General features: G+C 51.0%; 2 protein-coding genes across 3 annotated transcripts; both read left to right on the top strand.

Annotated features, from left to right (window-relative positions):
- Positions 1-8,655: 8,655 nt before the first annotated feature.
- LOC109503916 (uncharacterized) lies at positions 8,656-9,103 on the top strand. Its single transcript, XM_019841702.1, has 2 exons — positions 8,656-8,787; positions 8,912-9,103. Exons 1-2 carry the CDS (start codon positions 8,656-8,658, stop codon positions 9,101-9,103), a joined length of 324 nt encoding a protein of 107 aa, XP_019697261.1.
- Positions 9,104-19,340: 10,237 nt separating this feature from the next.
- On the top strand, positions 19,341-56,374 carry so (SIX homeobox 1 protein sine oculis). Of its 2 annotated transcripts, none has more exons than XM_025305082.1 (5): positions 19,341-22,214; positions 27,752-28,034; positions 29,882-30,116; positions 50,674-51,136; positions 51,647-56,374. In XM_025305082.1, the coding sequence occupies exons 1-5, from the start codon at positions 21,933-21,935 to the stop codon at positions 51,929-51,931; spliced, it is 1,548 nt and encodes a 515-aa protein (XP_025160867.1). In that variant the 5' UTR covers positions 19,341-21,932; the 3' UTR covers positions 51,932-56,374. The 2 variants fall into 2 exon arrangements, with proteins under 2 accessions (XP_025160867.1, XP_011140330.2); XM_011142028.3 differs by having other exon boundaries at positions 27,773-28,034.
- The last annotated feature ends 15,043 nt before the right edge of the window (positions 56,375-71,417 follow it).

The raw sequence follows: 71,417 nt of genomic DNA on the forward strand, positions 1-71,417 counted from the left end.
GGGTCTACCTTACGACTCCACCTTTGGATTTTCTTCGCGGAACTTGGAGCTTTGCGACCCTCCGCGACCGTTGTTGACTTTCGCGTTTTATTCCAGCGCCGCGCGGGGGAGGGGGGGAGGAGGGCGGCCCGGCTAAGAGAAGCTTCAAAACGCCCGCGCGTTATTCGCGCGCTTGTGCAAGTGCAGCTGTCTCTTTGGAAAGCCAGCGACGAGGCGAATTCTCATGAATTCTCTCGACTTATTCCCGATTGTTCAGAGCTGAGGAGATGTGCGATCGCGAGCTAACGCGAGAACCTGAGGCTCGGGTTTGGGGGGGGGGTGAAGCGCGCGGGGGATGCAATTGGATTTGACAAAACAGCTTTTTACGTAACGACGCGGACAGATATATCAGACCCCGTAATCAGCCGCCGCGAGACGAGGCGCCACCGGAACTCTCCGGCGAGCTGGAAAAAGGCCACGGAGGGCCAACGTGTATACGACGTGCCTACCGACGATAAACGTTCCCGAAGTCGGCTGACGGCCGAACACGTGAGGATGCACACGCGCGCGTGTTTCGTGGGGCGAGGCATAAAGTAGGTGGATGCGGCCGTTCCGGGCGTGCAGGCACCTCGTAGATAAGCAATTACGATGGAATCCGCAGATAAGACGACAAATTCGAATTCCGAGATTCGGGGCCCGATACGATCGACACGAAGCGTGTCCTCACTCTCTCTTTCTCTCTCTCTCTCTCTCTCTGTCTCTCTCTCTCTCTCTCTCTCTCTCTTTCTCTCTCTCCGCGTGTCCCTCTCCTCTCCCCTTCTCGCCCTCTCGCTCTTTCCCACCTTCTCTCGTCTGCACTCCACGAGGAATCTCACCTGGCTGCCTCTTTCGCAAGCGAGCAATTGCTAAACGATAAATCGCACGACTGATACGACTGATACTCGATAGCATCTCCCGGTCGGCTGCGCGAACACAAGTTTCGACATGCCGAAGCGCGTCGTCGGATGAAACTTTGAAATACGCAAGATCTGAAGACTGCAAAGTTGGGCAAATCCGGAGACTTGAACTTGAAAGCGTCGAGACTCTCGAAGGGGTTGTTCTTTCCAGCTGAACTCTCTGTTCACTAGTTCTCTGCTCGGGAAGTGTACACTGAAGCGTTCTTTCTAGCAGAAGTGACTGTTCTTTCCAACGGTGCAGCAGAACTTGGTGCAACAGTTCGCTGTACTGTTTGTACTAGACATGGAGCTAGTGCGAGCAGTTCAGTGCAGCGAGTGCAGATATTAGAATAATACACATACATACATACATACACAAACACAAACACAAATCTCATCCTTTGAATCTTTCATCATCAGTAATAAGTAAATATAGAGGGGAAATAACGCGCATATCAAATCGGCAACGATTTATTAATTTTTTGGTTATTAATTTTTGGAAATAATTATTAGAAAGAAGTCTCAGTTTGTTTTATTTGCAAATCTGTTCCACTTGCAAATGCTCTATTTTTGTTTTATTTATTAACTTATATTTTATTAATTCTTGTTCTATTTTGTTAAAAAGTTAAGTATTTGATAGTATTTAATTTGTTCTATTTGCAAACCAAATTGGATTTAACGAGAATTTATGTGACGAGGATTTATATGAATTGGATTAATATGAAAATTTTTTATAGTTACATGCGAATTTATAACAAGACGTTATCATTCCGAAAACGGGATGTAATATTTGTAATTCATCAACTAAAGTACAGTTATTAGGTTACTTCTGCAGTTTTTTTCTTTATTAATATTAATCAATTATTAAACATGGAATAACAATATATCACCATCATGTTCGTCATCCCAGATAGGTTATGCGTGTAATGGAGGTACAATAAAGGTAATCATTATCATTATCATCTGAAGAATCATTACCTGGAACAACGTGTAGCGCCATGTTGTTTCCTGCGTTCTGTGGCGTTCTTTTCCATCCTATCTGACATCTCCGCACCTATGAACTTTTGCTGTACTGGTCAGTTCTAGTTCCGAACCAATGCAGTTCAAGTGCAGCGCTAGTTGTCAGCTGAAAAGAACAAACCCAAAGATTCGAGTATCAGGACATACTCTCTAGCCCTCTCCCTCTCTCTTTCTTTCTCCCTCCGTCTCTATCTCGTTATATCCTCAGCATAATATCATTTACAATCGACGTGCGGTCTATCTCTCGTCTCTATTCTAATGCCTGCTCCTCTCTCTATTCGGCCTTTGCCGGTTTTGCGCAAAAAGCGTAGAATTACGAGAGAACGGCCGCTTATACGCGACTGTCGATGGTTGTTCGAATCGCTCGGGGAGCAAACGGCGACAAAAAAATATGCTGCCGCAAAAACGCGGCAATTTGCCTTGAAAGGTGACCCTCCGCGGAGAAAATCGACCGCGTGATTTTCCGATCGCGTCCGAACGCGCGCGCACGGTTTGTTTGCGGCGCACGTAAGCGCCGTTGGTTCGCCGATATGCGCGATTCCCGTAAACTCGCCCTATCGCGCGGTGCGGCATCGCGGCTCTCTGTGCGGCCGCGGCGCGACGGCAGCAACAGAGCGCGCGTGCGATGTGTCGCCGGGATATGTCAATCACGCACACGCGTTTGTCGCGTTGCGTTAGCGCGCGCGCGCGCGCTCGCGCGCTAGTCGATTCCGCGCGCGCGTTCTCTGCTATCCGAAACTGATAATGGCCGTTGCTCCGCGGTAATGCGATACGTTTGTGCGTCGCGCGCGCGCGCGCGCGCGCGCGTGTACGCGCGTGCTCCGGAGCGAGCGGAGTATTTAGTCGCGCGAGATCAAACCCGAGAGCGACTTTGCCGTTATTTCCGCTGCACAAATCGCGTAATATCTGCCTCGCGTTTATCTGCCTCCTCCCTTCCACCCTCCTCTCGCCACCGCCCCGCTTCCCCTCTTTCTCCGCGCGCACTCGCGCTTGCGGCATCGCGCGAGCGACATTATCGCGCGCTATGCGCGCCTGTAATATACATAATACGATGAGGATAATAACGGGGGGCGCGGGAGGGAGCAGGGGGGGTGACAAAATAATTACACGGTAACGCGTGGAACGCGCGAACGTTGTTGAAGCTGCGATTTCGCGCGGAATTATGTGAAATCGTGATATCACCCACGGTTAGACGAAATAGCGCTTGTGTGTTCTCGTCAGCCGCTCTCGTCGGCGGAGGGGGGTTATCATTTTCATTTATCTCATCGTGTCCCGCGTGCCCTTTTCATCGCGCGCGGCACATCGTCACGGCGCTGTCGCTCGCGCGCGACTCGAGAAATCGCGATTTAACGTGAAAACCGCCCCCGTCGTCGGCGCGTCTGAAATTACGTTCGGTCGGTAAGCGAGGGTCATCGCGGCGTATCCGCGATGAGTCTCGTCGCGGAGCGGGGAAAGCCGGAAGTCGTGCTGGAAGAATTATATGCTTCCGAGCGCTTCTCTCTCTCTCTCTCTCTCTCTCTCTCTCTCTCTCTCTCTCTCTCTTGTTCAATATTCCACGCCCACGGGCGGCAGTAGATTACGCGGAGTTTTTGCATCGCGATGCATTCCATGTGGCTGTGCTCTCTGCATGCGCGCGATTTATAGCTTATGCAAACAGCAAAGGAAGTCCAGTCGAGGGCGCGATCAACGAGCAACGGCTCCGAGCGCCTTCCTTCCCTCCTTCCTTCCTTCCTTCCTCCCTCTGCGACGCGTAAACTGGGTTCAACGCGGTCTCGTTTGTCGCGTTTCGTGGGCAGAAGCCCGTCGATCTGCCCACCGCGGGAAATCTGCAGTCTTTGCGACATGGCAGTCCGCGCTGACGTTATCGTCGCGACACACACGACGACGATAGTGTCAGGTGTCTTTGGCGCGCGCGTAATCTCCGCTCTTTTTCCCTCGCAATTAACACTTCGGATTCTGATTAACATTCGGCAGCGTCGAAGCGAGTTCCGCGCAGTCGCGACCGCGTCTCGGCCGAGAGCTGCCTTGAAACGTGATACGATTCGATAGATGAATCCTGACGGTCAATTTGATACTCGTGACGTCATCATATTTGCGATCCAACCGACGGACTCGGAGGCATGACTCGTCCGTGACGAGCTTTTCTCGAGCCGAATGCGGTCTGTATCTGAGGTAAAGGTCGCTCGCCGGAGAGCAGGAGAGAGACGCCGCGTGATATTATGTAAAATATTGCGCGACACGCGCGGCCGTCCGAACGCGTCGCTCGCGACGAATAAATAAATGATGACACGATTGGTCGGCGGCGTGAGTGAGCAAGGGCAGGTGCGCCTGTCCAAAAAGGAGAGTAGCCTCTTCGCATTGGTCCATCCGTGGTTTCCATGGACGCGAATAATCGATCTGTTCGCCGCTGACGTTTGTCTCTTCCACAGAGCATGCTCCAATGGAAGCCGGCTCCCCTCGATCGGAGCCGGCCGTTGCGTAATCAGCCCGAGCGTGTGTTTTATTATGCGCGATACGCGCGGTAGTATCAACAAAGTCATCCTCGCGCAAAATCCTCGGGAAAAATCCCTCGGCGATTTGCGTGAGATCCGCAGTGGCGAAGATCGGCGAGACATCGACGGATTCTCCCTTGTCACTCTCTCTCTCTCTCTCTCTCTTGGAATGCGAAGGAGCAAAATGCACGACGAACAAATCCGTCGCGAACGGCTTTAGCTCGTTCTACCGTTAAGACCGTGTCACATTAGCGACTCGCGGCTGCGACTGCGATTGCGATTTCTTGTTTTCCGATCACACTTGCGATTGGCGATCGCGGCTGCGGCTAAATACCGTTAACATTGCAAGAGCATTTGCAATATGAATATGGATGGATTTGATACGATTGAGCCGTAAAGAGCAGATATATGTAATGGTGACATTTATTATAATTACGGCTATAATTACGGAGTATTGTAAGATACTACCACGCAAGTAAAATATGGGTGAAACCATGGATAGCAAGAAGAAAAGAACAAGGTTGCCATCATGACCTTTTCTTAGAATTATAATACAATTAGAGGATCCGGAGAAATTTCGTAGGTAAATAGAGTTATACGAATTATAAACAATGATTTGTTATGCACTTTTTATTTATGAAAGTACTCTATATTTTGCAATGCTATTCTTTTCCTTTTTTTTTTCAGTTTTTTTTTTGCACAGATGCTTTCGGATGAATACAGATATGTTTGATAATGGTCTATCTCCTTATTAAATTGTTTTGACAATTAAAGGAGATATGTAACACATAAAACAATAGTAGGTATAATCTTATTCTAAGGATCACCGACTTCTACATACTATTAAATAAATGTGATTACGACGAGCGCGTCACGTGATTATACGGAGTTCTGTGATTGGTTGCGACTGCGGCTGCGACTCGGAAAAGAGACAAACGACGGTCCAAACGACAGTCGCTGCTTTCTGACTGGTCGAAGAAGAATCGCAATCGCAATCGCAGCCGCAGTCGCGAGTCGCTAGTGTGATACGGTCTTAATGCGATCGGGCACTTCGATAATTTGTGAGAGTCAACGACGAGCTCGTGTCAACTCAATTCTGACAATTTAGTACCGAGATTGTGGTACTTGTGTGAGATGTTTACTTTGATTTCTCGGATATATCTATTTTAGATACATTTTCTGTCACTTCGGTGCTGTAGGGAGATTGACTCATTACTTTTTTGCTACTCTACTTACATTATTTTAATATTTTGCAATAATACTTTCGATATATTTTAATTTAGATAGATTTTTATAGATACGCTCGCTGAAACAATCGCGCGTTTAATATTTGCAATAATTAGTAATTTCAACACACACACTCGCCGTTACGATTGTTTGATCACGGATGGCAGAGGCAGGTGGCTCTTGCAATAGCCGCGATTACTCAATTATTTCTTCAGCTACCTATTTGGCTATGTATCATTTGTGCTCGATGCTTGATATGGAATTTATTCGTAATTTAATGTCGGCTCAGCAGGGGGGAGGGGTGTGTATGTGTAAACCCAGCTGCGATCGGGCGATCTCGGATGCGTCGGCCGATTTTGTTTCGAGCCCGGCTGTCAGATCGTTCAGGTAGTCTGACTCCGTATTACGTTACCCGCTGCACTCGCTCGATTGCGTTCGCTCGCGCCGCCGGCCGGACGTCACCTGACTTTAACTTTGTTTCGAATTAATCGAACTCGAGGCGTTCGCGGAGAAACGCACTGGTTTCTCGCGCGCGCGCGCGCGCGCGCGCGTGCTGTTCATTAAGTAAAATTGATTGCTGTCGTATCACGAGCACGCCGAATTAGTTGAACGTTCAGGCACGGCGAGCCGGATATATTCCGTGCGGCTGATTCTCTCTCTCTCTCTCTCTCTCTCTCTCACTCTCTCTCTCTCTCTCTCTCTCTCTCTCTCTCTCTCTCTCTCGATAAAGCGGCCGTGTAAAAGGTCGTAAACTATTCCAGTGTGATTTTAATCGATTCATTATAGATTGGCCGATTCGATCAAGCCAATCCAAAGTGGCTTCATATGTCGACCAGTGTTGTCAACGTTGCATTAACCCTTTGAGGCATAGTGGTAATATACTTATCACCTTTTTATTCTCACATTTTCATGAAATATTTCATATTTGAGGGATTCTTGTCAGGTTTTTTGCGTTTTTGCGTTTAGCTTCTTATATGATATGGGAACGTACACGAAAGGTTGAAAAGTGTTTCGCATAAGTTGTCTATTTATTATAAGTCAACAAAGTGTGAAAAATACACATTTCTACAGAAAAAAATCATTTTCCACGAACTATGAGTGAATTTTTTGCTCAAAATCAAGATTTGGAGGTTTTTTGGATCGCTGATTACGAATCTGAGGTCCAAATTTCAAAATTATATTTTCAAGATGGCGGACTCAAGATGGCGGATCATAGAATTTTTATTAAATTAGCTAAAATTGTACTCTGGTTAGTTTTTGAGGTGCCTGATTACGAATCTAAGGTCCAAATTCCAAAATTAATTTTGCAAGATGGCGATTCGAGATGGCGGATCATAGAATTTTTATTAAATTACCCAAAATTGTACTCTGGTTAGTTTTTGAAGTCGCTGATTACGAATCTGAGGTCCACATTTGAAAGTTCATTTTCTAAGATGGCTGATTCCTGATTATCGCGATTTTTCATATTTGGCCGCCATCTTGAATCCGCTATCTTGAATTTTGAAAATCTGATAACGGATTCGTAATCAGCGACTCCAAAAACCTCACAATACCCATTGTCACCGAAATTATCGCGATTTTTCATTTTTGCGTCCGTCATCTTGGATTTCAAAAATCTGATAACGGATTTGTCATCAGCGATCCCGGAAATCCCCGTATATAAATTTTCATGTGATTCGGATTTTCTGAAAAATACGTGTCTCAAAGAGTTACACGTTGGTGAACTACCTTGGGATTTATCAATAACTATCGAAATCTACCAATTTTACTCCAAGTATCTAGCAACAACACCATTTTCTAATTCTATTCGGAATCAATCTCGAGAGAGAGAGAGAGAGAGAGAGAGAGAGAGAGAGAGAGAGAGAGAGAGAGAGAGAGAGAGAGAGTGAGAGAGAGAGAGAGAGAGAGATTCACCGAAGAGAGAAATGTCTTTCTCTTTTCGGAAGGAAGCGGTCGGGATATCGCGGAGTACGTGCGAACGGCCAATTTCCTCTCTTTTTCTTTGCTCCTCTCTTCTTTTTCTTTTTTCAAGCTCTCACCTCCCACGCCCCCCATTCAATGTACGACTTTTCGCCGTGCAACTTGGCGCTTTCGTTCTAACGCGCTTCGACGAACTACTTCAACGATTCTACTCATTAACTACGTTGCACCGCCTGCAACCAAGTGCGCGCTAAAATTACTTCCGGCGAGTATCAGTTCCGTCAACGACGGCAACTTGGCTCGTTAATATGTTCGGAAACGACGTAGACTAAGTTCCAAGTTCTGCAACACCCTTGCGCGGATTAAGTAACACCTGATGGATGCACTCGGCGGACGGACGGTATTGTGCAACGCGGTGATTTCAGCGGTGTCTACTCTTCGTAAATGACAAAGTACACGCGATTATGTGCACATACGCGCGCATTATGTAGGCGGTATAATTACATGACGCGAGCTCACGACAAATATAAAACGCGACTAGCGGCGAGATAATTACACGTATCGAGTCTTGCGGCGTCTCTTCTGCTCCTCGGGCAAGTATAGTTGTACTCTTTGCGAAAAGAGCAAAGTCTGCCTGAGAAAAGAGAAGCGAACGATACATGTATGAAGATTCACAGCTTAGAGGCCCGATCGTCATCTGTTTCGCAATGTGAAACGCAAGCGGCGAGGAAATTCTCCATTTTGGTTACGAAGAGGTGGAAATTTTGCCGAGGGAAGGCAACCTAACCGTTGCGAAAATTACATGTATCGAAGGTGGACATGAATGAGATCAAGACCTACGCATCGCGAAGGTTGTTCTCTGCTCTGAAAAACTCCGCGTCGGTAAGGAGGAACGTCGACGTTACGTACGTCTCGTTGTGACGTGTCTCGCGAGTTTTAGTTCGTCGATCAGGTTTTAGTGTCGTGGTAGTTGTAAAACACATTTTCAGCAACTCTCCCTCTATCTATCTTTCTCTTTCTCCGTCTCTCTTTCACGCGCGTCTCTCGAAGGTACCAGCTCGCGACGGCAAAGAGACGAAGTCATGGGATCCTTTTCGCTCGATCCTCGATCAATGGAGAACGACCAAGAGCGAGTTCCGCTGGACGGAGGTTCGTGTGCCGCGCGACTGTCAAAACAGGATCCGAGCCAGTCAGCTGCCACCTCCGAATACCAGGTGGTCGCCAGGAGTCAAGTGAAATCACGAAAGCTAATTCGCCGCTATTTTCGCGCGTGCGTCGCAAAATCGCGTTCGCGTTCGCGTCAGAGGGAAAATCGCCTAATCGCCATTGTGCGTGCAGGGTGGTCTTTGGAGTTCGCTGCAGCAGACCGCGTCCAACGATAATGCGGGGAACCGCGACGAACATGCGAAGCAGCGAGAGCCCGGCGAGCATCACGAGGCTTTGAAACTCGCGTTCGCCAAGAAGGGCAAAGATCGCGACCGAAGAAAAGCGAATTCCAGCAAACGCAGAGTCACGTTCGCCGATCATTAAAAACTCTCTCTCTCTCTCTCTCTCTCTCTCTCTCTCTCTCTCTCTCTCTCTCTCTCTCTCTCTCTCTCTCCTCCCTGCTCTCTCTCTCTCTCTTTCTTCCTCCCTCTCCCTCCCTCTCTCTCTCTCTCTCTCTCTCTCCCTCTCTGCTCTTTCTCTCTTTCGCGGCGGCTATGGCGCGGCGAGCGTTGCGTTACATTACATTAAAAACTGCAGCAAATACAGATATCGTGTTGCACTCATTCGACGGATGTCCAATCGGATTTTTCCGCGTAATAAGATTTTTCGATCAAAGGCGCGCGCGAGCGGATAATGCGGTTTCATCGTCGAAAAATTGCGCGTAACCGATATTTGTCAATGATATTCCCGTGGCCGATCATTAAAGGAATAATAATGATTATTATCATCATCATCATTATCGTCATCGTTGTTGTGTTTGTGTTCTAACCGCTTCGTCGTCGGAATGTTTCAACGACGAGTATTCTCTAATGTCCGTCGGACCGATCGCTCGTCAATTGTCGAGCGCCACGTCGGCCACAGAGCGATCCATCGAACACGTTCAGGCCGATCCTTACGACAAAATTTCCCGTCACTTCGAGCCCCTCAAAATCCCGAGTGTGAGTCCCCAAATTTCTTCACCGAGCGAGAGTCAGACACGCGATCATGAACGGATTCAGAGCACGGGCGTTGCAGGATCTGTCGCATATCCTGTCCACCAAATCTTTGCAGGTATCAGCGGGAAAGTAATCAACCTCAAAAGTCACTCGAGGCGATTAGCCACAAGCTGAGGTGACGGGAGGTTTCGACGGGATGTCAGATAGGAAAATATATAAATGGAGGGATACGATTGAAAATTCAATTGGAAAATCTAAAGAATTTATCAAAGTTAATGCAGCGAATCTGAGATCCCCGTAGATTGCATCGAGGAAAGTATATCTCCAAGCTCTCATTGTCATCACTGAGAAATGTTTTTGCTTGTGATCAATCAGCACGAAGCGCACGTACCGTCGAGCATGCTCAGACGTCGCCTTTGGGACTTGCTCGATTTCTCTCGCAAGGACAGGAACGCTCCGCGGATCGCAAAAGTGAATCCATCGAGAGCAACGGCCCGCAGAACTCGGACAAGCTTGCCCGAAGTCGCAGCGATGTTCCTCGGTCCCCGAATCTCGGCCACGCAGTTTTCACGTTTCGGAGCAAACACAAGGGTGACGCGCGTGGAGGCATTAAAGCCCTCCGCTAAGCACAACGACCTGCCGTCGATTTTATCGACCGCCGCGAGAGACGTGGAGTCTTCGTGTCTTACAAAACTCGCGTTGAAATCGCCGCTGATCAGCGATCAGCAAGGCTCGCGAATGCCCGCCTTCGCGACCGTCTCCAAACCACCGCCGGCGGCTTCGTCCGAAGCGTCGCAGACGAACTCGCAGGCGCGAGGAAGCACAACAGACACTTCGTCGCGGCGATCGTCGTCCGTGATGTTTACGGAGATGGCTATCCGGAAGTCTGACATCCTGACGAGCTTGCAGCACGAGCTTTTCCCCGAAACGTCACGCAACTCGCATCCTGCGGAGCGAGACGTGGACAACGTCGCGACGGAACGCTCCTCCGTGGAACAGCGATGGAGCGATCGTTGCGAAGGACACGGAACGGGGGAAACTCCCGCGGTCGATGATCGCGCGGAAGAAGCTCGTGGTGGGTCCTTCGGCCCAACCGGGGCCGAGATTCGAGAAGCGCGACGGGGGGGATCGTCGCGTCGACCGTCTCGTCCTGCGAGTCTGGGAAGCCGAAGGGAGTCGTCTTCGCCTTGCGCGACGCCTCGTCGCGTCTTCCCCTCGAGCAGCGTGATCCAGAGGTCCGCTGGAACGATCGAGCCCCCGATGGAAAACTGGAACAAGCTGCCCAATGCGAACGTATCGATCGCTCGCCCGAGAAACACGCGATCGCACTCAGGTGCCAGCGTTGAAGTCGAGCTTGTACGAGCGTTCGTGACTCGCGATTGTAATTCTTTATTTCCAACCCGCGACTGCAGTCCCTCGTGTGACTCCTCGAATTTCGCTTCCGATAGTCTGCTCGATTTAACGCAGCGAAAATGCAGACCGGATACGTTCGTTCGAGTCTCGCTCAGCTGAGTCACACACGATGAATTAAAGATACGACATTCTCCATTCAGCCGTTTTAACCCATTTTCAAATCGGACCGCCCGTCGCAGGCTTCGTCACTCTGAGGAGCCTCCGAGCGTTCTCCTGCGACGCTTCGAAGGAGCCCAGCACCGATAGCGAAGACAGCAATAATCGACACGTCGCGGAGTCGCGAAGAAGTCGATGCGGGAAGGACGCGCGCGGCCGGAACGTCCCGTTCTGCGAGGATACGATGTACGAGAAGGGACGGAAGGACGAGCTGAAGACGTGCAGCAGCCGTCGTGCGGGCAATTTGCAGAGGGCAAAGCGGAAGTGCAACGCCGGCAAGGGACGGTGTCGCGGCGGCGGCGGCCGGAAGAGCGACCGAAGCGCGAAAGGACGATGCTCGACGAGGAGTCGCGCTTCTTCGCCGGGGGGGGGGCAGGACGCTGACGCGCGATGCTGCAAGAGTAACACAGAGAATCGTCGTCATCTAACATATCTCACACATCGCGAATGCGAGCGCGTTACTTCGCACACGCATAAGCGTGCGTTTCTCGTCGTCCTGAACCGCGTCATCTAAACGTGTCGAATTATGTCTGGAATCAAATGACTCGAGACGGCAAGAAATGTGTGCAAAGGAAGCGCTTCAGTCGCGCAATTAGACACACGCTCAGACTTGTCGAAATAACACACACGGATTCGCAGTCATGCAACTAGAGATGTGCGAGCTGTTCGAATTCGAATCGGAATCAAATGCATTATCGTTTGCGTGCATCAGCTACAAAACGGGCCATCTGGGCCTGTGTATGTTTGAACCCTTAACTTGTGATTAACTTAACTTATATAATTAATAACTGAATTATAAATTACTTTAATTATTTAAATATATATTTTACTTCAAGGTGATATTACGATATCAATGTTCCCTTTCATATTAAAATCTTCCATCATTATTTGCACGTTTAATAGTTAAATGTTAAATTTTTTAACGATTCGATTCGAATTCGAGTGAAATTTCGATTAGTTAGATTCGATTCGATTCGAATTCGAATTTAAAGAATGAGATTCGATTCGACATAAAAATTCTTGATTCGCACATCTCTCTCTATCATAACATTCGTCGTAATCCTCTCGATGTTGCAACCGCGAGTCCTTCGCGCGATCGTGAGATGCGTTTTGTATCCTCGATCCCCAAAAATTCGGCAATTCTCAATCTAGATCGCCCGCAAATTATTATCTCGCCGCGCGTCTTACCGCGACCGGCGCCGCTGCCCTTAACAATTCATCTCGTTAACCGCCAGGTCGGCGGTCGAAGCCGTCGTGCGGCCGAAAGGAAGGTTACGAGAAGTTCAGCAAACCTCGCGTAACCTGCACGGATCCGTCGAAGAAGGAAAGCGATTGCCGGCGAGAATCGAGATGCGATAAACCGCGTGGAAGCAGCGCGGCGTGCGAGAAGACCAGCGGGAGGGGACGTTCCGGAAGCAATCAAGGCCGATGCAACAGCGGCCAGAGAAGCAGCGATAAAAAAAGCCAGAAGTCCAGCTGCTCCCCGGGGAAACGACAATACTCCCAACTATCGCTCCATTTGAGAGATCACGCGCTTCCCGGCGTTCTTTTGCCGAACGTTGCTCGCGATACGACGTTCCGATTTTACGCCAGTTGCGACAAGGGCGGGAAGGACGATTCGAACCCGCTGTGCGACACCGTGTCGAAGGAAAAATGCACGAAGGGCCCGGCGAAGTGCTTGCCGAGGAAATCGACGTCCGATAAGCAGCAGCCTCGCAGCTCCACGCGAGAAGAGAAGAAACCGTGCGAACTCTCGCAGAAACCTTCCTCGACGTGCACTCATGAGCGATACTGCGCCAACAGGAAGGGCTCCGACGCGCCGAAGGATCAATCCCGCGAACAACGTGAGTCCTTAATTCCAGCCGCCCGCCCCCCCCCCTCCCCTCCCCGTGTCCCTGTCTCGGACCGGAAGGAGACACACGCGGCAGGAAAATTAATTCTCGTCCGCTGATCTCGCCGTAGCGGACGAAACTACGCCGAAGGACGAGTCGCTGAAGGAGAAAGTCGAGCGCGAATTCCGAGAGATGAACGAGTGCAGGAGGCAGCGCGACAAGGCGAACGAAAGATGCAAGCGGTCTCGCTTGGCGAGCGAGACGAGCGATGAATCGAAGAAGAAGGACGACACTCGGAATAACTTCGGAGATTCGCGAGGAAAGCTCCGGCGTGTGTTGAACGAGCTGAGCTTCCGTCGCGGTTCCGTCGGCCGATCTGGACTGCTCGGCTGCGACGGCTGGCCGATGATTATCGTCAGGTTGGCACCGCGATTATCGAGATCTCGTTTCCGTCGTCGCGAATGATCGAAAGGCGATCGACTTCGTCGAGGATCTTTAGACTTCAGACAGCGTTGGCTTTTGCTCTCGATCGACTGACTATTCGCGAGGCCTCGCGATGGTCATTGTTGCAACGGCGTATCGCGCCGGCTATCCGCCGCTCAGCAGCAGCCAATTGTGTTGCTTCCAACAATGAGTTATTTAATATTACGATGTAATTGCAGGAATGTCAGGCCACTGAACGTGATGTTTGATCGATCGCTCGATACGACGAAAGCGTATTATCAGAATGATTCCGCCGTCGAGCGAAGCGCGAATCACAGCGCGAGCGCCGGCGATTTTACTCACGGGGATGAATTGCCGCTTTTCGTCGAGATAGAGAATAACGAGGACGAGGACGAAGCGGACGAGCGATCCGCGGAACGCGATTGAATCGTGATCAAAGGTCAGAGAGCACATGATAATTCAAACATGCAATTTCATACGCGAATAATAGAAGGACTTTGCCTCATCTCTCTCTCTCTCTCTCTCTCTCTCTCTCTCTCCTATCCTCTCTCTTTTTATCATTTCATACCTGTCCAATATCTACACGATATCCCCGGAGAGTACGATATCAGCCGACTGATGGAAGATAAAACAGGCGCGATCGGAAAGAGAGAGAGAGAGAGAGAGAGAGAGAGAGAGAGAGAGAAAGAGAGCGAATCCTGAAAATATCTCCACGCGTACGCACTTATTATGCGCAACGTGTCTCGCTTCCGATGACAAACGCAAATTGTATCGCGCTGTTTGCGCGATCGTTACTTCCCTTCGCGAAAGAGAGAGAGAGAGAGAGAGAGAGGAGAGAGAGAGAGAGAAGAGAGAGAGAGAGAGAGAGAGAGAGAGAGAGAGAGAGAGAGAGAGAGAGAGAAAGTCCGCTCATCGGGGTGTTGAGCAACGGCTCGACGAGATTTCCGCCGTGGACGGCAAGTCGATTCCAAGCCGATATACGCGACGACGGCGACGACATCGACGACGACACACGGTCGAGAAACGGAAGAGAGCCCCGAGTACTCTCCCGGAAGAGGCCGAGCGTGCGAGTCATCGGTGCGAGCTCTCTTCCTCTCTCTCTCTCTCTTTCTCTCTTCCTCTCTTCCTCTCTCTCTCTCTCTCTCTCTCTCTCTCTCTCTCTCTCTCTCTCTTTCTCTCTCGCCAGACGGGGACGTCTTTGTAGCGCGCGACGGAGGCGTGAATGACGCCGGGCCAGGAGGCCCAATTACGAGTTATTCAGGCCTCGCCACGGGACACCGCGCTCATATGTATGTATATATGTATGTATGCGTGTACATACTCGCGTACCTACCTACCTGGCGCCTTCCACCTTTGATCTCGACACAAGAGCGAGAAAGAGTGCGAGCGCGCCGGGCCGGGCGGCGAGAGAGCGGAACGAAGAGACAGAAGGCGAAGAGGGCGGAGGAGGAGAGGTAGAGCGCGAGCGCGAGCGCGGTGCGGTGAGCTGAGGTGAAGCGAAGTTGGGCGAAGGGTAGCGCGCGAAGGGGGGGAGGGGGGCGGGAGGAGAACGTGAGGACGTCTCTGCGGGATTCCCGCCGCCACTTATGGGAATGTGATACGAGCTTTTCGTCGGATGCTCTCTTGCGTTTTCGCATTGTTACGCAACCGTCCTTCTCGCGTCCGCGCGTCACCCTCGTGCGCCCCGACAAAGGGAATCAATGTCAATGCGCGCGCCATGCTGCTGCTGCTGCTGCTGCTGCTGCTGCTGCTGTTGCTGCGTGCTTTTGCGCAGAGGTGCCAGGCCGAGCGGCGGAATAATGACGATCGAGGGAACGTTAATAAGCGCGCGCGCGCGTCGCGATGACGACGATGATGATTAAGTGCGCGCGCGAGGCGTTCACTTATTTACCCTCTCTGACCTCTCTGAAGATTGCATTCTGAACACTGTAAACGCGATGTGTTAATTCGACGTGCACTGTGCCTGTGATTGGCGATTGGCTCTTCGATCATTTGATTCGCTGAGACATCATTCAACACGCTCAAACGACGCGATCGAGGATCGAGGACGGGAATTGTGTGAGCAAGCTTCAGTCCAATCGCATTGGCTTGCGCACGCTTGTAAATAAACAACATACTTTAATTCGCCGTGTAATTGTTCGGATTACCGCGGATTTTGGGAACGATCATTTTTCGCTCGCGTAATCCCCGAGTCGCGGTCAGCGACGTCGACATTGTTCGCTCGATGATCAATTAACGTGATTGACGTGACGTTGAGTGGTAATCGGCTGATGTGAGTATTTTGCCTGTCCTCGCGCGCTCGGCGCAATTCACGGAAAGTTTACGTGTACGTTTGAAATGCGCGGAAACGATACGCGCACGGAGCAGGGGGTAATGCATTCGGTTGAATGCGCGATCGCGCTGATTATATATCGCGGGATCAAATTTATCAGGAAACACAGGAAAAGTCATTTTACACCGCGTTAGTCCCTGTTTGTCCACGCCGCCGCACTACGTCGCTCATTTTTCAGCAAAGCTGTCGCGCACGAAGCCTTTTTACGGTGTAAGCGCCGTGCTCGATTACGAAGTAAACTGACGACGATAAGTGCATGCCGGGCCGGGCGTGCGAAATTTGTCCCGCCGGCAAGATCGAACGCTCGATTTCGCGGCTCTTAGCGCGGCCCGGGAGGGTTCCTGGACGTCACATTACGGTGTCAACGACTCGCTACGTGGACCACAAACCGCTGGCATCCGCGTGTCGAGGATGAATGCCGACGCCACGGGTGGCGGACAGGCGCATACAATCCGAATAAAATGTATCAATTCCGTCGTGGTGGTGTCGGAGTGTCCCTTTCCCCGAGGCTCCCCGATTGTGCGCGCTCCTCTCCGAAGAAGAAACCGAGTCCCGGGCGCAACGGACGGCGTCGATTGTTGCTCCGTCGAGAGTGCGTTGTATATGTAATCCGTCACGCGATACGGCGAATTTTAATAAACGCATATAATTAATTACGCGACTAATTAAATGCACTTTAAATACAAGCCGTGCCCCGAGCACACGGAGGTGTCGCTCGGTCAATCGTCGTTTTATGCAGCGTTCATTCCCGGCTCTCTCTGGGCGAATAATGAAATCACCTCCCGGTGTTTTACCTGCCTGCCCCGCGTGTGGGTGAGACTCATTTCTACGTTCATTGAATGAAATTCATATTTTAGATATCGGAATATTGGTTATGGAGGGGCTGTCCTCGAGTTTGCCGCAATCGGCTGCCCCCTCACCGAGTTGCCGAGGTCGTGTCCGTCGGCCGTTCGGCATCGCCGGCCGTCGCGACGAGTGTAGGATTCCGTTTTCACAAGCCCGCTTTCACGAACGTCCGAGTTTTGTCGCTGATCGCGAGGCATCGCGAGGACTCGCGTATAAACTGCAATCCACGACGATCGAGGCTGAATCGACGAGTGAAAGAAACGGACTATGTTTACGACGCGACGCGCTACGACAAACGTCAGGCTCTTCAAACAATTCATGAAGAATAGAAATTTCTCTCTCCCTCCCTCCCTCTCTCTCTCTCTCTCTCTCTCTCTCTCGCGCGTCCCTTTTTTAAGTTCCCTTTTTTAAGGCAATCAATGGTCTTGAGGGGTCGCGGAAAGGACGGAAACCCTTCCATCCGCGGGACATCCGTGACAGTTGAAGGATACCTCCGTCAGTCATTTCGCAGGAAGGTCCACGCACAAACCAAACGGTATCCTTCTCCACCGAGTGCTCCAGATATACGGCGAAACGTGACGCACGCATTATTTCAGGCGCGTTTTTCCAAAAGCGTTCAGAGCTCATCTGAAAAAACAACACGTCGTGACGTTTTCCTGTTTTCACGGCGCGGCGCACGATTCTCTCCGCGCGCTGCCGTTTGTCACTTGTAATTCGCCGTCGCGTCATCAGCTCCCAGTTTCAAGCATCACCCCGCGAACCTCGCGCGCACGCTAAATTGAGCAAAAAGACGGATCACCTGCAGCTTCCACCTTGGCGCGTGAGAATGTGTTGTCCTCCCGAGATTACCGGGGGACAATATTACCGGAGCACCGTTTTCTTCTCTGTCGGACTTCTCCCAACAGGAAGAATCCAACTCGGCGCGCTTTGTTCTTTTCCATTAATTTTCGAGAGCCATCTCGCGGGAGAAGAGAAACCCTGACAGACATCTGCCGTTCATAGCGGCGCAAAAGTCGCAAGCGGCTTTTTCGTCGCGCAAACTCGCGGGGGCCGGCGACTTTCATCGCTAAATCGCGGACGAGGTCGGCGATTTCGCTATAAACGAGAGGAGACACTGCACGGCATGTGTTATTCTAACCCGAGCACGAGGAGCACGCGCGCGCGCGGGTGCCTTAAGTAACGCAAAAATGCAAGCGAGCGCTCCGCTCCGTGAAACTTTATCCAACTTCTGTTGTAAGTAGCTTCTAAGCGACGTACCTTTCTTCCGTGGGGGCGTTCATAAACCCCGCGCGAGTGCTATAAATCGATTTTTCCCCAGGGAGGATAAGCCGTTGTCCTCGCGTCCCTCCCGCCCTCCCTCGTTCCTCCTACCGCCCTCTTTAACCCCCCCCCTCCCGCCTCGGCCCCCTCTCTCTCTCTCTCTCTCTCTCTCTCTCTCTCTCTCTCTCTCTCTCTCTCTCTCTCTCGCTCGCTTTCCCCTCGGTCGGAGCGCGAACACGAATAAGTCGACGCTAATAACGAGATCTTTAGTGCTTCCTCCATCGCTGTTTTCCTATCGCGCCTGTCGCTTTTCCTCCTCGCTCTCGCGCTGCGGATAACAATGTCGCGACGCGTATTTCGTCGTCGCGCTTTCCGCTCGATCGCACGCCGACGCTCTATTAATCCCGTCAACCACGCGCTGTGCGTGTCGCGTAAATTCGCAATCTGATCTGATTTCGGCTTTTCTCGCGGGCATACGAATCTCGTAAGGTCGCTCCTCTCCCTCCTGCGTCTCTTCCTCGTCTCGGCGTTCGTCTCGGCCTATCGACAAGTACGTTCCTCGCGTCCCTCCACCGTCCTCCTCCTCCTCGCTCATTACTCGCGTACTCGCGCTGAATGTCGTGAGACGCGTGCACGTGGACCTGTGTCGCCGTACTCCTCGCCGATAGTAACAAATCGTTCTCTTTGTTCTCGTCGTTCGCTCCAGCCGCTAGCGTGTTTGATGTTCCGTGCGCGCGACTTTGGGCTGACGAAAGAGACGTTGCAGCCGGCACGAAAATACCGTCCGTGTAATTTGGGGATTTACGCGCGGACAACACACACACACACATACACACACACATACTCGCCGCTCGGAGCTTTCGCCAGCCCGTAAAAATTGCATCGTCCCGTTGCGCACGTCATTAAGAGAACGGACATCCAGAAAAGGCCGGAATTTAACGAGCTCCTCGGAAGGATCCGAGTTCTGGATGCAATTCGCTGCCGCGAGTTCTCTCTCTCTCTCTCTCTCTCTCTCCCTCTCCCCCTCTCCCCCTCTCCCTCCCTCCCTCCCTCCGTCTCCCTCTGCTGTCTGTCTGTCCCTCTCCCTCCGTCTGTCGCTCCCTCTTACTCTCTCCCTCGTCGTTCTCGCACATTCACGCCGGACGCTCATAACGAGGCTCATTTGGTGGCTCCTGCGCGACCAATGCCGACGCAGGATGGTGGCTACGGCCATGCCCAGCGGCCAATAGCACCGCGTGTCATGCAGCTGTCAACGTGGCCACGCCTTTCGCCAATCCGCATTGAGCCGCGCATGACGCACTCGCGCGCTTCGACGACGCGCCGCATCGGCAGTCCCTTCTGGTGCGCGCGTAGGAGAGTGTCTCTCTCTCGCGCGGCTGCGAGAGAGACAGAACGGTCCCATTGATCTCCGCCTGTGTCTCGGAAAGAGAGACACACACCGCTCTCGCGCGAGATCTCACCGCGCGCGTGCGCGCGCGCGCATCCAGCACGATCATCGTCATCGCCAGAGCGGAGTCATCGGAATCACCGGAGGCCCAGGCGGCACAGTCCGGAGGGGTTGCGCGCACGAGTCGCAGCTGGAGGTTGTCATCGCGAGAGCCCCTTGCCTCACAGTCCACGAGCAAGCAAGACGATTCTCTCCGCTGTGTGTCGTTCACTGGTGCGACCGGGATATTTCTCACCCGGTATACCATCCCGCCTCGCCGGAGTGCGGAGGAGACTGCTGAGACACCGAGCTGCGTTTTCGCATCTTTCGGGCACACCCGTTGTACACGAAGGCAGCCGAAAGACCAGCGCTCGCGGCGGCGGCGGCGGATCTCGCTCGGCGGATCGGCGAAAGCGCGTCAAAGGCTCAAAGAAGCGACTCGCGACGAACGCGTTTGGCTTGGCTTTGGCTTGGCTTGGCTTGGCGGCGCGATCTTCGATTGTCGGCAGCTCGAGTCGTGATCGCAGAGTGATATAAAGGCGGAAGAACACCCGGACGATTCTCCACTGTGTGACCCTGTTACCCGATCGAGAAGGTGGCGAGATTCGGCGAAGGCGGTTTGGTGACATTTTCGACGAGAGAGAGAGAGAGAGAGAGAGAAGAGAACGAGTGTATGTGCGTGTGTGTGTGCTCGCGCGTGGGAGCAAGGGAGAGAGACAGAGAGAGAGAGAGAGAGAAAGAGAGAGCGTCGCGACGAGAGGCGTCGATGGGGTTCAAGGAGAGCGAGGGAGACGCTCGTTAAGACGCCTCTAATAATAGCGACGCGCTCGCGAGTGTACCAAGCGGTCTATAAATACGATCTCTGCCCCGTGGAAACACGAGCCCGTGGATTTCACGGTGCAACCTGTGCCGCGTGAAAGAGGAGCGGAGTCGACGACGACGACGACGACGCGCTCGATGCCGCGATCGGGTCTCGCGCGGGTGTGTGAATCGGCGATCGCAAATTCGTCCGGCGAAAGTGCTCCTCGCAACGAGGGACAGTGATATAACACAATTCGCGCAGCGGCCGAGCGCGCGAGAGAGACGAGAGAGAGACGAGAGGGAGAGAGAGAGAAAGAGAGAGAGAGAGAGAGAGAGAGCGCCCGGCCCGCTGGCGAGATTCGTGCCAAGGCGGAGGAGAATCAACGGAGACAAGATCTCGCCCGTCGCGCTGTGATCGCCGAGGTTAAACCGATATTCTTGCCGCGGCGAGAACGATCGAGTCGCGCTCAAGTTCGAACAGCCGGCAAGCGAAGCGTGTCCTTCCTCTTCTCTCTCTCTCGTAGGATGTAACCAGGTCCGTGTCAGGACGCAGACAGACGGCCAGAGATCCGACGCGCAGCGAGAACCCGCGCGACTCGGAGACGCTTGTTCTCCCGAGTGCTCCCCGACGAGAGAAAGAGAGCTTCGTGTTCCCCGAGTTTCTCGCGCGAGCTACGTTCCCCATCCTCCGGTCAGCTGGTGCGATACAGAAATACCACGCGCGTGCCTCCGCTTGCGGATGACAACAGTGGCCGAGGATCGTCGATCTGCCGGCGGAAACACCGCGGCTCGATAAGGCCGTCTTCGTCGGCGCGTGCAAAGCGACACTCTGTGTCTCTCTCTCTCTCTCTTTCTCTCTCCCTTTCTCTCTCTCCCTCTCTCTCTCTCCCTCTCTCTCTCTTTCTCTCTCTCTCTCTCTCGTAATCTTCCTCCGCGACTCGTATTACGCGCTACGCTACGCTACGCAGTGCGGTCCGCGAATACGTATCTGAGTATCTCTTAGAATTACTCCGACGCAATTCCTCACGCCGGTGACTGTGTGATCCCCGCGACGTCGGCGAGTGACGTTCGCGTTACCCGCGTCGGAGCGAGTGCGCTTGCAGAAGAAAGCAGCCGGAAGCTCTCGGAGTCGTTAGCGTTGTTGTCGTCTCTCACGAGAACCTCGTGACGCCACGTGTCATCCTCGTGCTCGAAACAACCTCGTCCTCGTAAAGCCCGGGCGAGCGAGGATAACAGCGGCCTCCCAAACGAAAGCGTCACTTGCTTTTACAGCCTCCTCCCATAAAAAGGAAAAGAATTGGGTGCTTGAGGGAAAAAAAAAAAAAAATACCGCTGACCCAGGTCGTCCTGTCAAAGACGTTTCCGCCGGCATCGCGTCAAACATCTCCTACCTAGACCATGTCGCCGACCGGACACGCCGAGGTGCCTCAGTGATCCCGCGTGTCGAGGACCCGACAGCGTGGAAAATGAGCGGCGAGTGAACGGAAGTGGCGGCGGCGGCGGAGGCGGAGGAGAAGAAGAAGAAGAAGAAGAAGAAGAAGAAGAAGATCCTGCGGAGCAGCGTGGCCGTCGGAGGATCGAGGTCCCGCGAGCGACCTCACGGTCCATCCGGTCGCATAGCCGCAGGGAGGACGATCGCGTCACCACCACGGTGGAGAGCGGCGGTGGCGTGCGTGGGGTCGTCGTGGACGCCCCCGGAGATGACGCCATGATGGCCTACGGAGGCACCGCTGGCAACGGGGGCGCGATGGGCCCGTCGTCCGGTGGCGCGGACGTTCTGGGCTCCGCGGGGGACTACAGCCCCCAGAGTACGCCGACGCCCTTGACGGGGCACTCGTCGGGCTCGGTGGAGAACGCCTACACGCCCGGTACGACCGGAGCGGCCAGCTACAGTCCGCAGGACAGCCCGGCGAGCTCCGCCGGCGGCAGCGGCAACGGCCAGCTGCCGAGTTTTGGCTTCACGCAGGAGCAGGTCGCGTGTGTCTGCGAGGTAAGTCGTGTGAGCCGGCTTGCTACCGCTTCGCAGGGCTCCCTCGTGGAGAGCCTCCTCCGCGTCCCACGAGAGACACAAAGACGAGCTGGATGAAAAGCGCGTGTCGGAAAAGGGGTGGAAGAAGGGGAGGGGGACTCGTGGATAGTCGCGCACGCGGGATTTCGGAATATACACACGTGAAGAAGTTGGCCAACTTGAAGGAGATGAGGAGGGAGGGAGGGAGTGTCGAGTAATGATGGCGGTAACGAGTTCGGTCTGTAACATTCTGAAGATACCTTGTGCTTCGTTGCGTCGCGTCGCGTCGCGTCGCGTCGGGAGGTTTCCAGGGCGGACTAATTGCTCGAGAGCGCGCCTTGATGAGCAGCAGCGAGTCGTGTTTAGTCGCGGTGCTTCCGCGCAACCTTCGTCCCGACGTCTCGCTTTGTGTCTCTTGTCCAGGGGAGTGTCTAGTCGCTTGTCGCTCGCGCTTGTTCGCCGCAGGGATGCGATCAGAGCCGGCCGTCGCGATCGCGCAACACGCCGGACTCCGCTTGGAAGCGCGCGGGTTCCGCTGCGGACACGGCCACGGTAAACGCTAATGTGTTTAGAGTTAGAGTCGGTTGATTTCAGCTGAACTGACGTTGCACTGAAACTTTATTCCTTTCTCCTGCGCTAATTTACGCTAATATACTTATTCCACATTCTAACGGCGAGAAGTGCAAGCTGGTTGAGCCAGAGAGAACGCGGAACCTTTGGTCTGGACGCGGTACGAGGTTGTTCTTACGGTTCTTACGAAGTTAACAAAGATCGCAACTCTACGGTTCTTCGCGCGGTTGCCTCGCGCTGAAAACGTAGCGTCATTCTCCGAGGAAAATTACAAGCCGCGCGCGTTAATCTTCGCGTTGCACAGCCAACGACGATGTTTCATAGCGATGGCTGGCCGCGCGCTGTCTTCGGCGAGTAGCTCGTCGACCGGCGTTCGCACGAGGAGACACTTTTCAGCGTCGGAAACAGCGTCAAGTGTCACCGATGAAGTTTATCCTCACGTCGCGAGTTCCCCTCGTTGTTCTCGACGAACGTGCGTCTTTGTCGCGGAGGAACGTGAACGCGCGCGAATAAATGCCACGTCTCGAAACGCGGAGACCACGAAGATCCACGACGAGGAAATCGCGAGGCGGCGACGGCGCGCGGTCGTTAGATCGCCGACAATGCGCGGCGTTTATCATTTCGCCAAGATTCGCCTGCATGCCACACGCTTCCATGGGATCTGCACGATTTTATTGTAATCTGTAAATTGTTTCATGCGCGACGTTTATGATGGCTGCCTGCCGCCGCATCTCGAGCGCGTCCCGCATGTTCGAGGCGAAGACGCGATTCCTCCCGCGCTTGGCAGCGAACTCGCTAATTCCTCGGCGCACGCTCGATTTCAGCGAACTTTAGCTTTGTGCGTCGGCGACCGATCGAGAGAACATCTTTTGCCTGGATAGGAGGAAGCTGTGTAATGAATTATCGCGCGGGGCTTATATCGTTCGCGTTGAGGGTGAAGAAACACAATCGAGTCGGACGTGGCGACACGTTGCGTTACGACGTTAGGCGAGATCAAATTAAATAAAGGTAGATAACGTAGATCGCGAACAAATGTTTTGTATATTTTGTTTTATTTTCTGTTTTTTTTTTGTTTTCATCCCTTACGTCGACCTCGTTTATTTTCCTTTTTTTTTTCTTTTTTCCTTTTGTCGAAATATTTACTACAGATGTTCGGAATTGAATGCTAGCAATTGAGCATTTGTCCAACATGCATAATGAAGTCGGAAAATAACCTCCTCGCGAGCGACGGATTGGAAACAGCGAGGCATCGGCATCCCGTCGGATAATACCGAGTGTGCGAAGAAGACGAGTCTGCCAAACGCGGAAGTAATCGACCGGCGCAGCATCGAGAGACTGCGTCGTTGCACGACGCGTGTTTCTGCACGTGCTGTGTATCCCCGTGTGTATGCGTGTGTGTGTGTGTGTGTGTGTGTGTGTGTGTGTGTGTGTGTGTGTGTGTGTTGGCGCTATAATTATGCGGCTAGACTTAAACTCCTTGCCCACGTCGCACAGACCGATTACGGCTCGCGAATTCCGCCGAAGTAAATTTCGACGACCCCGCGGAGGAATCATATACGAGTCTCGTGACCCGCGAGATTGGGGTCGCTATCGCGTATCGATTTGTTTAAAAATATAGTGATCGCTGCCACTCTCTGTGACACGTGGGCGCTAGTTGTCTTGTATCATTCGAGGTATCCACGATAGATCTCTGTTTCGCCGGGGTTTCACCTTGTCGAGGTGAAGTGAGAATTTCGCCGCGTGTCGATCGATCCCGCTCCGATTCTCATCAGAGCCCGATCTCGATCTCATAGTGTGGAGAAAGGGGGAGGCTGGATAGGATACTGGATAAATTCCCCTTCAGCGCGGATTACGGATTATTTTAGAACATCGATCTCGGAGTCCCGATTTAGCGGCATAGTCCGACGCGTTGAATTATGCTATTATTTCACTTGGCTCGAGTATTTCTTAATCCCACCAGTCCCCAACGTCCACGTACGTCGCGTTGAGCGTATCCATGAGCCATGAGCGGTGCTATCGCGTCGTGTGGTGGTGGCGCGCGTGTGTGTGTGTGTGTGTGTGTGTGTCAGTGCTCAAAATCCAACGAAACAACGTGAATTTGATTATCGCTCGCCGGTATTTCCGAGCAGAGTCGCGCGCGCGGCTCGAGATTGATCGAGATTCCGCGCCGCAATTCGCGACGTCATCCGATGACGACTGCGCGTAGACAAAGATGACAAGGTAGTGTGTACAGAGCGGAACTCGTGTGTCGCTTAATTAAGATCCGCCCGTGTACAATCGTTGAACGTCTTAACTCCGTGTCGGTATGGCGCGCCTTCGCGGCCATTAATTCTCTGCTAATTAAATTCTTCGCCAGAGGGATATTAATGCCGTCTTCCGTCGGTCCGATTCTTCTGCCTGTCTAATCGTAATTTCACGCGCTCGCGCGTTGCTCGCGCGAGCGCGTGAATTCTTGAGGGAGCAAAGGCGGGAACGGCAAAGGGAGAAGGACGCCGATCTCGCGAGTGTTTGCTTGAGGAATAAAGAATGGGATACAATCTGTATACGAGTCTTGCGTATCCACGCTCCGTCTCCGGCTAATCGAGGCTGCAGGACTCGCGCTTGCTACCGATGACGTATCGATTTTACGTCGTACGCCTCGTACGCGCTTAGGAAATTGGTTATTTGTATCAATCAAAGGTATGTGTATAATACGGTAATATCCAGACCGGCGGTGTGTGTATGTGTTAGACACACACACACACACACACACACACACGTGGAGCGCATGAATAACACTGACACGGCGCGTTAGCGATACGCGAAAAGCAACGGTCGCGAAAGATCGACAGACGCGTGTGTGTTGATGACTGACGCGACGAGGACCGGCACGCGAATTCCGGTGGATAGAATAACTCATTTCTCGAACGGAATCCGCGACGGACGGTTAATTATGTCGGCGGGAGAACGCGCGAAAGATAACATGACTCACGTCGATAAAATGAAGTGAAGTATACGACGAAATAAAATTGACGTATGGTTCCACTTAGGCTCGTGTTACGCCGCGATCGTTTGAGTTCATTAACGGTCGTTTCGGGAAATTATACGAATGTTCAACGTCAAAGGTACGCGTCGGCTGTTTTCTGCTCACGCTCGCGCTTGAATCGATGCCGCGTTTTGCGTTGCCGCGTGTCGCGCGGGTTTTCGGTGCTTAATTTCACGCACGTTGGACGCAAATTTAGAATGTTAACGTGACACATCTCAAGCGACAACTTGGATTCGTATTTTCGACGTCGGGTACATGTTCCTCTATATCGCGACTCTCGCGGGTCTCAATTCAGTTCGAACTCTTAAAACTAAATGTGCAAGATCATAGGTAGCCACCCATGATTATTGATTCTAACGTTACGCGTCGACACACACAGACACTGCCGATTGTCCGAAAATATTTCGCCCGGATATTCCAAGTGACTCGCGAAATTACGAATCGGGCTATTTTAATCGCTCTGGGATACGAGGCTCATTTTTACTTGTGCTTGTAAGAATTCAATTAACCGAAATCTCACCGGTAAGATGATATCCCGATTCATTTCCCCTCAAACTCAAAGACTCCCATCTCAATTTAACATCGTTCTTCCAAGCTCACGCTCTCTATCTCTTTAAACTATAAAAAGGAAAAAAAGTTCCATTGTGTTCTCGCAAAATTGCCAATTTTGCCTGAAAAAAAGAAAAAAAAGGAACAGCTCATTACGCGGCGATCCGCTGTTCCTCCCATATTTATATCGAGAAATAACTTCAACCTTCGAGGAAAACGTCGACGCCGTCAAGGCCGTTAGTTAGTTTCCCGGTCCCTTCGTGGAGGCGATAATGTTAAAAATTTGTCTAAACTGGTTCTACTATAAGAGAGGAAAGAGAAAAGACAGAGAGAAACAACCGAGCGTGTGACAGATCTAACCCAGATCTCCGCGCTGACTGGCTTTTGTAAAAAATACTTCAAACCACAAAGCCAACCAAGACTTAATCTGGATAGCCGCTGGTAGTATCCTTCTTTCGATAAAAAAAAAAAAAGAAAAAGAAAAAGCGGATTTAAAATACCAAATGTAAACCAGTCCTATTTCTGAGCCCGCCGCTTCGACTCGTTTTCCTCAAAGAGGGGGTCTAATAAGGAGGTAACTCTAACCTAACGAGACTTTGTATCCATTTCGACCGGTTTTCCTTGAAATTCACATTTCTGCGAATTTACAGATGAATTTACAGACGTCGGAAATAATCGGAGCTATTGTTCAGGCTCGCGAATTTCTTTTTTTTTTTCCAGCTCCTCCAGAATCATTCCCGAGCACTGTGCCGTGATATCATACCTATCCAATCCTTATTTCTCCTTCCCCCCCCTCCAATCTCTGCTCACACACGCGCAATTACGGGATCAAGTGCGACAGAGCCAGCAGATCCTCTCAATAGATAAAAAGCGAAAAAGAGCCCGGAAATGAAGCTGAATTTAGAGTATCCTTAATTCGCGTGCGCGCGCGTATTTCAAAGTCAAGAAGATCGATCCAATTTTGATATTCCCTCGACTCCGGGATCCATTCGCTCGCTGCATCTCGAGAGGGTGGATTACGACGCGCTGTTGCGCTCTCTTTCGGTCGCGCCGTGCCTTTGGAAAAATCATCAACCCGACCGCGATCCGTTAGTCGTTGCCCGACTCGTCTTCCTTGATCGAGGTGATCGACTGAGGTGGAGAGAAAGAGAGAGAGAGAGAGAGAGAGAGAGAGAGAACGAGAGAGAGAGAGAGAGAGAGAGAGAGAGAGAGAGAGAGAGAGAGAGAGAGAGAGAGAGAGCGAGAGAGAGAGATAGAAAGAGAAGAGATAGAGAGATAGGTGAATGCGAGATATACAAGATACACTAGAATAAGAGGAGACCCGGGATGAGTTTTGCCGACTAACAGTGTGCCCCCCCTGTCTATCGTCTTCAAGGCGATGGTGTCGAATGTCCAGGTACTCCAGCAGGCAGGCTCCGTGGAGAGGCTCAGCAGATTCCTCTGGTCTCTGCCGGCGTGCACCAGGTTGCACCGGCATGAGAGTGTGCTCAAGGCCAAGGCGATCGTCGCCTTCCACCGGGGTCAATTCAAGGAGCTCTACAGGATCCTGGAGAGCCACACCTTCAGCCCGAACAATCATCCCAAGTTGCAGGCCCTCTGGCTCAAGGCCCACTACATCGAGGCTGAGAGGCTACGCGGAAGGCCCCTCGGCGCAGTCGGTTAGTAAGAAGAACGATCCTGTCGCTTTTCGCGGTGCATGCGCGACGCGAAATATTCCGATAACGAGCTTGCGATTATCGGTTTGTTACATCCACTCGCACTTAATGGATCTCCCATTCCGGTGTGTAAAAGGTTTCGTCATACCGACTTGTCGTTGAGGGCGAGAACCGGACAAGCGGTCAAAAAATACTAGTCGGCAAGAAGGTAACAACGGGGCTGACGGGGGCGGTCGGGATGGATTATGTAAGCTCGCACACCGCGCGGTGTGCGATTCCCCGGATAAATTAATCGCGCGACGTACGCGAATGGATTAAAGAGCCACGTCGAGAGTGCAAACAACGCCGGCACGGTCAACCTTTTACACTGCGGAATGGAAGATCCATTAAGTATGAGGGGATGTAAAAATGTTCGCGCCGCGTTTCACATCAAATTGATAATCCGATGCTCGAGTGCGCGTCGAGTGTCGTCGTGGGTCGTCGGTCGCTTATCCTGTATTTCCCAATCGCGCGCGATTCCGATCATTTACCGTAGATTCGAATTTACGAGAGCGTGATATAACACGTCGCCCCGCGCCTGTGTGTCGGTGAAATGAAATAATTTAGGAAGTGGCGTATCGAGGTACGTTTAATTTAACGCGTCTCGCTTTTATATCGTCATAAAATAATGACGCGACGTTCGTCGCTGAGATATTGCACGGCGTTACTAACTAAAATAACGCCGCGAGTACGTGACTTTGCGGCGCTACGAAGAGGAAACATTTCTCTCTCTCTCTCTCTCTCTCTCTCTCTCTCTCTCTCTCTCTCTCTCTCTCTCTCTCTCTCTCTCTCTCTCTCTCTCTCTCTCTCTCGTATAATTCCACGCGCAGCCGGCGGTTTAATAATTCGCTCCCCGTGCGTTTTATGAAGATTATCCCTCGCGACGAAAGATTTATCGATGCTGCAGTGTTATATCGCGCGTGGAACTTGGACAATATCGGCCAGCGGCATTTTAAATCGCGCTGTTTTTAACGCGCGCGCGTTTTAGCGTTCGTCGCGCTTATTCTCTCTCTCTCTCTCTCTCTCTCTCTCTCTCTCTCTCTCTCTCTCTCTCTCTCTCTCTCTCTCTCTTGCTGTCGTTCTTTCTCTTTCTCTCGCGGCGCGACGATTAATAACGCACGCACGTGGGCTCGCACGCGCGTGCGATGATAAATGCCGCGCGATTGGGGCATTAACGGGCCGGAGTAGTAAGTTATTACCGAATGCAATCCGAGCTAATGAGCGGCTATAGACTTGGCCCTATTTTGCTCGCTCGATCTGATTTGCGACGAAGCAGCGCTCGCGTCTCGCGCGCTCGTCGCACTCGGCCCGGAAACCAAATCCGTCCCGTCGAAAAGAAGAAGCTGTGGAAACAAAGCGCGACATTGTGCACGCGTTAGAGAGAACACCGAGGTGCCGCGTTGCTTCCTCTTCCGTTTCCCCGACTTTGGGGACGAGACGACGACGACGACGACGACGACGACGGCTACAGCGGAACGGACTCCTCGTCCGCTGAGGTGCAAATCGCGAATGTTTATGCGATACCACTCGCGACTCCACTCGGCCTGTTCGATGAATGAACGTATCCGCTGGAACGTCTCCGCGATCCTCGCCTCGCGGTCAGCGGAATCAGCCAGTTGAGAACGTTCGGTACACACACACACAGTACGAAAGCTCTCGTCAGCGCCGCGATTGTACACAGTGCAATCTCTCTCGTGCGGATAATTCATCTTACTTCCAATTCGTCCTTCCGGCATTTCAATTCGACAAACAGACACACCCGGCCCGATTCTTATTTATCGAGAGGTCCGCGGCCGTTGTTTGCTTTCCAGGCAAGTACCGAGTGCGTCGCAAGTTCCCTTTGCCGCGCACGATCTGGGACGGCGAGGAGACGTCTTACTGCTTCAAGGAGAAGTCCAGGAGCGTCCTGAGGGACTGGTACGCCACCAATCCGTACCCGTCGCCGCGGGAGAAGCGAGAGTTGGCGGAGAGCACCGGCCTCACCACCACGCAGGTCAGCAACTGGTTCAAAAACCGAAGACAGAGGGACCGCGCCGCCGAGCATAGGTGAGTCGCTTCGGCTTTTGCTTTTGCTGAGCAGGAGGAGATACAGAGTGATTAAGGAAGTGTAATTGAGCGAGTATTCAGATTCAGCGATAAGATCGATGCCTCGACTCGGCCCGCGGTGGTGCGCAGCTCGCGAGCTCGTGACGAGCGGCTCGTTCTGTCTCTTGCGGCTCCGCCAGGCAAGAGTAACATCCGGCGATATTTCCAAGTGTCCAACGGCCGCGCGCGGTTGTGTAATTGGCGGACGTTAGCGTTAGGAATTTTCGTCCCTCGCGGATAGAAGCGCGCCCGTACAGAGGAGGAGAGAGTCCCGTGTTGTTTGGAAGGTCGTTGCTCTACATCCGATTTTAGAAACGAGCGAAGGCCCCATAACTACGTAATGCGATGCCTTCCGCCGCGTAGCGTCGCGTCGCATACACGCGAGCGAGCGAGCGAGCGAGCGAGCACTGGCGTCCAGTCCTCTCTTTCCTCTTGCGTGTACGAGCGTGCGCGAGCGCTCCAACAAATAAATAACTAGCGGCTCTCGGCCATCTGGCCGCTGACAGCTAGCGATCTCTCGCGAATTCCTTCGCGAAATTTATCAGCTCGCGGCGATAATCGCCGCTGTGAACGCGAAAATACGCGAGTCCGCGAGTCGGGACGCCGCCCTTTTTTTATCGTCGGACACTCACGAAGTATCTTTCGCGATGGCTGGCAGAGGGAGGGAGAAGACGGAGGAGACGAAGAGAGCTGTGCGCGTGTGTCCACGATGTGTGTGTGTGTGTGTGTGTGTGTGTTCGCTTATTTCAGTCGCGAAGTGCAGAGTGTGCCACTGACATCTCGGAGGCTCGCGCGATATCTCCGCGGATAAGAAGCAAATCGGTGGGCTCTCGTTAGGTCTCCGAACGGGTGACGCGCGAGGTGACGATTCGACGGCGGATCGATCCACCGGGAATAAAGGAAAGATGATTGTATCAGCCGGACAATAGCAGCGACAGCGACAGCAGCGTTGCGACTCGCAACGTCTCCAACGTCAAAGCTGCCGCGGGGAACGGTCGGAAATAGAATCGCGATAGTGTCGTTTCTGCGGTGACACCGAGCGGCGCTCGCGAAAAAGGTCGCGGCCGACACGACGACGAACAGTTTGAGCGAACACGATATTTCTGCGATATTGCTGGGGGGGTGATACGCAAAGGTTAGACGAAGCGGAAGGGAGGGGGGCTTTGTGGGATTTCCTGTAATTAATATGCGGCGAATGATGCCGCACACGCGTATCCGCGATATCCCCAAAGCCATCGGATAGGTCTGTAGGACCCATCGCCGTGGGCACGACTATAGGGTGTCCGCGAATCCACGCGTGCGATCTTTGCCCTGGGATTAATGATCCTTCGCGCCATTTAGCCCCGGCTGAGCGAGCAGAACGAAAGCGATTCCGCACGGCGAAGCAGCACGGCTCGTCTCATCCCGGGGCGGGATGATTGCTGCGGGATTCGCTCGTTTTTTCTTGCTTCCGCAATCGCGATCGTCGTTGAAACTCGATTATATCTGACTGGTCAGGTCAGGCAAATTTGTCTGTCTCGTCTCTTTCTCCCAGACGCGATTCTGCAGAGTCCGAGTTCCTCACGTGGGGGATGTGGCTGGCGGACGACTCGCTTTCGCGGTCGCTTGCTCGACGCGCGCGTCCCGCCGCGTCAAGTCTCGCGTCCTCGTCCTCGTCCTCGTCCACGATCACCATCGCGAGGATACGTGAATTCGCGAACACCTCGTAGACGCGCACGTCGCATCTCTGACCTCCTGCCTCCGTCCATGGGAATACACAGAAGCCATAAGAAATTCGATACGTTCCCCGTGGCATGACGTGGTGCTGTGTGCACTGGTCCCGCCACGGTAGTGCTTCCCACTTCCTCCCTCGCGACAGGACGTGGTGACCACGATTCGCATGGATCGGCTCGGACGGATACCTCTCTCTCTCTCTCTCTCTCTTTCTCTCTCTCTCTCTCTGTACGTCCTTTGACTTTGAGGCTTTGAGGCAGAGGCGTTGCTCGCGCTCGAGAGTGCTGCTAATGTGCGATCGGCACAAGAGCGACCGGGACGCGCATTTCGTTTCGACGATTGGTGGCTTATCACGTGCCGGAAGAGCCAATGTTACTTTTGACGCCTGAAATCGGTTTGGGACGAGCTGAGAGTCCCCGATCGCGACGATAGAATCGCTCGCGAATCAGTCACTGGAGTGGAGCGAGAGTAGAGCGAAGGTCGGACCGTAAATCCGCGCGAGACTTCATTCGCGTAGAGAGAGAGAGAGAGAGAGAGAGAGAGAGAGAGAGAGAGAGAGAGAGAGAGAGAGAGAGAGAGGCTCAAGAGGAAGCCAGGACGCACTCGATGATTCGAACACGGTAATTATTTAGTTAGCCATTTAGCGCGCGCATGCTGTCGGAAATGAAGGCGAGACCACGCGCGCAGGGGCGGCGTCCCGGCGAGCCCCTCGGGACAGGGGCGTCTCGTGGGCGTCTGCAGCAGGCAAAAAACGTCAAATACAGGACCGAAGTCCTCCCCCGGGGGCTGTTATCGAACGATTTAACTAGCTCGTTTGGACGCGATATAACGCGCACGCTCGACGAAACGCAGGCCGCCACCGCCGCCGCCGCTGGCGAGCGGGAAAAATGGACTGATAGTGGAGCGAGAGGGACGAAGTGAATCTCTCACACGAGATAACGCGCCGTGCCGATCCGTTTTGCGGTCCTGCGATTCGGAGGACGCGCGTTTGTCCACGTTGACAGCGATTGATTCGTCGTATTTCCCCGGCATCTGATTCATTACGAACGCCACGCGCGGATATCGTGTTTCCATCCCGAGATTAACCCTTTTGTGGCGCTGTTTGTACGTTTCTTATGGAGTTGCAATCACGTGGATAACGACAAATGTGTGTGTGTGTGTATGCGACGATTTATGCGGACAGACTCGTCGATCGCGTCGTACTCTCGCGCTACTCAGCCGTCGGACTAATCAATCGGTAATTAATTAATGATGAAAGTGCCGTGCGAGCGGTAGCGCCTCGACGAAACTGCTGATGATAAAATCATCCAGGGCGCCCATCAATATTGCCCTCCTCTACCATCTTCCTACGCGTTTGATCCTGCCTCTTTCTCTCTCTCTCTCTCTCTCTCTCTCTCTCTCTCTCTCTCTCCGTTTCTGTCCCTCTCACCTCCTGCCGTAACATACTTTAAACAATGATGCCGACGGTCGAGATAAACCGCCGACGGTTACCGTCGGCGACTTGTTTTGCATACCAAAAAATCGATAAGACGCGCGCGCCACAATCAGCGCGATTATTTACGCTGGTCGATGCAATGCGCCAGATACGAAGAGAGAGAGAGAGAGAGAGAGAGAGAGAGAGAGAGAGAGAGAAAGAGAGAGAGAAGGGAAGAGAGAAAGAGAGAAAGAGTCGTCAGCATCCTCTGCACGAACTGCATCCGCTGCACTTTGTGAAACGCATCACTTGGGCGACGACGAGTCCGCCGGTTCTCAGCGACGCGGTGCGTCAGCGAGAGGCGACATCGTCGTCCTAGTCGTCCTAGTCGTCGTCGTCGTCAACCGGAAAGTCGCTGCCGACGATAACGGAACCGCTGTCGCTGTTCTTGGTACCCGGTGTCTGATGACAGAGGAACGTGCGTGTATCGCCCGAACGCGCGAGATAACGCGGCGATGCTGATTAAGATGATCGAGGCGGCGCGGCGCCGCGACTCGAATGATGATCCGCCGGCGGGCCGCGTTTTTGCTCGTCGGCTCTTCTCAAAATTTTCTCTGACGCGCGCCGTATCGCGTTGCAGTCTGCGCGCGAGGCTTCTTCTCGTTCTTCTTGCCGTTGTAATTTGTCGTGAGGGGCCGCTAGCCCAGGCCATTGATCTGTGAATCATGGAAAATGCGGAAACTAGGGATGGGCGATGCAATAGAAAATATCGATGTTTCTCATATCGATACGTATCATAAATAAAATCATAAATAAAAATATCGATACCACTAATATCCTTATTTTTTACCACGTACCTATTATATATGTATTTATTGATTTATACTTGTTTATACTAAAATCTATTATAATTACCGTTTTTGGAATGCGTCAGAAATAGATGTGTTCCTAGTCATTTCATAGGAAAACAGGAAAGAATCCAATTACATTGACAAATTGCTCAACCGTTGTTATTTTCTGAACGCAGCCTTATATCCAAGTCCGTCTTAAGTTCATGTTTAGATACTATGTAGCCATTGAAATGATCCATACAATATCTGAAGATGAACTTAAGACGGTCTTAAATATAAGATCCGACTATGAATACCGGCCTAAATGTGTGCAGATTACAAATATTTGTTTAGTTTCAGCGACATTTTCCTTTAAGACGGAGTACTTTTAACAAATTACATGATATGTACGCAAATTCAGGAAACTTCTTAAATTACCCGCACTCAGGTTAGCATAAAAGTATGCACTCCGAGCATGTGCGCCTAATAACAAAAAGTCACTAAGCCTTGGGACGGAGCGAGTGCATGTCAATCGAATTCGCCATTAATTTGCAACGGTTTGCGACAATTCAAACGCAAACGAAACTGAGAATAACTGTGGTTGGTAGCGCTGGTCCCAAAAGTTTCGCTACGCTAAAATTTTTGCCCAATAGAATACTAATGATTCGTATTGAACTGTATCGTCGGAAGTCCGATATTGCTCTTGAAATATCGATACACAGTAATATTGAAAAGAAAAATATTGATATTTTAAAATATCGATACTGTATCGCCCATCCCTAGGGGAAACACCGCGACACTGAGATGAGTAGCGATCGATTCGTAGCTGACAATTGACTCTCCCGTCTCCGTGAAAATCTCTCTCTCTCTCTCTCTCTCTCTCTCTCTCTCTTCCTCCCCTCTCCCTTCCACCCGTATCTTCTATTCGTTAAAAAAAAAAAAATCCGTAGCAACGGTCAACGCGCGGCGTTGCTCTTGAAAATTGAAAAACATCGGTCAGTCTGTTCGATCTTTTTCCCCTCCCCACCTCCCTCTCCAGTCAAATACCGACTGTATCGCCCGGCTGGAAAAATAAATGCCGCGCGCGTTTCACGCTGGACTTTTTCCCAACACGTCGGGACGCGCGAGCGTTAAGTGTCGTTATACGACACTTAAAATACGTCGATTTCGATCATCGCCAGAGCGACAAACAAAAGAGGGGGTTGCACTCGCTCGGTCAGCGAGGCAGCAGCGAGGGCAGCGGAGGGCGGAGGGTACGCGGCCGCGAGTGCATTCTGCCTTCATTCTTCACCGTCGAAAATAAACTCCCGGCCGCACGCGCTGTATATTTTTTTCCTCTCGCAGCGAGAGCGAGCGCGGCGTGCTCTCACTCACTCTCGCTCGCTTGTATATGGCGCTTGAAACGTCTTTATTATCGTCGCGCGCGCTAGCCTCGAAGATAGAAGGTCGCGCGCGGCGGTCTCTCCTCACGCAGGAGAGACCGCCCCCCGCGCACGCGAAGGGCGCTACGTGCACAACGGCATCGGAGCGCCGGAAATAAATAAAGGAGCGAGCAGCGGACACTCACTCCGGCCGCCGTCCGGAGAGAGATTATTCTCGATTTATTACTCCTCGGTCCAATGAGGATCTGACCGAGATTATCGCCCGGCGGAGTGACTAACAATCGGAGGAGTATTTCTCAGGCGTCGGGCAGGAAGTGTCCGCTTGAGACGCCGGGGGTTGGGCTTTGCGCGGAAGACCTCCCTCCCCTTTCGTTTCCGCGGTAAAAAAATGGTAATATCCCCGGGTCTCGCTTTCGTGAGATTCGCGTGCTACGTTAACGCGAAAGCGGGCCATTTGTCCGGCGCGAATTGCGTAATTTTCCGCGGTCTTTATGGATTCAGTAGCATAGTCGTCGTTTGAACGTAGAAACGCGCGGAGCACGAGAAATAATTGAACCCGCTGACGTGACGTTTCGGTAAGCGACGAAAAGAGAAAACGCAGTCGCTCGTGTACGCCGCCGTCTGCCGGTTTTCTCGATGGATCGAAGGGCTATATCGCGCTGGCAGAAGCCAGTAATGGCTTCGTCGTTGTTCTCCAGTGTCAACAAAACATTGCTAATGTACCAACCCTCGAACCCTCGCTCTCGTCCTCACCCTCGCCATCGTCCTCGCCCTCGCCCTCGCCCTCGCCCTCGCCCTCGCCCTCACCCGTGCTTTTCGTTCCCCTTCGTCGGCACGACGGCGCGGAGAGAAAAATGGAGAAGGGACACTGGAGGGATGTTATTTCCATTCGCTTCGACAATCTTATCTCGCGCGCACGATCGATTTGTTGTTAAAATTTAAGTCGTCTCCTTTCGAGCTGATCTAACCGATGACTCTCTCGTTCGCGTTGACCTCGATTCGATCGGTCGATCGCGTCGTGAAGTATAGAAATTTCACGAAATGAATACTTGACCGTACCGCCTTTAAGGAATCTGAAGATGAGAGCGTGGTTCTAATCAGTGTAATATGTCAATCGATTTTTAATTATAATTTTTCGCTGCGAGCGCCAAATATTAAACATCTAACTTGAAATAGGGAGCCTCCGAAGGTGGCTGCACGTGAGGGATAGGAAAATGTCTTTCGCTATGTTCGTTCTTATTCCGAGGGGAAAATTCTCTTTGCCAGTTCTGTTAAAAATCGCATTTATTTCCCCGGCCAAGTTCATTTCGGAGACATGACATCTGGGCGCGTTTCGGCACCGAGTATCTTCGCCGTAGCAATGAACAAATTGTAGATAGCAAAAGGTATTCCACGCGATCGTTGCTCGGTCGCGCGGACTACTGGCGGGATGATTAACGTCTCTCTTATTTTGCCGGCCGTCCGAGATTGTCCACTTTAGATTAGATTAGATTATGGGATGGGATGAGGAGGGGAGGGGGGGCGAGGGACGTTTTATTCGCGCCGCATAAGCGAAACACGCGCGGCAGAGAGGACGCCCGCTGCTCCTAACCACCGCGTTTGTTTGTGGCGCGACGTTTTATCGGGCGACGTGTGCGGTTCCTCTGACGTTTTCTACGAAGCGGACTCGATGATCCAGCCGTATCAACGTCGTAAAATTCTACGCGCAGACAAAGAAGCGCGCGCGGGACGGCGGGGGGGTGGGTGGGAGAGGAAGGGTAGCGCGATGCGGCCTGAGTTGCATATTTCAGCGGTGAAAGCTGATTGAAGTTAATCGCCCGGCAATCGCGACGCTAATTGCTCCGCTGAATTATTAATCGGCGATAAATCCGGTCCACACGAAAATCGCTAATCGCGCTCGCTCGTCGAATATTCTCGCGCACGAATACTCTTCGGCGATGGTTCTTACAACGTTCGCGCAAGTTTTTTCTTCTACCTTTAACATCGATTTAAATACATCCTTGCGCGAGTTTGTTTTCTTTTTGTTTTTTTTTTCTTTTTTGTTTTTTTTTTTTTTTGTGTACATTTATTTATCTCTTGTATCTTGTGCATTTTTACATTCCGCTTTAACGCGACGTGTAACACACAGGGATATCACTCGATCGAAAATGAGGAAAAGCAACGGTCGAGGAAGCAGCGACTATCGACGAGACCGTATCTTTGAAAAATATTGCGGTATTATGTTATATTTATCCCGAACTGAGAATTGTATGATATATTATCGTTACACGGTATATCGCGCGCATCGCTGCTGCTACAAAGCAGCAGGTGAATTAAAATTAATGTTAAAATTCTTGTACGTACCTCTGCGCGTATAATTTTCGGAAGCATTTCACGTTACTAGAATTTTGATAATAACGTTGGTAAAGATTGAGTTTCAACGAACGCGCCCGCCCTCCGTGCTTTCATTGTTTAATGGTGTAAAAGTACGTACCAATAATGTCGAGTTTTTTTGCAAAGTTACTGAGTAATATAGAATAAAAGTGGAATGCGATACGCAATTACGCGATTTTATGTTTAATATTGCCGACATATTTTTCACCTCATTGAACAATACACATGTATTTCGCTGAAACTTTTATACGGATATTAAATTTTTAATTATTACTTTGCTCTCGCGGCGTAACATTACTGAAATCAGGAGAGAGAGAGAGGGGGGGAGAGGGGAAGAGAAAGAGGGAGAGAAATATAAAGGAAAAAATCGCTCCGATAGCGTTTAATCGATCTCTGTTTAATCCGGCTATCCACATTCTAGCAACATTAACATTTATAACCTTTTAATATTTCACACAATCTCGAACAGTAACCTGTACGCTCTCATCGTTCCAATTAATCATTAACAAGGCGCACGTAGCGCGTCTACGTCTTCTTCTTAAGATAGAGAGAGAACATGAAGTCCCCCCCCCCGTATATGCTTAAGTTTTCATAGCCCCGTTCGAATATTATCCGGAGCGATTTTGCTTTTATTCGATTGTTCGACGGTTGATTAACCGCGCGAGAGTATCGATTCGCGGGGCAGGGAGGAGGGTTAAAAATAATCGAAGCGCCGGGTTTTCTCGCCAACTGGAAGGGACGACGGCGTGCTCTCTCTCTCCCTCTCTCTCTCTCTCTCTCTCTCTCTCTCTCTCTCCACCGGATGTGGCGGCAGACAGATGGGGAACGCAGTCAACGTCGGCGGCGGCGTTGGCGGCGGAGTCGCGAGGGCGTAACGGCCGGCGGGGGTGGTCGCGGTATAAGGGTTAGACAGGGGGGTGGCTGCGCCAATATTGACTCCTTCTGAAAAGCGGAGACTCCGCCGGTGACACAAAGAGGGTGGCGCTACTTTACCTCGCCCTTCGTGTACACCCGGTACACCCTGCGCGCCGTACCTTCGACATGGCGTCTGACCGGCTGACTTTGGCTCCACTTTTGCACCCGTCGCCGTTTATATATAACCGCGCTCGAGGGTTCAATTAATTCGCCCGCAGAGAGAGAGAGAGAGAGAGAGAGAGAGAGACGTCTAAGTCGAAGGTATATCCAGACGTCACGGAGCTAATGAAATCTTCGCGGAAAGTCGGACATCTATTCGTAATGTCACGTCATCGTGGCAGATTGACATGTGCAGTAAAAGAGATTGCTTTATGTCGCTGTAAACAGAAGTTCTGTCCGCGTTGCCGTAGATTCGTGTGCTTCGAAGAGACAAATGACGCTTCTCTCTCTCTCTCTCTCTCTCTCCCGTTGCCAAGTGGCGAAATTATAAATTCAATTTAATAACGCGAGCAATACACGATACGATATGCACGAACCATCGTATCAATCGGTCGCTTCAGTTTCACGCTGAATCATGCAGAATTTTCGCCGTGGAACATATTTTTCAGTGCACTAATCGAAGCCCGTGCGTCCTCGCGCTTCATTTATATTCGATAGAATTTTGTTCCCATGGAGAGCGCGCGCGTGTACGCGGGTATATAAATCGGCGAACGTGCCTCTCGCTTCTCGACGTCGATGTAAAAGTAATCTTCGTTACATATGTATTCAATAAATGACGATTCACCGGGGGCAAAATCGATGGGGCATATTGACGTATGTTCCCGGGCCTCGGTTATTCGCGAGCGCGGATCTTACCGCAGGCTGCGTGTCCTAAAGAGGAACAGACGAGAAGAGAGAACGCGCGCGCGCGCGTGTCTCCTTGTCGACGTCGGCTTCTCGCGAGGCGGTCGCGCACGAATTTTCGCGCGGATAAAGATGCTTTCGGGTCAAGCGGAAGGAGACACTCGTTCAGATCGTAGCGCCGACGTGGCCCCGAAATAGCCGCGAATACTGGTACCATTCCCTGGTTTACGGTTACAGCGGCCACGGTGTCTGGGCAGCGCGCTGCCCGTGTCTGAAACCAGAGAACCCATTTCAACGGCGTGTCGTAGCCGCCACGGCCGTATCCGCTTCCGAGTTCTGGATTGCAAATGTCAAATCCTCCGCGTTGATTAATCCCCCTGCGAGACGCATTATGTCGCAATTAGCGCGACGGATCGCGTGGATTTGCGCCGAAAGCAAGGAAGAGACAGAGGAGACGCGCGCGCTCCACTTGGAAAGCCGAGCCTGCTCCTCTCCGCCGGGCATCTCTCGCGAGATATATTAAACTCTCGCCGATTACTTTGTTGTTAGCCACCGGCGGCAATGTTCGACGATCTTCGCGAATTCGCGTCCTCTCCTCCGGATTTTCCGCCCCGCTTGGTTGGTCCCGCTCGCTTCAGCCGACCTAAATCCGTCACCGTGGCGCTCCTCGCCGCGGCGCGGCGGATCGCTTGCATTCGTTTATATTTCCGCGAGTCTCGACATCGCGTTGTGCAACCAGACAGGTTGCTCTCGGGAGCGAGCGCGCGCGAGGAGAGACAGACGACCTGCTCTCAAGGAAATCGTTCAGACGTCGCGCAATTTTCCACGCGTCACTTCCGCGTCATATTCGCAATGCGGGAATTGGGCGCGGCTCAACCGCGTCGTCAAGGTCGGCCCGGCACTTGGCTTATGCAATTTTCACGACGCCGAGACGCGCGCGTATTTTCTCGAGGCCGCTTATTTTTCCCGCGAGTCTCGGGCTGCTCTCCGCGAGCAAAACATTTCGTCGAGACTCGTCGTTCCCGCCGAATTGATCGCGTCGCGTGCTCTCTTCGTCCTTCGGAAAACTTCTCCACCTTTCTTCTGTCCTCCGGGACAGAAGGGAGCAAGAGAGAGAGAGCGCGACCGGCAGCAAGAAAACTCTCTCTCTCTCTCTCTCTCTCTCTCTCACATACTTTCTCACAACTCGCGGCTCGTACCACTTTCGAAAATGTCAGCTTCGATTACCACCGCCATGTGTTACTAATTATCGTACTTCCTCAAGTCGTCGCTTCTTGCCATCTCGCGAAGAGAGCTACATCGTGAAAGTGGCTCGCGCTATGTTCCCCTTCACCGTGCCCCTCCTCTCACCTCCAAAGGGAGCCTCGTACGCGTGTGCGTGCGTATGTGTGCGTGTGCGCACACCACAGGGTACACTCGCACGCGCGCGTTGCATTCTGGGAATGCGTGCATGAATGAATGCCCCTCTGTCCCCCACGGTTCCGAATAAGAAGAAGAGGAAGAGCCGGCTGGGACGGTGGAGGGAATACGGAGGGCACGGACGGCTCGTTCTTTTTCAACGTTAGCGAGGACGAGGCGGGCCCTTTCGGCCCTTACGTGCCCACATGTGGACCCTTCCCGCGAGCTGTCAGATTTGACGTGGTCTTCTTCAAAGCGGTTTTCACCGAGAGCGCGGACCCCTAGCCCGCCTTTTTTCGTCCCCCAAAAATGGCTGAGACGATTCAGCATGGCTGTACACGCCTTTTCTTCCTCTTTCTCCCTTTCTCTCTCTCTCTCTCTCTCTCTCTCTCTCTCTCTCTCTCTCTCGCTCTCTCTCGCTCTCTCTCGCTCTTCCTATCTCGCTTGTTTTCCCTTTTTTCCCCGGGGCGAGAGGCCAGCGGGAGAGCATTGCGCATTCAGTGGCGCCTTTCAATCTCAGACGAATCCTTTGTGGCGGCTGCGGTTGGGCGTTCATCCTCTTCGATCGACGCGAGCGCGCGAGCGTGTCTCTCGCGGCTCGGAAGGTAGAAAAGAATGTTCCTAATAGTACAGAAAGAGAGTCGTGTAGGCGTGGCTAGTTTGCTGGCCGGGAGGGGAGGTACAGGAGCGGCTGTAAATTGGACAAATCGATGTGTCAAACGACCAGCAAATATCGCGCGCGCGCGAGCCGCTAATAAACCAATATAAACAGCTTCGCAGGACCGGGCCGGAAGACGTCGACGCGGCTTCTTGGAGCGCGGCACGAGCGCCTCGCGGAGATATTTCAGGTCAAGGACACGCGTTGGGTGTCCCTCGGGCGCTCCTTCCGGGATTAAATCCGGGATTTTTTTCACGCGCCCAGGTCCCGATGAAGCATGCGGCGGATTGACGAGAGACGATGACAGAGATCCGCTCGCTCGCTTGTGGACGCGCACGCGGTATGCCGAGAAACTACCGCGGCGAACCGCGCGCGTCGCCCGGCAGGTACGGCGTAATCCGGATTAAAGAATCCTGAAACACCGAAAGCGTTTTAACACCACGAGATGTAGCCGCGCGCGCGCGCGCGAGTGAGCGAGCAAGCAAACGAACGAACAAACGCCGAGAGCGCGAGAGGGGACGCCTCCTACCTGCGAGGGGGAGGGGGGGGGATCTCGTCGATCCGTCGTAAATAACGACGCGACTCTGATAGATCTATGGAAAACAGCACGTTGGACCGGCCACCGAGCCGCGACCACCACGGTCGCCCCCTGGTCGCGCCAGTGTGCGTGACAAAACGACGAGAGGAAAGCGAATGAACGGGCTTTTATTTTGATCAGTCAGTCCCGACACCGCGCGCGCGCGCGAAGACCGGTGTTCCTTCTAATACGGACGCGGGCGGTCCCACGGGATCCGTAAAAAAGCGTAGTGCGCAGTTCCCTATCGATCTATTGGATGACCGGCTCGTCTTTTCTCGCGTGCAGACGTCGATTAGCCCCTTAACTGACTGAGAAATATCCGCGGAAGAAAAGATATGTGCGCCATCATGATTCGTTGATTCCTCGATCACCTTTCACCTTATTCTCTGAATAATATTCTCTGATTGCGTGCCCGTAATTTCGTAATTTTATTATTTTTCTTTCCGCGGGTGTATTGGGTATTGAACTTGATTTTAAAGGATTTTTTTGTGTAGATGAACGTTTATTTCGAAACGAAGTGATAAGTACGTGTTATTCAAAGAATTGTCCATCGTTGGCTGCAACTTTCTAAGTAAGAGGCGGAAGAACGACTCGTCTTTTGTGGTTGTCCATGAATCGAGCTATTTTTTTATATCTTCTAAAGAACTGAAGTGCTGGGCAGAAAGGTGATTCCGCATGGATCGAAACAAGTGGAAATCAGAAGGAGGCAGCTCTAGCGTTTCCTTCACCGATTTAGCGACATGTGGCCGAGCGTTGTCATGCTGGAAAATCACTTTGTCGTGTCACTTTTGGCGTATTCTGGTCGTTTTTCTTGCAGTTCTCGGTTCAGCTGTCCTAGTTGTTGTCGATAACGGTCCCCAGTAATGGTTTCGCCAGGTTTTAGCAGCTCATAATAGACCACCACACCCTTCTGATCCCACCAAATACCGAGCATCACCTTCGAGCGATGGATAAGTGGAAAAAATCTCCACTTTTGAATCGTCTAAACCAGTTCTACTCACCAAGTACTCCCAAGTTGAGATCGATGGAGCATCATAATCCCCATAAGCTCCGGACATCAAACCAAGACACTTTCAGCTGCCGATCTTTTCAAATGGAAACAAAAAAACTAACGCTTCCCGCAAATTGCGTTTCGTTGGCACCAAACTCGACATACTGAATGCGCAAAAAAAAATATGTTATTTACACTTCGACCGAGTGAAATATCCTGATTCTTAAAGCCTAATGACAGGGCTTTCGCACGAAGTTGACTTCAGTACGGGCCGATGCCATTAGGCGCTCATTGCGCCATCTCTTGCAAATCCTTTAAAATTAAGTTAACCCATTCTTTCTGTTCCCCATTATGTTAAGCCATTAACAGCTAAGGGGTGAAATGCGCGAGGCGGAGCATGCTGTCTCCTCTCCGCGAGCGCGTCAACACTCGGCCAACATTGATCGTCGAATCAATACCGCCGGTGTGAATTTTCATCCGACGAGAAGCGGGACACGTGCGTGCGGTGTGGCCGCGTCTCGCGAAAATTTCTAGTACCGACAGGGGATCGCAACGCGCGCGACACCCTGTGCCGAGAAGAATTACGCACTCGGGGGGAGAGAGCGAGTGACTCGCGAACACGGCGACGGCGGTTCGCGTCGTCGCCCCGCGCGCAGCGACTCTCCTCCTCTCCTTTGTCGCTGGCGGAATCAAGCTTTCGCTTATTGCGAACATTTAGCGGTGATTTACGAGTTATCCATTAACCCCGGGATTAAACGCGCATCTTAGGCGCGCCCGCGCGAAATTGGCACCGTTCTCCCGGCTCCCGGCCCGCTCGGCGAGTCGCAATGCGCTGGTTCCTGAATCGAGTTTAGGCGGACTTTCGCGAGGCGAACGCGTACGATCACGGTGGCACGGAGATCTTCCTCTCTCTGGCGGGCCGCCGCGCATTCCGCAGCCCGTCGAATTATGTCAAAGTCTAACGAGTCAAACGGCACCACGACGCGCGCCATTTGTTCTCGGAATGAGTCCCGCCGCGCCGACGAGCGCGACCGTAACTCTGTCTGCCCCCGCTGCCCCTTCGAGTCTCGTAAACGGCGATCTCCCGCGTGTAACAATTCTGCGACGCGAGAGGGAAACATATTTCCATCACTGTCACTGGCCCGCTCAAGTCCGTGGTGGCTGAGTGGGTGCTTCGGACACGACGGAGCCGGGCGCCTCGCGCGGTATCAATTGTTCCTGCACCTGCGGAAATCTGGCCTCGGTCGATCTGTCCTCGGGGAAATGATCCCCGCGTTTGTTTTCGCACTCGCGTCGTCGCACTCGGCGAATTCGCGCGGCGAATAAACTCTTCCGCGTTTACGACGTCGTCGGAAGCTGAATCTATCGCGCGCCTCCGGACATTTAAGTAAAAGTTTACGTTCAAGTAGGATCCCGTATGTGCCGCGTTCTGCCGTTTACGAGCCTTCACGAAATCGTCAAGCACGCCTCCTTCGCCGTGCTTTGCTGTGCTTTGCTGTGCCCCTCCGGCCGTCGACGCGCGTGATAGAACGCAAGCTTGCGATGGATTAATGCGAGCCCGTGCATTTCCGTGTATATCCGTCACTCCCGACGCGACGCGAGAAATTCGCCCGACGGACTTCACAGAAGCCGTGAAGTCCGTCCGGCAGGTAAGACAGCAGAAAAGAGAGAGAGGAGAGAGAGAGAGAGCGAGAAAGCGAGCCGTGGTTTACAAACTGAAGCTGGCACGCTGTGTACACGGTACGCTGCCTCCCATTATTTTAGGCCGTGGAAACTCTCCTGCCTCCTATCTGCTTATGGAATCAGCTGCCAGCAACTTCCTCGACGCGCTCACCTGCCGAGAGAGAGAGAGAGAGAGAGAGAGAGAGAGAGAGAGAGAGAGAGAGAGCGGATGGACCCTCAGCGTCGGCCTCGGCCGTTGGCCCTCGTCGGGAAAATCCGCCGTTTTCTCATCGAGACCCCGCGCGAGCTCGGCTCGAAGGGCCGACAAACGAGCTGGCCGATTTTCAATTTGCTCTGCGGGCCTTTCGAGTTTGCCTTTCTGCCTTCTTCAGGGAGTTGAGTAATCTCTCGGGGGCTTCTTCGCCGCTCCTTCGGGGCGAAACGCGCACCGGTTGTGTCGGATTCTCCGCACATTCCGAGAAATCGCTTTATAATATCGTAATAAGTGGTCCCCCTCCCCTCCTCCCGCTTTCCTTCGCAGTTTCTCTCACCATCTTTCTCCGATCGCGTCGAATCGCACTGTTGAAGATTCATTTAGGTTATGTTCGTCGATAGACTCGTCGTTTCCGAACTTAATTTAATGTATCGATTACATCTTTTAATGAAATTAGATATGAAATACCGCGAGGCACAGATTTTAAGGTTTCATCAGAAATTTGAAACGGAACGTTAATAACTTAGAATCTTGCCTCGTCGCGCCTTCGTATCAGGATCTTATTCGTGATGTGCTCTAATCGCGTCGGCTCGCAAAATGTTCAGTAAATATATAGAAAAGGGTACACCTCACCGATTGGTTTTCATTTTGAAATATGTTGTAAAGGATGAAATTCTGAGTGACTTTTCCTAATACAATTATACGCGGGGGTCGTTTATACTTTCTGAGATACTTGACTTTAAAGTTTTATAATTGTACGTTGAAGTATATCTGAAGTAGACAAGCATTTTTCATTCACTTTAAATATAGGAAACAGTACATATAAGCGGGGGGGGGGGGGCTCCGTCCCTCCCCAAACAAATTCTAACCTAACTTATTACATCTTTATATATTTTTGGACATTGTTGAAAAAAGTTCTCTCTTAAGATCTATCACCTGGCTCAACTTAATTTATTATAATATCTGCATATAATTAGGTGTTGTGGCTTTTAAGGATTAACTGTTTGGATTGTACTGTAAATAACGTCAGCTTATAATATCTGGAATTTAATTCCAGGATAATCAAAATTCCAAAACTTAAAAATCAAATCATCTCGGAAACTATAAGCGACCCCCATATAGTTGTATCAGGAAGTCATTCAGAATTTCATCCTTTCTTAACATGTTTCAAAATGAAGAAAACCGGTGAGGTGTACCCCTTTCTATATATATTTACCTCTACTTCAAATATACTTCAACGTACAATTATATAAAGCTTTAAAGTCAAATATCTCAGAAACTATAAGCGACCCCCGTATAATTGTATCAGGAAAAGTCACTCAGAATTTCATCCTTTATAACATACTTCAAAATGGAAGAAAAAGTCGATGAAGTGTACCCTTTTCCATATATTTACCAAATGTTTCACGCGTGCTCGTCGTGCATTGCAGGAAAAGCGCTCACTGTCGCGAGCGCTACTGACACCCGGCGAAACGCCAAAAGGAGGAGGAGGAGGACGAGCATCCACTCGCACTCTGACCTCGCAGGCTCGTTTCCACAAGACGGTATCGTACGCGCGGGCCGGAATAAAGTGCGCGACATCGCAGGGGCGACAGAGCCGATATAATCCGATTTTACGACGAGGCCCCGGCGTGTGTGGAGAGAGAGAGAGAGAGAGAGAGAGAGAGAGAGAGAGAGAGAGAGAGAGAGAGAGAGAGAGAGAGAGAGAAAGGGGGGGAGGAGGAGATGGTATCGGGCCCCGCGTGGCCAGGTCCCAGGCGATATAAACTTAGACGCGAATTAGTGGTGTCGCGATAGCATCTCATTTCGTGGCGCGAGCGTGCGATCGGGAATTTATCGAGAAATTAAATTAGGAATTATGCTAATACACCCAGCGCCCTATATAGACGGCACCTCACCGAAGTCGACCGCCGTGAATGAGCGGCGGCGCGGTTTCCCCGCGCTTTATTTATGCGTTATTTGCGCCGCCCAATTAAAAGCGCCTCTCATAAGTGCGGCGCACGACGCAATTTGCTGACGCGACGGCGGCTGCATCACGGCCGTGCTCCTCACCCCCCGCCCCCCGATTCCGTCCTCGGATTCGTGCGACTCGAATTCGAAAGAGCTGTACGGTTGATTCAGGCGGGGCATAAGTTGCGAGACAAATCGCTCCTCCGAGATGTACGAGAAGAGCGATGATAATAATAATTACTGAGATTACGCAATTATCGAGAACAGAGGGATGATAAATAGCGTGTAATGCGTGCAAACGAGATAGATTCGCCGCGGTTTAATTGCGGCTTTTCAATGACGTGTAACCAACCGTCGGCTCGAAGTCGTTGATCCCGATTTTATAGCACGGACAGGCGTGTCGGTTTTAGCGCGAGGTAGATAATGATCGGCGAAGGCGCGGCTGGTTTTATTAATCGGCGGGTTCGTAAATAAGATTTACTTCGAAATTCCGTGGCGGCCGGGCGAGATCGATTCGCCCGCTTTTCGTGAGACAACTTTTCGTGAGACTCGCGTGGAAGAACGTCCGCGCACAGATAGAATCTCTCTCTCTCTCTCTTCGCATTCCCGACATTTTTTATAACCCTTGACGCGCTGATCTCTCGTCGCGAGCGACGTGTCAGTACGAACGGAATGCGTAAAATCGGGAAAGTCTGCCTTGTCATTTTGATTTATCGCGCGAACATACGACGCGCGCGGTTAAAAAGCACTGCGTTCGGACGTTAGAGTTACCACTACTCCGTGAAATACTACTCCGTGTATATAATTATCGTATTCGCTAATATATTTCAACATAAATGTCCACCGCCGGTCTTCTTTTGTTTCATTTCTCTGGAATATTTTTATCTTGTTTTACGTCTTTTTTTCTTTTTTCTTTTTTATAACGGTTCTCAAAATATAAAATTTTGCTTTAGTTATTGCTCTATATCTATTGTATTATATTGTTGCGATACCGATTGCGACGTTCTTATTTAAAAAAAGGAAAAATAAACCAATTAACGATCACCAGTTAACATCATTGTGACGTGTGTGATTGTTATATACATTATATGCATCCTTTTTCCCGCGTGAGCTTTGCGATAAGAATCTCCCAGGACAAGAAAATACCTTATTAAATTTAGCGCATTGATGCTTATCGTTGTGAGGAACCGAAAGAAACAACGGAGAGAGGTGGAGTGATTTAAGAGACTCGCGCGAAGATACCGAGATGACAAATTGCACGGAGATAATTATTAATTATTTTCCTCGGAGTTGGATCGTCGAAGCTCGCGATGTGTTTAAAAAATCTACACACGCGCGCGTCTCGCATTCTCTCTCTCTCTCTTTCTCTCTTTCTCTTTCTCTCTCCCTCCTCGATTCCACGCGGTCGCCGAGATACGGGGGAGTGAACGAGTGAGGGAGAAAAAGAAAGAAAAACGTCGATCCCGGAGACGCGGAGTAGATGTCACGGAGAGACGTGGCTTCGAAATAAATGTCTCCTGCACGCGATGAGTCACAAATCCTAATGAAAATAATAATGCCCGAAAGATTCCGTTCTTTCGTGGTCGCGCGGTGCAACGCGGATAAATTTACTGCGCGATCTACGGACGGATAAGGCATACCTGGGGACACCTTCGTCCGGTTATAGGTTCCAGCATGTAACGGGTGGTACGAAAAAGATCAATACGATAGACTCGGCTCCACGTCGTTCGGTGGGTCTTATCTTTACGAGACAATGCAGAAACCGCTACGCCCCGACTAATTAGAAATGGCGTCTCTTTCTCGGACGGGAAGGGAAGGGGAGGAGAAGAAGCGGCCTGTCGAAACAAGTGTAACGTAGACGTGACTGTTGTAAACATCATCGATATGTAACCGGCGATGCCAAGAACGAAGACCGACCGACGCGAAGGATCTCGGTCCGCCGAGTCGCGTCGGGAATTTCGCGCGAGAACGCAAAACCTGGTGTGTCGATTAGTCGAGAATTCGAAGCATCTCCTGCGAATAATATCGCCGCCAAAGTGTGCATATAATTTCGGTGGGTCCAACCCAATTTCGGTGTTTCCGTTCCACCAAGAATCTCGTCGAGAGACTCTGTGTGTGTGTGTGTGTGTGTGTGTTGTGCGTGCGTCACAAGTACGCGTTCGCATCGCTTTCGAGCAGCTCCAGGTCTTTCCTCTACTTTGTCTGCTCTAGATTATACGTAATTGAAATGTCTCAGGACGCCCTTCCTCGGGGACGCGCGCACGTATCGCGACGGAAGCGTTGTCGATATCGAACTACCTCGTGTCCGAAGAAGCACCCACGACGGCCCGGATGCCGGATCCGCCGCTCCCTTATCACTCCGCCGGTTTCTCCCTCGTGCGCAAAGACCGGTTCTCGAAAACACCCCGTAGACAAGTGTCGCAGCACTTGCCTTGAACAGTGCGGTATCGTCGGCCTGGCGTCTAAACGACTTGTAAAACAAGCGCTTAACGATTGCTGGTACCTGGAGGAGATAGAGAAAGAGGGAAGGAAAGGTGGAAAAGGTAAAGAGCGAGCGAGCGAGCGCGCGCGTGAGGTGGACGAAGGGGGGCTCGATCGGGCCCGTGGGTCCCACGTGCTTCGAGGAGGTCCAGCCCGCTAAATTGAGTTTACGAGACGCCGGAGAGCGTCTCTCTCTCTCTCTCTCTCTCTCGCCTTCTCCTCTCTTTTATCCGTCTGTCTTTTTCCCCTCTTTTCTGCGCGCCTCTCTCTCTCTCTCTCTCTCTCTCTCTCTCTCTCTCTCTCAATCTTGAAAGCCTTACCCTACCTCTTTCCCTCCCCCCTCTCCCCCCTCTTCTTGCCCGCCCTCCGTGCGCGCTCGGTGCCCGCCCTTAATTCACAAGTACGGGAGAGGCAGGATATACCCTCTTCTCGGTACTTTACGCGCCGGTACTGGTATTATCTTAGACGATATTATTTCGATTCCCCGCCGCCTCGCCGATCGGCGTCGCCGGTTTATCGCGGGACGCTGCTTAACGCGACGCTCGCGCTTTGCACCGTTTGCGTGCGCCTGCCTCTCTGCCTGCGGATGCAATTAAATCGCGCCCCCGGGATGTCTTTATAATAGGATGACGAAGAGCGCGCGTCTAATGGGGGGAGGGGGGGTGGACGGGGGATCGACGAGCGGCGCGTATTAATATTCGCGTCGCTTTAATGACGCGAGTTAATGCGCACCAGGCGTTCCGGTGAGACGGAACTTCGTCTTGAGACAGTCGGACGTTTGACACTCGACGTCTCGAGGCTGTGAGCGTGCTTCTCAATCAATGCGTTCTTTCACTTCGCGATACTTCTTTCGCGTCGGGCCAACTATCGGGCTCCTCGGCAACGAAATTCGGCAACGAAGGAGGAGGGTGTGCGCTCGGCCAATGGCGAATGATAATAACGATGCGCAATTAGCATAACAATTTGTTCAGAACCGGCTGGCTTCCAGCTTTCCGCTTGTTTCGCGCGTTACGCGCGTGTAACGTAAATCTCCGGCGAAAGGAACGAGCGGGTGTGTGTCTCCGCTTTCTCTCTGCCCCTTTTTCTCTCAAGTGCGAACGTCGCTTGGCGGTTTCAGTGGCCAGAGGGAGGATAAGGCCCACGGCGGGGGTCTCGGGGACTCCAGCAGCGAGAGCGGCGACGAGACCAAGCGGCAGTCCAGCCAACAGCAGCAACAGCAGCAACAACAGCCACCGTCTTCCTGCGCTGTTCAACAGCAACAACAGCAGCAACAGATGGTGGACCACCAGCAAACCTCCGGCATGTACCAGCTTCCGCCTCCGGTCTCGGTGTCGAGTCCGCACTCGTATCACCAGGGTCACGGCTCGAGCCTGAGCCACCCGCACATGCAGCACCACGACACGAGCAGCGAAAGCGGCGACGATAAGAGGAACCTCCATCATCAGCTGCAGCATCATCTTCAGGTCGGCGCTCACGGCACCCACGGTCTGGTCCATCCCACCGCCACCTTACCACCACCACCGCCCAGTTGCGCCCAGCAGAAGAGTCAGTTGGATTACATGCAGTACTACAGTCCGCAGGTTAGACTACCTAGGTTTGACGAGTGTCTTTATTTCTCGACATCAGAGCTGTCCGCCATTTAATTTCATTTAATTCTTTTTGTCGTATTTCGATCGTGTAGAGACTACAAGATGAGACGTAGGGCTCTTTCGTGTCCTGTTGTTGTTGTGTTCCTTGAGAATGAGGAACCCCCATTGTCTATAGTTTCGGTTTACGATGACGGGCATGTGAGAAATTGCGTTGCGTTACGGGCGCGTAAAGATTCAAGGGTACGAAATCTTTAGAAAAAGGTACCCCACAGGCATCGAAAGAGGGAGAGAAAGCGAGCGGAAAAAATCTGAAAGTACCAACGACTGCTGCAGGCTCGCGCGCGATCTCGTTGAGGCGCGAAGAAAGGCGCACGAGCGCGAAAGCCCAACAAGCGCGCACATGTCTCTCTCTCTCCCTCGTACCGACAGACACGTCTGTGCCTTCTCGCGACACGTCGAGACAGATCGAAGGAGTACGAAGATCGGCATTTTCTGTCGCAGGACTACCTGATCGGCACGCCGACCTCCGCAGATCTGCAGAAGTCCTTGCCGCACACGGCGACGTCGATGCAGATGGGCGCGATCGCGCCGTCCATGGGCGGCTTGAGCCCGATGGGTCCGTCAACGATGCTGTCCAACACCATGCAGGGCGTCAACAGCATGAACACCATGTCGATGAACGGCATGGGCATGGGCGCTTACCAGAGCATGGGCTCGATGGGGATGTCCACGACGCACGCGACTTACCACAGCGGCCTCGTGCTGGGCGAGTACCATTCCTTGTGACCTTGGGCCCCAAGCACTCAGAGCAAGCGAAGCCAGGAGAAGACTTAATGGATGCATCCGGCGAGCGACGCGCGAGACCGATCGATCAAGGTACTCGAACGACTTGCTGGCCCGCGGATCGCCAAGGGAGCTTGTCGTCACCGAGTGGGGGAGAGATGAGAAACGATTCGTCGATATTATTCGCGGGACTAGTTTGGGATTTTGGTGCGAAATTAGCGAGACGGCGAAACCGTTCAAGGACGATCAAGCGGGAAATCGCGCGACTGCGACGAACGGTGTGTGTCTCACAGACTCGGCCCGGTGCCACGATAACGCGGCTTTCCTCGAAATCAAAAGCATCTCCTGTGACGCGACATACCGATGCTTCCTTTGGCGATCCGGTGATATTCGGATAAGTGGAGAGGCAAGCTCCCCGTCGGATCCGCCACGGGACTCTCCTCTCGGTAGGTGTTTCGAAGCGTATGATGAGCGTCGAACAGCCGTGTCTGTCAACAATCTCGTCGCGACCGCCCCAGCATTCGTAGAGACCTTTCAATTTCCTAAAGAGATCACTCGGCATTCGAATAGAAATCCAATCGTTTTACCATTGCAGAGGACCGCCGTCAAGATGAGTTTCTTTTTTTTTCTTTTCTCTTCTTTTCTTTTCTTTTCTTTTCTTTTCTTTCTTTTCTTCTGTTAATCATATTTAACACGTTCACTGCTCGTAGGATTTTATTTACCTATGTTATATGCTAACGAATAATTTCATACAAAATTTGTGCAACCAGCGCGAAAAGAATAACGGCAAATTCAAAGGACACCACGGACAATTTTATTTCAGGTCTTAACTTACATGCCGAAACCGCATGCAAACGTTTGCAATCAGCGCTGAGATTTCGTATTGCCGCGCTTAAATGCTAATTCGAGTCACACGCGTATCGCAAAAGTTCGTGCCGACTCGGATTCGAGATACGTGTAGCGAACGTCGTTAATGCGAATTTGTTCTTTTCTGTTGGATTGAGTTTGCTCTGGTTGATTGAGTAATACTTTCAAACGGGATTTTTTCGGTTATTCGTTCACGCGAGATTTCACGCGATTAATTTCTAGTCAAAAAGTGCTTTCGATCCATCTGCGAAAATTCCTCAGCCGCTTTCCCACGGAAAGCTAACAACTCACCCCGCGAAGAATCCATCGAGAAGCGGTGTCAAAGGATGCCGAGGCGGCGATGACGTTCCCGAACGAACGAAATAGCAAAAGACATATTAGCATTTTTCTTTCCCAGTTCGCGGCGAGCCGGGCCAGAACCGGCTTGTGTTTGCCACTACTATTTCCATAAAGTAAACAACGAGCGAAAAATCCCGTCAGCTTTTCTGTCCCGTCATCGTACTTGGCGCCGTACTCTTTTTTTCCATTTCCCTGCCCGAGCGGAATAAATTGCACGACAAAGCGCGCTATCTCTTTCTTCTTTCTCCCGTTGTTCTTTTATTTTCTTTTTTTCTACGCAAAGTACACGCGCAGAGTGCAAGTGAATGACTGCTCGCTATACTCTCCCCCATTTCACAGATTTGACCCATTCGCTAATTAATTAATTACCCGTAACCAATCGTGCTCCTCCTAAAACATACGCTTTTGTGTTTTTTTTTGTCCTGTATGTACATATGTAGATAATATACACACGCATTCGGCATACTATTAAGTTAATCTCGTCCTTGTTCGCTGCCTACCGAGATTTTCCAAATTTCTATTAATAATTCAGACTTGTACCGACACTTCGATCGCATTTTCTTGTTTTCTTTTTTTTTTTTTATTCAGCTAAAGGATATAGTAATAGCCAGAGAGAAACGTAGTAATTCTAAATTACAATTCTAAATTGAAGAACCCCCTCACTCTCTCTGTATTCGCTCACATTTCGTAGATAGATGTGAGAGAATAATTATTATTTCAAAAATCATTATCGTGTGTGAATATCGCTAATCACGTGAGGAATAATTATTATCGGCGAAAAATTTGACACGAAATTGATTGAAAATAGCTTGATGAGAGATTGAAATTCTCGGGTAATCCCAGTAGACAGTGAACGCTGTCGCAGCATAAGGTAGCGCGTAAGTTATCATTTATTCGCAGTTCGCAGTCTGTAAATAAATATATCTAAAAATAGTGAGTGAGAGAGAGAGAGAGAGAGAGAGAGAGAGAGAGAGAGAGAGAGAGTGTGTGTGTGTACATGTGTGCGAAAGAGACAGAATGCAAGGGAAGGAAAAGGAAAGAAAGATTGCACGCGGGAGTATAACAAAGAGACAGAAAAGTCGAGGTAACGAGATGAATCGCTATTTTATTGTTTCTCCGCCGAGGAGAGAATACTCTTATTTATTCGCGTCTTCCTTATTTTTCTCTTCTTACGACGAATAGACGAGATCGCGAGTATCCGCTAATCGCAAACACCAAATGCTATTTTATTTGATCTAATCGCGGCGTACAACGTGTCATCGTGTCGCGAGCGACACGCACTGAGGAATGGAGATTATTATTGAGACCGTGTAGTCGCATCTTCATCGAGCGAATTGGTGGCGCTTACATTCATCTCTAATGTCGACTTTCCACTCCTGGGGTATCTCGCGCGCGCAGATGTCTTGAATATTCCGTTAGCTGCGACATTGCCTTGTAGATTGTTATCTCGGGTGTCGGAGGAGAGAAAGGATTTCCCTTACGGGAGAGAGAGGTCCTCGGGACGAAACAGGGTAAGGGGAGAGGAATGTGATGTGGAGGGAAAAGGAGAAAGAGAGAGAGAGAGAGAGAGAGAGAGAGAGAGAGAGAGAGAGAGAGAGAGAGAGAGGGAGGGAGGGATGATGTGGAAAATAATAAATACCTTTGACCTGTATGTATGTGTGTGTATGTGGCAGAACAGACTACGGCGTTACTTTTATTTTACATCTTCCACACTCGTCGCGTATACTCCGTTGATCCTCGCAGAAATAATTATGCCCAAAGCTGCATCGAGATATTTATTCGACACACTCGCAGGTATCGCATTGCGCGTATTACGATAAAGTATATTAACGACTCATGAAAGACAGAATCGCTTCTTTTTTTTTTTTTTTCTAGGAAAATATCTCTCTCAACGAAGATATCGTGCGAGAAGTGAATACACACACACACACACACACACATACACGATAACAATAGTTCTATCACTATGATACATACACGTTTTTGTGCTCATTGTTCTACGACAGAATCGAGTATCATTTTTCTTTTTTCTTTTTCTGTTTTTCCGAAGAAAATCCATGTCGGGGTGTTTTTAATTTATATAGAAGCAGTATTGCGCGTCACAGAACACAGAGAGTCGGTCTTTAGAAGCTCAAACTTAAGCCAATCTCATTAGGGGTCGTACGTTTTATTAAATTACGTTAGATGTAAGGATCGATCGAAATCGGCTGTCGATTGTGTAAATCACGGAACGAGCCTACTTAGCTTCCAGCCGCTCGGTCTCACGTTCTCATAGAGTACACGGGAATATTTTTACCCGAGTCTTTTCTCTTTAGTTTTTTTTTTACATTCGAGCAACAAGCACATTTACTTTTTATATTCATCGCAATTTATGAGCAGTTTTTGCGTTTCAGTTCTATGCGACCAGCGCTGAGGCCAACATCGTTTTTATTTCCTCGCGTTTACACACAACCGTGGTGCACAAAAACAAAAGGCAGCTCCCGAGCGATTGTACGATTTTTCTTCTTTTTTCCACCTTCCGCGGAAGTGTCGCACACTCTTCTTTAAATTTCATCGTTATTTTCCGCCATTACTCTCGAGACTCGCGCTCGCTAAGCTTTAGTCGTGATCTATGCTTAGAAGAAGAGAAACTATACTTAAAACAATTTTGTACGAAACGAACGCTGCGATTCGACCAAAGCTAAAGAATTAATTTTTACGAATAGTACGTTAATCGTAACGACTCTTGCACAAATTATGCACTCGCACGCAACCCGCGCATACGAGAAAGAGAGAGAACGAGAGAGAGAAAGCGAGAGAGAGAGGGAGGGGGAGAGAAAAGGAAGGTTAGAAGCATTGAAGAAGCGAATGAATGAAAGGAGAACGCGTCGCAAGGACGATTATTATTAATGAACATCAAATGGGTTCTCTCCGGTTCTCATTCGTGTGTTTTAGCGGACAAGCCCAACGTTGCACAACTAACTAAGGAAACGAATTGCCGAAAGAGCGAGACAGTGAGTGTGGATGCATGAGCGCGTGTGTGTCATGTAAGCGGGCGATTCGTGTGATAGAGAGAAAGTATGTGTGTGTGTGTGTGTGTGTGTGTGTGTGTGTGTGTGCGTGTGACGGTGTATGCGTGTGTGAGAGTGCACGTGAGAGCTAGAAAGAATGAGAAGAGAGACGACGAAGCGCAAGTAGCTATAAGAGATCACGATGTACGATCGAACTGTAATCGAGTAAAGTTGATGTTATTTAAAGTAATAACACGCAAAACATTATCCACATCCGCACGCACACAAGCCCTATCACAGTATCATCTCCATGGTTTCTCTTTGACGTTTCCTTTTGGCTGTCAGCCGGGTGGATTGGAAGGCGGTAAGTAGCAGCGCCGAGCATGCGTCGGCAGTTTTCTTTTTATCTTTTTTAAGGAACCAACTGCAGGGCCAAAAAATTCCAGTTGAAGAGTCCAGATAAATTTCGATGTCTTCTTCGTAGCGTAAGAAAGAACGCCTCGCCGCGATGCGAAGGCGCAACGTGACCGCACCACGTGCCGTAAGAAAAGCGAAAATAGAGGAGCGAAAGACGAGAAAATCTCCGACGGGAAACAAAAGGCGAGGATAATTGATCGAGCTTATCTGTTGACGCTCTTAACCGGCCTGAACGAATCTCTCGTCGGTCGGAGAAACGATTACAGCCGGCCTAGTGAAAATTCCTCCGGGGGATTATTTTTCTAAGGTCACAGGGGCACGGTTGAAAGCGAGAGAGAGAGAGTGAGAGGGGAGGGGGGAGGGGGGAAAGCGTTCTCGTAACCGAAAGGCGCAAGAGTTCGATGTGAAAAAGGCAAGTGTGTGGATCGCTTTCCCCTCGCTGTTGGCGCAGCGCGCTAACAAGTAGCCATTGTGAGTCCCGTGTCAAGATGCTACTTGACAGTACACTCTCCCGGCGGACCCTCTTCAGGGCCCGCTCGTTCGCTCGCCCCCGTTCCGGCACGCAGCTACGGCAAGCGACGCGCGAAACGCACGGGCGTGCGTTACTACGGTATCTCCGTGGGGTCGGTGCTTAACTTTACGATCTCCGAAAAATCCCTTCGGGAGAGCTTCAGGGCCCCGTCGCGCGGCTAATAGAACCGAAATTATAACAGGCCGATGAGCATGCGTCGACTGCTCTTATTCCGCCTCGCTGACGGATTCAGAAAAATCGTGAGGGAAGCGGAGCCAGAGAGACGATCCGACGCAGGGAAACCCTGAAGAACCTCGTCTTCGCGACGAGCTGTTTTTTATTTACGATTCCTATGCAGGCGGTGATTCGATCGTAAGAAAGTACAAATTATCGAGGTAACGTTTTCGATCAGTCGGCGGATCTCTCGAGAAATATACGCTCCTCCGTTTTCTCTTTTCCTTTACGTCGCTGCGACGTTATTCCGTTTGACATATCTTTTTCATAAATTTCTCATTAGATTAGAATTTCTACGCGCGACATCGACCGTCCGTTTACTTCGTATATTTTGTCATTTTTTATCGGCAAGGAGAGAACGCGGCAACGTAAATTACGGCACAACTCGAAGATTGGGAATATTAAGCAGAATCGGGAGCGATCGGATCGGTAAAAAATCGATTGGAATGAAATGTCAACGCGTTGCAGCTACGCTTCGCTTCGCTTAACGTTCGATCCAACTTGAAGCTGTGATCGTCGTGATAAGGACAGAATGGAGGACAAAGAGCCTCCGGTCACGTGGAGAAGCCAGATGCTCTCTTTCAGGATCGAAGAGGATGCCGGGATATTATCCGAACTGCACTGGTAAATATCGGCACAAAGAGGGCGCTCGATCTTATCTGTCATCGCGATCGCTGATAGACCTAATAGCGAGCGGAACGATCGTTTTGAAATAATTACCAGCCGGTATCCGGCACCGATCTTTCCGGGTTCGCTCGGACGGATCGCAGGATCAAAGGACGATGCTCTTTTCCCGCCGCTCTCTTCCTTCCTCGCGAAGTATACCGAGCTGTTAAAAAAAAAAGAATCAATAACATTGTAACGTTAACATCGCACTTTTTTCACATAAATAAAGAGATACATTTGAAGAGTATTGACATACACATTGCTGAGAAATAATTCTGAATAAGATATTAAGTCTGAAGGTACGGAAGATTTTCTAAATTAGTTCGCAAAAACACAGAACGTCTGCTTTCGAGTTACACATCCCGATCTGCAAAGAATAATTCGTGAAAAGACGCGAATCCTGCGATCCAAGTGTACATTGCGTTTTTCCTTCGTTTTCTTTCTTTTCTTTTTCACCTTCTGGCGCATCGCCGTTACCGCGCACGGCGAATAATAAGTTTGATACCGTTACAATGCGATCATTACGCGCCGGTAATGACGGTGCATTCAGGCACGAAGCGAACTACAGCACACCACCGGCCTTTCTTCGCATCTGCCCAATTGCAACAATGGACGTGCGATGCGCCGCCACCCCACGAAGTCTCGTGCAATATGCAGCGATACTCTTTCTCTCCCGAGGAACGGCGGCGTTCGGCTTGTATAAAGGAAAGATAAAAAGCTGTTCTTCTGTATTTTTCTAACAATTACGCCCCTCCCATCGCTGTTGCCGCACGATAAAATTATTGTCGCGTATTCTCGCGGAAACTCGTGGAAAACCATCGAAAGAGAGAGAGAGAGAGAGATATTACGAATGCCTTACTAAAAAATATGACACGAGAATGAGTAATAATGACCAGATAAAAAAGATACTCGAATAAAATTACGCGAAATAATCCGAGTCGAAATGTTGACTCTTGGCGCGACGAATACTTAATGCCATTTTCTCCTTGCAGAAAATTTTGGGAAATACAGAGATGTTGTGGCACGAGAGTCGTTACATCGCGATTGTCATCACATGCCGATGTCACAAATTATCGCCGCATGTCGATCGCAACCGTCCAAATAATTTATCGCCAATTTGAGATATTTTTCACGCGAGTCTCGCTCCGTTGATCACGAAAACGCGACTTCTCCCTTCCACACAACTCCATAAATTTTTCTCGCATGACAGACGAAGCTAACTTCCACGGTACCTCGCGGCACCAAACGCCGTCGCCCGACTTTTCCGTGCGTGCACACCGCGGCTCCACCTCGTGCCCGATCGGGATTAAGGCGAATTTAAAGATCATTGACGCGCGTATAAATCCATTAATACGGCATTTACGCGAGCACGGCCGGTGCAAATTACGACGTTGGTAACGCTTAGGCGAGCTTAGACGAGCGCGCGGAGGAGCGGAGGAGGCGATTTCGAAGGGGGGAATATTTATGGGCAGACCGGCTGAAATTAATTTATGCAGCCGCATAGGCTGCCACGTAATTTATTCGCGGGACTCGCGACGATCACTCACTCTCCTCGCGGGCTTTTGTGTGTAAGGAAATCCTGGGCCATTAGAAACGAGCACGAAGGGCCGCCGCGTCGATCCCTCTTCGGCCTCTCTTCCGAGTGCTGCCTGATCGAGCTCGTTGTTTCGCGAGCACGATTCCGCCGAGATCGGCCGGCGATCCCGCGGAAAACGAACAACTGCTCCTCCCCCTTCCTCCCGCTCGGATCGCGCGAGAGGCGAAGAGTATCCCCAAAAGGATGTCGCGTCTTAATATCGCTTTGCGACAATTACACACACGCGTCGAGAGAAAGATACCATCGATTTTCTTGCCATCCATATTAGTATATCGCCTCAACTCAATATTCAAAAATAATATAATATCCTACAACTTTTGCGATAGAGACGTAAGAGGTGTGAGGTGGAAACCAGATTGCTGAGGCAGATAACCCTCCGCCATCTGCCATCGTTTTACGAGAGCGGCGGATCCTGGCAATTTTCGAAGGCCCGAGCGAGAGAGTGCGTCCGTCCATTTCCGCGGCTGTTTTCAAAATTGAGTCAGCACACGGCGCGTCGTGACGCGGGTCGCTCGCTTGTACACGACGACGACGACGACGACGACGTCCGGCGCGTTTCCATCACGGGGGCGAGATCCAGGAAGGATCCGCGCAAGAGCGCGGCTGAAACAAGAGGGATCGTTCTCCCGGGGAAGAGCTGCGAGGATCTCGCGGCGAGATCTGCGGCTGTGCACCCGCGTTATGATTTGTGGCCGTCCAGATCGTGATCCTGTCCGGCCGGCTGGTGGAGAGAAGGAGAGATAGAGAGAGAGAGAGAGAGAGAAAGGGAGGGCACCCACGCTTTCCAGGAACCGTCCGCGTGGCGTTCGCCACGGCGCGAGCGTGGAGGAACGTAAGTCCCCGACGACGAGACGAGAGAGATCAGCCGGCCCCGATTACGCCGAGGGTGTAATGGACAGACTAATTTGTGAAATTTAAATTCCGTCCCCGACGTTTTGCCGCGAGGCCGAGGCGAAGCGAGCCGCTGCCGCGGGGGAAAGAATGGTAAGAAGGAAGGACGGGGGAACGTGGCGGAGGGGGGAACGAGATAAATCGCAAAGTCGTCCCCCACGGGGACGACGGTCCACGACGGATCTTTCTGGAAAATCGTAGGTGGCTAGGTGGCTACGTGTCGCGACGTTTCATGGGTGGCGTGGACGGACGCGCGTATCGCGAGGATAATTCGCGGCCGAGATTAGGATCGGCTCGATAACGAGGGCTCGCTCGCCCTCACCCGAGCGCTCGATGTTATTTCCCATTATTTAGAGAGATTCCAGATTAACGGCCGGCATAAAGTACGCCGCGGCGACGCGGACACGCGCGCGCGCGCTTCTCAAACGCGGAGATTCTCCAAGTCGCGTGGGCAAATCAGAACTCGGAAGATCGCAAGAGGAACATCGCGCTCGTCTGGCAGGAGGCAAGAATTCCGTCATTGGAGTTGCGTTACCCCCCCCCCCTCGCCCCCCTCCCTTCGTGCGATGTAACGATACTTAGCTCCCGAGCACGTGCAATTGCTCCGGGAATTACGCGGATATCTCCGTCGGCGCGCGACAAAGCCTCGCGCGCACGAAGATGAAGAGAGACAAAGGCGCGGGGAGGGTGGGGGAGGGGGGGACGGCAGGGGCCACGGGGAGAGGAACAGTGAGCAAGATGTCTAAGCGGTGGCGGATTAGAGGCAGCTTCTCGCTGTATATGCGCGGCGAGAGAACGGGCCCTATTGTCGGGCCGCATAATACGGTTATGATTTAGTTTAGGACGTGAGGATGCGAGAGCGAACGAATGAACGAACGGACCGAGGGGGCCTGGCTGGGTGGAGGGCAACGAAGGGGGCCTGGGGAGGGCCATTGGTGTCAGATTACGGCGGGGTCCGGGCCCCGTCTGGAACATCCACACGTCCGCGTAAGGACTCACACGCGGCGTCGGGCCCTTTAAGCGTGCCTGTGCGTGTACGCTCTGCCTTTTTTCTCCCCTTCTCTCTCTCTCTCTCTCTCTCTCTCTCTCTCTCTCTCTCTCTCTCTCTCTCTCTCTCTCTCTCTCTCTCACTCTCTCTGGGAAGACCATCCCCTCACTTTTCCCGCCCCCTTTCCCCCCCTTCTCTCTCGCTCGCGTTTTCCTCACGCCGGATATTTGTCGTTTTCATGCTTTATTTGGAGCGTCTTTTATTGCCGCGAAAGATTGGGAAGACCCGACAACATCTGACTCGTAACCTAAAATATTGATTTATAAACTAAAAAATTAAGAAAGATGTATTACGAACTAAGAGTGCATGGCAGTATCTTTTTATGAGAATACATACTTTTAGAGTCTTTGCCCATCGTTAAAATTATACATAAACTTATAACTTTTGTCACAAATTTGAATAAAACTGTCACACAAGCGACGAATAAATGGTATTTCTTAATTCAATCATTACCGGCTACTTTCAAAACAGTAGCACGGCGCAATGTAGATGCAATGACGTAACTACCATTTTTTCTCGATTTTCAACTATTCAGAATTACAAAAAATGGTTTTTTTATATTTTAAAAATAATTTAAATGTTGAATTTTGGCCAGGTTTTTTAATTAAATCCTCCTCCTATGTGCGTCAGTGAGATTCAATTTCACAACTTGGCGAATATTTCGGATCGGACAATCGCGGGTGAGGCGGGAAGTGAGGTGAGACGCAGAGTTACCATGTCTCGCAAAGTTATGCCGTTCAGTGCCCTCGAAATTTTATTCAAGAATATTTTGAGTCAAAAATCTCACCTATGTATCTCGAGTTCTTCATGTACGCGTAAATCGGAACGAAAGGACTGCTAGACGATGGTAGAATTAGTCGCTTTCGAGGGTAGAAGATTCGAAGATTGATACATCGCGCATCATCTTATCCTTAACTTAGTCCGGAGTCCTATATCCCGCGCCAACAATCGTCCGTGCAGCAACACCGCGGAATTGTTGCGCTACAAAAGGGTTAATCCACCATCTTTCGGCGGCGTTCTTTCTCCCTCACCCCCTCCCCCGTGTAACTCTCTCGGGTGCCGGTTCTGCGAACTCGCGAATTATGAATATGATTATCTCGGACGTGCTCTTGACGGGAAGCCAGACCTGTCCCGGAGGTGTCACCTTACACCCTTTTCCCGCCCCCGCATCGAGCCCTGCCTTGGCGCCCCGGCGTTGCTCCCTGTAACCGAATCTCGCGAATAATTGGACCTCCTTCCGATCGCGAAGGTCGACGATAAATAACGACCTCTCTTCTTCATTGATCCCGCGCGTCTTCTCGTGTCACACGCGGGAAGCTCGCATCGAACGCGCTTCGCGCGTAATCGAGAATCGCAAACCGACGGTTAGGTTTCGCTCTGCCGGGGTGGAATCTCCGCGACGCGCGGAAGTCACCAACGGAAAAAAGCTCTCTCTCCGCGTTTCTCGGCAATCGTAATCGACGAAACTGTCATTCCGAATGTCTTTCGTCTCTCGACGTTTCGTTTCTCCGAACCCTCCTTGTAAATCGTCGGCTCTCGCCACGCGCGAACCAGTTCCACCCTCCTCCTATTGTCCTGTACAACTCTCGGAATGAAAATGCCAACCCACCGAACATATGTCGAAGATCTCGGAACCCCTCGGTACAATGACACCCCGGATTTTTGTGCTTCAGGATTGGCCGGGCGTTTTATCCAATGGAGCTCGTTCGCGGAGCGGTGTGCAGCATTCGCTTTCGAGGTTTGACAGTTCCCGTGGGGTAGAATCTATGGGATCAGGCAACGCGCTGACGCAAACGTAACGTCATTACGACAAATTGCGATCCTCTTGCGGGATAAACGTCGAAACCAGTTGAGTGAGATAATGCTATTTTATGGAGTGCGTGAATCTCTCTCTCTCTCTCTCTTTCTCTCTCTCTCTCTCTCTCTCTAGATATACCGCGTATATAAATATAGGGTGGACTGCACCGGGATACCCGCAGGCCGCTGACAATTAATAACTGTGTGTGTGTAAGTGTATGTGTGCGGATATTAAAATTGAATAAAATTTTTTCTGAAATTATAATTCAATGACCTCGAAATGTTTTGTCTAAATCCTATTGAAATTCTGTTCATATATTGGTAAAGTTATCGATTGTTAGTCACTTGTACGCAATTAGCTTTCACTCAGAAATATAGCTACACTTGCCGTCGTAAAGTATTTTAAAGATATCAACAATCAAATTACATTCATAAAAATAAAATGTATTGCTGAAAACTATTTCAGGAACTTCCAAGAGCATTAATTACTCGAGTTGTTACCGATTTATCTCGGCTGAGTTGAAATATTAAAGCATAACGTACGTTTTCTCTCTCTCTCTCTCTCTCTCTCTCTCTCTCTCTCTCTCTTTCTCTCTCTCTCTCCATCTCTACCAAGAATATTTCAGTATCAAAAATTAAGCTACAACCCTTTCCCCCGTGCACACGTACAACGCACCCTTCCCAAGATAAAAACTCTTGCGCCAAGTGTCCTGCTGCTCGCGGCGGGTTAAAGTCGACGAAGGTGGAAACAAGCATCGGAGCTCATCTCCCGGCGCTTATCTCTGGGGGTTACCGAGAGACAGAGAGAAAAGCAGCCCTAACTACGATACCGGCCACTCTCGTTTTATCTACCATCTGTATACAACAGCGTCGGGGTGTCGGAATCCGATTCATAAACGTCAAACACGACGCTGTTTACGCTGTTCGCACCTCCATTGTCGCCGATTTCGGGATCCGGCCGGGAGACCTACTCGCTGTCGATCGTTCCGCACCTCGGGACACAATAAATACATCCATCTCCCGTATGGAGCACGGTATAATGCGCGAAAGGGCCCGCAGCCGAGCGGCTCTCTCGTATCTCCGATACGATCGGTAGTTACTTAGCACTTCCACGACGCGCTCGTTCGATGCTTATCGAACCGGCCGAGAGTGCACCCCTTTCCTCCTCCCCCTCCTCGTTGAATTTATTGCGGGCCCCTGCGGAAAAGAGGCTGACGGCCCATCTGCATCTCTCCTCGCTTCTCTCTCTCCTCCCCTCGAGGACCCTGTCTGCCTCACTCGTTGGCGGACCAGTTACCGCGTTGTATCTCTCCGTGATACTCGCAGAAACGGTCTACGTCGTACGTGAAGGTCTCTTACGCGGGGTGAGAAGGGGACGGGGAGGGGGGAGGGGGATTAAATCGTTACTTCGCTTACAACGCGACGAACAATTAATTGTAACTTTTGTATCGGCGTATCTGAAATCTCGTGTAACGCGGGGAATAATAATCGCAGCGATTCTATCGCGGTGGCGTTCTAACGCGCTCTTATCGCGCTCGCGTGGAATCTCGTAGACGTTGCTGAAGAAAATGTCAACGAATGTTTCGGACTCGTTTCCATGGATAGGTGGCGATCGGTTTTCGTTTCTAACGTAATATATGAACGATTAATAACACGCGATCGTCTCAAATTCAGATCCATTTCAATTAATTATCTACACCAATAATCGATGAGAATTGCTGCGAAAATTATCGAATTGTTCGTCATCCCACGTGAGTGTCCTTTCACTGCGAAACTACTAAGAAACCTCTGCCCGATTCCATCGATCGCTGAATCGCACGTCGATGAAAAGACACTTTCGGATTTTTCGGAAATATTTCGAGGAGTCCCGAGACACACTCTCTCTCTCTCTCTCTCTCTCTCTCTCTCTCTCTCTCTCTCTTCCCAATCTCAGAAGTCAAGTTGCGGCCACGGCGTTCGTTCAAAGGCGACGGCCGAGGAGCGTTATTTTCCTACAAGGAATTACACGCGTGTGCACACGCACACGACACCGTCGTGCGCTCGCGCGCTCGCGCGCACGGCGTGACCTACCCCACTGAGAATCGTGTTTCAATACAGAAACCGAAAACCATATCATTACGTAGAAGCTCCGTTTCGTCGCCCGCGAGACGGGTGCGCGCGCGCGCCGCTGTTGCATTGTCAAGAAGTCTGCATGTCGTTTCGCCGTGCGATTCGAGCGTTTCAATTTACAAATTGTTTCCGTGGGGCGTAAAGAGTGGGCTATCATTTCACGCTCGTTTCAAAACGGCGGCACGGGTCTCGATTGACCTTTTCGTCGAATTCTTTTCATTCGCGCGATAATGCGAGGCTACGCTGTGCACCGCGCGCGCCAATAATGGCCTCGATCACTGCACTGTGCGGTGGCCACAGCGCGAGATAATTAATTAACGACTCGGAGAATGGAATCGCCTTATTCCGATGATCCCCCTCGAAAAGCGATCGTTTCTGCACATACGCCGCCGCTCAGAAATTGTAGCGCCCCCGGGTCATCTTTAGCCGCTTTCCGAGCCATTATTTACATACATAAATATCTTTATATAGGAATTTTAATATACGTGTCCCTATAATAAAGCGCGGTATAAACACAAGATTGCACTCACAATTTTCTCAGGAGGCTATTATGTATCATGAAAATGTCAGCATGTGTGTGTATGTGCACGCGCGCGCGCGCGAGTCGTTTGCAAGAAAGTATCCTCTTTAGTCGCGATGTGCATTCTTCCGACATAGTTTTTCGAAAGCGTCGATTTCCGCACAGCCTCGATACCACATTTCGTCGACACGGCCTTCCCAGCACACGAGCAATGTACGATAAGTACGAATTTACTCAACATACGGAGATTTCAAATTCGCTTCATCCTTCACTCGCGCAGCCTTCCTGAATTTTACGACGTCCGCCGGATTATCGGGAAAATACGCTGTCGAAATGTTGCTGTCGTGAGCTAAAGAGATTAACGGTCGCTGTTGCCGGGAGGAGGGCGAATGCAAATTTCGCTCGGAAGCGAAAATTTGTCTCGGGCGATAACGACGGCGCGAAAAGCCATTCGGTCACGTCGTCGACGACGAAGGAAGTGAAGTCGCGCGAGCGCGCGGAGGGTTGGCGACAAGTTAAAGCATTAAGTAGTCCGTCGCTGCGTCCGCTGTCAGTCTCCGCTCTAATTAATCGTAATTGACGGCCGCGCGAAGCCTCGCACATTGCTCGCAGCGTGCGCGCTCCTCCTCGTCGAACGCCGAGAGAGCTGCATAATCATCCACGGCCGGCGGGCCTCTCTTCCGTTGCGCGCAGAAATCTGCCGATGGAATTTCGCGCCGCGGGATCCGGCGCAAAGCCGGCCGATGCAATCGAAACGCAAATGACGCGCTTCCCGTCGATACCGATCGTCGTCGGTCGAGCGCAATTCTCGCGAGTGCCAGACGACGCATCGATAGACCGGCGAATAATTACGAACGATACGAGGAACGGAAAGTTCCAAACGCGGCGCAAAGTGTGTTGCGAAATTTAGGTCTCGCGGCTCTCGAACGTTTTCGCGAAGTCTTCGAACGACGACGACGGCGGCCGCTCCGGATCGGCCCGGACCGAAATATTTCTCCGACAGATCGAAACACTCTCGCCCACTTGATCTAATCGGAACTAATCGCCGCGGCTTGTCCGCTTGTCTCACAAACGGAGGAGCGAGAGGAAACGTCCAGAGAAGAGGCATTTGCGTAACGCGACCCATTATCCGTCGCGGTGTATTTCAGTAATTCGCTGACGTCGCGCGCGCGTGTTTACTCGCAACGATAATGAACAAAAATTGGCGATAAACATCGTCCCATTCTACGTGACATATAATTAGATAATTACGGGATATAAGGTATCGGCTAATGACTGCGATCGTGTTCGCCAATGATGCGCGGTGTGCAAACAAAATCGCTCGATTAATTATAATAATAATAAAAACATGCGATATTCCCCGCTCGGGGCGAGAAGTGTCATTTACATCGGTCATTGGTCGCAAACAAGACGGTCGCGAGTGAACTTTTAGATCAATCCGTGTACAATCCGGCCGAAAATTCCGTCGATCGTCCCGGGAGGTACGGCGGAAAATTGATCAGAGAGAAAGAGAGGCAGAGTGAGAGAGAGAGAGAGAGAGAGAGAGAGAGAGAGAGAGAGAGAGAGAGAGAAAGAGAGAGAGAGAGAGAGAGGTGGAGGGAGAGGGAGAGAGGCAAGAAAGACGAGCGCGAAGAAGACGGAGGACGCGGGACGGTTGCGCAACGCGGCCGGGCAATTTGCATGATTAGTTCACCCACTTTTTTCCCTTCTGCTTCGGTCTGTCCACGTACCAGATACTGGATTCTCACGGTACGTACGCCAATTGGAGTCAACTCATCTAAATACCCGGGCTACCCGCTATTACAGACACACGAGCGCGCGCGAGAGTAGGCCCATTATGTAACCGACATGGACAATGTTGTCCCGCATTCGCCAATTGGCCGAACGTCGCGGACCTTTTTCAGCGTGTGCCCCACTTTAGAAATATGAATGAGAGCTTCGGAAAGGCGAGCGCTAAAAATATCCCGATACCGTGCGTATCCCGACGTATCGTGCTCGGCGTTATTGTGACAAATGACTGATTGGTAGGACAACGTGGAAATATACGTAACGTAACGTAACATATCGCTTCGCTCTCCTGACGTTTTCAACAGACACACGTTTTTACGCACGTAGGTGAGGAGAGTTCAACGATGCAAAGTTTACGATGAATTTTGCGGCGGACGGACAGAAGGCGGCAAGGTTTTTGAGAGACGGAGCAACATTATGGCGACATAAACGCGCTTGAAACGTCGACTTGGCAAATTGGCAGCTTAATTTCGTTGTTCTTTAACGACAATTGTGATAGAGAAGAAGAGATGAGGATCGCACGAGAACGCACGGAAAATTTTGAGATTCAACGCGGAGAGTGGCAGTATTCGAATGATTGTTCTCGTTACAAGACTAGTTCGCTAATAGAGCCATTGTCTAGGTCCGGTTAGGCACGTCTAAAAGCCTAATGACTGTTTCCTAGAGACGCGCCAGTCCGAATACAGAGCGAATTAGAATAATTCGTTCCGTCTGGCTGCGTCACTATATCGCGTAAGACCGTCGCGCGTCTTTGCGTCCAGCTCCTCCCACTATAAACGCGTCTTCCCACCTGAATATGTTCATAATGTAACTTCTGTTCTTTCACGTCTTGTCGCGTCATGAAAGAAGTAGTTCACGTTCACGCGAGTTCTTTCGCGAGAAGGTGGACGAAATTCGCGCAAAACGCGAAATAACAGCAGATCGTTATACAATCGTATTTCAAAAGAGATGAATATTAACAGAAGCGGACGCACACGAAATACAATTGTTACGTTGAAAGTTAGGCAGAAATTTTAGAACCATTGTTCAACATTGTTTAGGATTTCATGGTTTCATACATAGCACAGCATAACGTCATCACATGGATTGTTGTTTCAATAATCATCTGTATCATCAATATATGCGCAACAAATAGCTCTCAATTGTATCAGCGCGCGTCCCGTCATTCACAATGATGGCATAATAATACTTATTACGTCTGATTATAAATCAATTCTAATAAGGCTGTCGAGGGAGATTTCGCAGATAGATCGGCCTACCAGAATGATTATGTACCGGGTTACCTACAGGTAACAGAAACTAGATCGTGATCAATGAAATACGAATTTCCAAGAGGGAGAGAGAGAGAGAGAGAGAGAGAGGCAGAAGAAACGAAAGGAGCAGCCAAGCATGAAAGGACGAAACACACGTCCCTGACAGAAAAATTTCCATCCGTTGCCTCACGCCAGAAGGAAATCGTTTTTTCTGCGTTGGCGCAATTTGCCATGTAAATTCGATCGAAACATGATTACACGCTTTGGCGAACTATAACCGGGCTCGCTGCTGCCGCCGCCGCCGTCGTCGTCGTCGTCGTCGTCGTCGTCGTCGTCGTCGTCGTCGTCGTCGTCGTCGTCGTCATCGTCGTCTTCGTTGTCGTCGTCGTCATCGTCGTCTTCGTTGTCGTCATCGTCATCGTCGTCGTCGCCGCAGCAACTAGACGTCGTTTCGTCGATCGATCTTGATCGATTTTTCGATACGCATATAGATATGGATCCTGCCGGAGATCGTGCCAGATGGCCTATGGGACGAGCCGAGGCCATTATGTGGCCCTCCGAGAATCCGTAATGAAATTAGAAATTAAAAGAGAGAGAGAGAGAGAGAGAGAGAAGGGCGAGGCCTCTACAAGCTCGACCTGAATTTTCCTGGAACTTCTCTCGAACAGCTTCGTAATCAAAAGCGTACGAAGCATTATGATAACGGACGGTCCATTCTCGAGGAAAGAATGTACGGTTGTTAGAGAAAAGTACGTGAGAAACTCCAGGGATGATTATTAGTTTAATTCGACGCTAGAGTTTTGTTTTACGGCGAAGGGACGCGCTATTTGTCATGTCCGTTTAAATTTACTCCAAGGAATTATTTATGTGTAAACATATTCGTCTCTTATCTACGCTTGTAAATAATCCCAAGTAACGATACGAGAGGAGTAAAATTCCTAGAGAGACGGGAAATCAGATAAACCACAGCCAACATTAACGGCCCTATGATGCATCGCCACTTTGCGCTGCCAGAACAGCGTTTGTTCTTCAGTACAGACGCGTGTAATTTACGGATCATATTGTGTAGATTATCAGGTCCCGAATAAAAGATTCGTCCCGTTGCTGTGCTCGTCGCTTGTCGCGAACAAAAAGTGCTGGTCGCGGGAGAAGGAGGTGCAGGAAGAAGGGGGAGGAGGAGGAGGAGGAGGAGGACGAGACGCGCACGTGAGGCCCCGGTGCACACAAAGTCGTCTTATAAGACACTACGCGTATACGCGTAGCTCGTGTTCGGTCACCCGTTAAGAAGGAAGCTGGGGCCCGATGTCGAAGATAAGGTGGACGACGATGTCCCTCCCCTCATCCTCCTCACCGCCCCTTCCCCGCGCCCGTAGCGCCGAAGTTCGGTGGGACCAACGCGGGGCCCCTCACATAATCCACGAGTACGTCGCGACGAATTTGTTCGGCTACCCAATGAGCCATAAACGCGCCCCCACACACTCCCGGGGCTCCTTCGCCACATGTCCTTCCACATCACGACGAAGAGGCCGCGAAACTGGGGCCGTAACTTCAAAATGGCTACCGTCCGCATCGATGGTCATCGGGATCCGAGCGCGAATTTTCGTTATCCGAATTTCCATATCATCGTGGACCGAATTGAGAGAGTACCAGCGAAATCGCGCGCTACCTCTCTCCTCCCACCCTTCCCTCACCAGCCATCCCCCATCGCGATTGAAGCTTCCTGGACGCGCGCGACACACGCGGTTGTGTGTACATTTACGTGTAATTACGTAACTTTCGCAATTAGCGTGAAACGAACGGACGATCGAACGTTATGAACTAACCGTATACCGCGGCGATATTGATATAAATATTAATGATGTAATTTGTAATAAATCAGTTTTCCATATAAATCGACGCGATATTTATCGTTGAGAATTTATACAGCAAATATAGCGCAGAGACCGAGGGCGGTGGGAGGGCAAGGGGGTCGGGCGCCGGTATCGATACTTATCGGGAAATATTTACGGAGACCGCGTCACGCACATAATATCCGGCGAAGAAAACATTAACAAAAGGGCGCGTCGCGCATTCATTTTTGCACGCAATGTGGAAACACTGCGGACGGAGCCAATTCACCGAGCGAAAAACAACATACTTCGGCAAAAATACACGACTGAATGAAATATCGTGTTTTAAACAAGACAGATTTACACATGGCGCGCATTTGCCTGCGATTCCCGCCGGTCTTACAACCCTCTTTTCACCCCCCCCCCTCCCGCGTATCAGATCGCGTCTCTGCGCTTTCGTGATTCTTCTCGCGCGCGCCCAGCTCCTACGCTCAATGAAAAATTAAATCTCACAACAGGTGAGAGACAGTTGCTCGTCGCAAACACAGCAGGGTAATAAACGACGTATTCGAATATTTGCGAAAGATTGAAGAAATTCCCTCTAGATCTTTTGCTCGAGAGCGTGCGAGCAGA

Source organism: Harpegnathos saltator, unplaced genomic scaffold (genome assembly GCF_003227715.2).
Source record: "Harpegnathos saltator strain DR-91 unplaced genomic scaffold, Hsal_v8.6 scaffold672, whole genome shotgun sequence".
Lineage (NCBI taxonomy): Eukaryota > Metazoa > Arthropoda > Insecta > Hymenoptera > Formicidae > Harpegnathos > Harpegnathos saltator.

Coding starts and splice junctions, on each gene's coding strand:
- LOC109503916 (XM_019841702.1), top strand. CDS start 8,656: ATGGGATCCTTTTCGCTCGATCCTCGATCAATGGAGAACGACCAAGAG. Junction 8,788..8,911: donor CTGCCACCTCCGAATACCAG/GTGGTCGCCAGG, acceptor TTGTGCGTGCAG/GGTGGTCTTTGGAGTTCGCT.
- so (XM_025305082.1), top strand. CDS start 21,933: ATGATGGCCTACGGAGGCACCGCTGGCAACGGGGGCGCGATGGGCCCG. Junction 22,215..27,751: donor AGGTCGCGTGTGTCTGCGAG/GTAAGTCGTGTG, acceptor ATCGTCTTCAAG/GCGATGGTGTCGAATGTCCA. Junction 30,117..50,673: donor GACCGCGCCGCCGAGCATAG/GTGAGTCGCTTC, acceptor TGGCGGTTTCAG/TGGCCAGAGGGAGGATAAGG.